The following is a 71,127-nucleotide window of genomic DNA, read 5'->3' as shown; positions in this document are numbered from 1 at the left end:
GCCATGGTTTCTTGAAAACTTTTCTGTCATATTCTCTCTCTTTTCTGACTCCAATAGTATATGTTAGATGATTTGACATTATTCCATGTGTCACTGATAATTTGTTAATTTTTAGAATATTTTTTCTCACTTTGCTTCTGTTTGATTAGTTTGTATTTGTCTCCAAAGTACATGGATCCTTCATTCTATAATACCCAATGTTCTATCTGCTTTTAATCCCATCAAGTGGAATGATTTCAGATTACTTATTTTTCAGTTCTAGAATTTTCATTGGGTTCTATATTAGAGTGACCATTTTTTTCTGAAATACTCATATAATTCTTTACTCATCTATGCATCTCTTTCTATAAATTCTGTAACATACTTATAATAGTTATTCCCTGTCTTAAATTGAGGGGCATTCCACAAAATGCTGGATTGTGCTCTTCAAAATCAAGACCATGGAAAGAATTAGGAACTGTCTCAGATCAGAGAGGACTAAGGAGCATGACAACTAGACACAAGGCGTGATCCTGCCCTCCGTTTCCAGTCTCTGTTGTCTGCAAGCCCGGCCTCAGATGGGAACCTACTTACCACCACCGCCATGCCCCACAACGCGGGCCCGGAGAGCCATCGACTCTACCTGATTTTCTGCCCCCAAGAGAGTCACTTCCAACAACAAGACCACTGGACATCACTTCACCCACTGCTCTGAATCTAGTGAACTAATAAGAATTGCTTAACAGTAAAGAAAGTAATTTACCAAGAAAACATAGCTATTATAAATTTCATGGGCTTGCAAACTACTATAAACTTTCTGGGAAATGATGTGTTATTATATCAAAAGCCACACCTTAAAATAACTTTTAAATCATGGAATTTCATTTCTTTGAAAGTATCCTAAAGAAATAGTTGTGCGGGGCTTCCCTGGCAGCTCAGTGGTTAAAAATCCACCTGCCAATGCAGAAGACGTAGGTTCGATCCCAAATCTGAGAAAATCCCACATGCCACGGAGCAATTAAGCTCCATGGGCCACAGCAATTGGTCCTGTGCTTTAGAGCCCAGGAACCGCAACTCCTGAGCCCGCACGCCACAACTATTGAAGCCCACATGCCCTAGAGCCTGTACAACAAAAGAAGCCATTGCCATGAGAAACCTGCACACCCAACTAGAGAGTAGCCCCAGCTCTCCACAATTAGAGAAAAGCCTATGCAGCAATGAAGACCCAGAACAGTCAAAAATAAAAATAAATAAATAAATCTAAAAAAAAAAATTGTGCAGGTTAAGTGAAGATAAATATAAAAGGATGTGCCATTGATAGCTGTTGTTAGAACCAGGGACTCTGGCATTTAGGTTCAAATCGTGTCTGTACCTCAGTTTTCTGATTGGTAACATCAGGATAAGAACGGTCTCTGCTTCACAGGGGTGTTATAAATATTAAATAAGGGCATAACATGTCACACGCTTAAAAGAGAAGCTGACGCATAATGACGAAAGCAAGTGCTAAAGTGGTGTTTAATGTGTTCTGAGTGATCTAGACTCACTAACTCACTTTGCTTTTATAGAATCTTCTAAGACAGGTGGTATCATTATCCTCACCTTGGTGTTGAAGAAACTGAAGCACAGAGACATTAAGTAACTTGCCAAGGTTATATACTTTGTAAATATATGGGCAGGATTTGAACTCAAGCAAATTAGTTCCTGAGCCTGTGCTCTTAACCACTATGCTATGATTACTAAGCTGCAGTATTGGACACAATACAAATGGAGATTTGGATAAGTAATTTATTCATAAAATGGAATACTGTCCATCTGTTTTCAATGACAATGTAGTGGATAATAAAAATAGCTAAATTTTATGAGGTAATTTACTATGTTAAAGACACTATTATAAGCATTTTATTAATCAAGTAATCCTCAAAAATGTAAGAAGGAGTTATTTTATTCCCTTCCAGATAAGAACATCAAGGCACACACTGTGGGTCACTTGCCCAGTAACCCATGGCTGATCTGGTAGACAGGACTAGAGGCCATGCAGTTTGAGTCTAACCTTTATTCTTCACACTACACCAGAGATACAGACACACAAACTCGGCAGCCTGCCTCCCTCAGCCATCTGCTAAATGACATCCTGCCCACCCCTCCTCTCCCAATTATTCCCATACCACAACAATACTTAGAATGTCCCTCTTTCTCTCATCTCCCACACTAGATCAAGTCTTGTCCAAGTCTGTCCCCAAGATGTATCTTAAATCTGCCCACAAGCGTTTCCATCCTCTCCACACCCCCTCATCTCTTCTTGCTGTGCAGATTGCAGTGACCTCTTTAAAGGATCTTATTTACCCACTTCTCTGCCCAGTGCTCACATCCACTCCTAGACAGCTGCTAGGAAGAGCCTTCCAAAATGTTTTATTTTAAGGAATAAAAAATCCTTCTCTTAAAATTATGGGATGTTTTTGCATGACAGTCTGCCTACAGTCTACACTCTTTAATACACCCTCCAAGGTCCCTCATCATCAGCCTTAGCCCTCCTTTGTCACCTCCTTGAACCACCTCTGCCCAAGGCTTCTTCTTGTGCTTGATTCCCTTCCTCCTCGGGGCCCCCACATTGTGTCAGGATGACTCCTCCCCAGGCAGTTCACAGAGCTGATTTCTTCTGATTTCAAGGGTCACTGGACATGTCATCTCCTTGGAGAAATTAGATCTGACCCACCAGTCCAAAGCAGTCACCACTAACTCTAATTTTCTCTCTCAGATATTCTCTCTTTTTTTCATGATACTTTATTCTTTCAGTCAACAAATATTTATTGAGCACCTACTGTGTGTCCCTTGTAGCTCGGTTGGTAAAGAATCCACCTACAATGCAGGAGACCTGGGTTTAATTCCTGGGGTGGGAAGAAGGAAATGGCAACCCACTCCAGTATTCTTGCTTGGAGAATCCCATGGACTGTAGCATGCCAGGTTCCTCTGTCCATGGGATCGCAAGAGTTGGACAATACGTAGCAACTAAACCACTGTGTGTCGGATACAGATACAATGTGTCCGACACATTCTAGGTACAGGGAATAGAGCAGTAAAGAAAACAGAGCTCATCGAAGTTGGCAATTATAGTTTGATTTATGTATTTATGTGATGGGATAGCATAAACATAGTATACATTTTTGCTTTACTCCCATAGATACAGAAAACCCAGGAAGGAAAATGGGGTTCCCATCCCCCAGTTCTCAAAGCAGCTTGACCTTTGCCATTTCAAGACTAGGTTTGAGGGACGGTCTCAGCTCCCAGGTGTTGGTGGGTGTCTGAGCAGGCATGGGAAGAAAGGAATGGAAACTGATGTTTTGGAGAGAAGGCAGAGGGGTTTGTGCCAGGAAACTGAGTAATTCCCAGGCACAGAAGGCAGTGGGGGCGAAGGCTTCCTTTGAGGTTGGAAAGGCTGTGCGTCCAACTCTGAAGCAGCCTGGGGTAGTGGGAACCCACATGGGGGGTTGATGGGAATAGCAGAAAGCTGGGAGCCAGAGATGCTCGCAAAGCAGTCAGAGCAGAGGACCACAGGGACTGTGGTAGTGGGATGAGCATGCGAGAGCCGCCTCCGATTTTCTAGCCACAAAAACCCCAGGATTTTGGGACAATTCATGGGAAAGGAAATGACCCCAACAACTAACGTTGAACTTAGTGCCGACCATGGCACGGGTGGCGTTGAGAGCCAGATTTGATGGGATTCGAGGGGAATAACTCTTTCACACCAAGTGTCTTGAGCAGTTCCAACCAGCTGCTCCGCCCACCGCGTACCACATCTCTGGGCTCAAGCTGGTTGTTTCCAGTGTTGTACATCCAGTGCCTAACAGAACATTCAGCCCCTAGGGACTCAGTAAGTGACTATTAAATGAGCAACTCTGGGAAATTACACATTTTAAAAATGGTAACATGACTCACACTGGAGAAGGGATTATCAGTGGCTTTTAAATGAAAGTTGAGTTAAACGAAGTTACAAATGCCCTTATCTTTTGACCTTAAGCTATCATTTCTAGGAATTTACCCTATGGATATAAGAGCATATGTAAAAAAAATTATGTGTATACAAGGCACTTGTTTGTAGACTTTTTGTAATAGTGACAGGTTGGAAACAATTCAAATGTCTATCTGCAGCTGACTTATTAAATAAATACAATGAAATACTACTGCTGCTAAGTCGCTTCAGTCGTGTCCGACTCTGTGCGTCCCCTACTACTATACAGCCGTAAAAAATGGAAAAGTCTTATATAATGAAAAGGAATAATCTTTAGGATATATCACTAAATGAAAAAACAATTGATTGAACAGTATGTGAATATGACATGCAAAAAGGAAAAAAGAGAAGGTAGGTATATACTTATTTGTGAGTGACATGTCTCTGGAACTTTAACAAAAAACTGATAATGCTGATTACCTTTAGGAAGGGGAACAGGGTGGCTGGGGTGGGGTGGGAGGGGTTTTGCTGATTATATTTTTGTTTTGCTTAGATTTTGAATCATTAATGTGTTTCCTCTTAAAATAGTTAAAATACCAACAAAATCATCATTTTCTTTTTCATCTCTCCTTTTTAATTGTCTCAGAAATGAGACTACTTGCATTTTTTTTTAATTTTTAAAAAGAAAAAAAAAAAAGAGGTAACAACAGAGAGCCATTGACAGAAAGTTAGGCCTAATTGCAAAGAAAAAAAATGTACATCATTTTTCATCTGGAAATGTGTTTTAAGGTGCCCCTTTGTATTAAGGATGTTCAACCAAATGTGGCTGAGTCTTTTCATCAATGGAACTAGTAATAGGGATCACATAGGGGACTGTATTTTTTAAAACATGTCCTGTGAATTCCTCTAAGTAGAAGTGATTTAGAAATCCACTTATATTGTAGCCTTCTCTTCAGACTTTATTGTCATCAACATCTGCTTTTTAAAAGAAACCAGCTTTCATCCTGGGAATACTGCTGAAACCTGTCAAAGCTGCTTACAGGAACCTGAGTGTCTACAGTCTGGAGGAGTGGACTGCAGCCCACATGCACACCAGAGGCTGGGCCGGGGCTGGTACAGAAACCAGGGTGAAGGGCTAGGCCACAGAGTCCCCATGAGATAAAATCAGAGTACTGACTGGTTGGGAAAACAGGGTTGTGATTCCTCAGTGCTTTTAAGATGTCATTAGTTTATTGGCCAAAACAAATGAATACTCCAGACTGACTAAAGTAGCCGTAGCATCCTCAGAGTCCCACCTCCTTATAATTCTCTTGTGCCATCTGCCGTAATTGGTTTTCCAGTCTTCTGAGACATCCTAAATGTCCCCACTCTTTGGGGGTCACACTGTGGGTTATATGCTGTCCTCATTTGATAATCAACAGATGATGCCTTCTTTAATTATATCCTCCCCATAGAAAAGGGGGCAGGACTAGGGGAGCGCATTTCAGAGTCCACTTGGACTCCCTTGGAAGTTATAGGAGGCCATGGGACAGGAAGTTGGCAGATAGAGTTTATCCTCTTTTTCTCTACCCAATTCACCCTTCATCATCGGTGGCTGGGGGTGGATGGGTGGTTGAGGGGAGGATTTTATTGTGTTGTCAACTCCCATGTTGTCAACTCCCATGTTTTGGAGCGAATGGTCTGTGCTTCTGGATTGTTCTCATTGTCTCTAACTGTCTAGAAAGAGTTTTTGTCTAATGGGGCCTAGCTAGTCTCTGCCATATACTAAGGTCCACTCAGAGATAGACAAAGCCAGAAGTCAGGGTCAGACAGAGACTTAGGGTATGCTGGGCCCCATCACTGGCACCTTTTGAAACTGGCAGCCCTTAAACATTCATTAAACAAATGGAGTAAACAATAAGAGCAGAGGATAAAGAGCAGAGAAAGGCACCTAATTTTGCCCCCCATTCACAAAGTAAGTTCTGCTGCCCACACTCACCTCCCTCATCACCCCCAGAGATATTAGCAATCATCCATGTTGCTGGAGCACACACATTTTGTGCCTTATTGAACTATGCTTCTAACTGTTCCCAAAGCTCTCCTTAAAAGCATTTATTTTATCCTACAAATATTTATTGAGCACCTATACAGGCTGGAGATACTGCAGTGAATCAAATGGTTGGTAGCCCCATAAGTTATTGCATTTATTTGGCAAATGTAATATCTGAGAGGCATCATTCTGAGCCCTCTGCAAGACTCACTTATTTTATCCTCATTAACAGCCCTTTGAGTTCAGTACTCTTTTTACCCGATTTTACAGATGGGGAAATTGAGGAGCAAAGTTACAAACTTAAGAATCAAAGCAGGATTTAGACCAGAACTGGACATGGAACAACAGACTGGTTCCAAATAGGAAAAGGAGTTCATCAAGGCTGTATACTGTCACCCTGTTTATTTAACTTCTATGCAGAGTACATCATGAGAAACGCTGGACTGGAAGAAACACAAGCTGGAATCAAGATTGCTGGGAGAAATATCAATAACCTCAGATATGCAGATGACACCACCCTTATGGCAGAAAGTGAAGAGGAACTCAAAAGCCTCTTGATGAAAATGAAAGTGGAGAGTGAAAAAGAAAACTAAGATCATGGCATCCGGTCCCACCACTTCATGGGAAATAGATGGGGAAACAGTGGAAACAGTGTCAGACTGTATTTTCTGGGCTCCAAAATCACTGCAGATGGTGACTGCAGCCGTGAAATTAAAAGACGCTTACTCCTTGGAAGGAAAGTTATGACCATCCTAGATAGCATATTCAAAAGCAGAGACATTACTTTGCCAACAAAGGTTCATCTAGTCAAGGCTATGGTTTTCCTGTGGTCATGTATGGATGTGAGAGTTGGACTGTGAAGAAGGCTGAGCGCCGAAGAATTGATGCTTTTGAACTGTGGTGTTGAAGAAGACTCTTGAGAGTCCCTTAGACTGCAAGGAGATCCAACCAGTCCATTCTGAAGGAGATCAGCCCTGGGATTTCTTTGGAAGGAATGATGCTAAAGCTGAAACTCCAGTACTTTGGCCACCTCATGCGAAGAGTTAACTCATTGGAAAAGACTCTGATGCTGGGAGGGATTGGGGGCAGGAGGAGAAGGGGACGACAGAGGATGAGATGGCTGGATGGCATTACTGACTCGATGGATGTGAGTCTCAGTGAACTCCAGGAGTTGATGATGGACAGGGAGGCCTGGAGTGCTGCGATTCATGGGGTCTCAAAGAGTCGGACATGACTGATCAACTGATCTGATCTGATCTGATCCGAATCTGGCTTCTTCATTGAAATGTTTAACTTCCAAAAGACGAAGATAAAGTCCATCTGCTCCATCTCATCTGTTACTCCTTGTGGATCAGAACCTTTTAACCCAGAATGTCCTCAGGGCAGAGCGTGACTCAGTTTTCCTCTGCAGGAGCAGACAAAAGGGGTGGAGCTCCCTACCCCACCTCCTCACAGATGACTGAGCAAAGATGGAGCAGGGCTTTACTCCAAAATCTTGTGGATTCAGTTCTCTCTGGGGATAACTTTGAACTTGGGGCTGGCACAAGGCAACACCTGAAATTCTCAACACCTACCTCAGACATGCTCCAGTCTAACGAATCTATAGTTTTTTGTGTATTGATTACATGTTGAAAGAGTAATGTTTTAGATGTACTAAATTAAATGAAATATACTCATAAAATTAATTTACCTGTTTCTTTTTATTTTCTTAGTGTGGCTCCTAGAAATTTTTAAATTTCCTGTTATGTGTCTGGTAACGTATTTCTGTAGAACAGAGGAAGCCCTAGACCCTCCTTTCCCTCAAAACAAATTAAAAGATTGGGACAGTGGAAGGGTTTGGGAAAGAAACAAAGAAAACTCTACAAGAAAGAAAGATCCTGACAGCCTCCAGAAAGCACATGATGCTGATCTTTATTCCACTGTAACTGCGGTAAGCGTGTACTCTGTGTCAGGTATTGCTGCATGAACTCAGTCATCACTACATTCCCATAGAGGAAGTGCTTTATTATCTCCACTTTACAGATGAAGCAGCTGGGGCACAGAGAGGTTACGTAACTTGCCAAAGGTCATTCAGCTGGTAAGTGGCAAATTCAGTTTTTAACTTAGTCTGTCTCTAGAGTCTGATCTCTAAATTCCCATGACTGACTGCTTCTAATTTTAGATTATTGCTATCAATCCAATCCTCCTGTGTATCAGTGTCAGGTTGAATTCCACTCTCCTCCTCGTCTGAATATTCATGGCTTCACTTCCCTCTCATCACATCTCACATTCCTTACCTCAGCAACCGCTTCCTCCAAGTTCTGTCCTCCACCCCCAACCCTCCCACCTAGCCCAGAGTGCCCCCAGCATCCAGGGAAGAACTTTCCAAATGAAAGTGATGGGACTTTTCTGAACCTCTGAAAATAAAATGTGATTTTAAAAACTGTCCAGCCAGGACAAGTACCAGCATGGTTGGTCAGGGTGGGGTGGGTAAGGGAGGTAAAGAGGAATGGGAGAAAAGATATTCTTTACCATTACAAAGCATAACAGACTCAGGAATTGTGACCTTCCTTGTCCATTTAACAAATGGAGCAGAGGCTGGGACAAATGTCAGAGGCAGAGTCAAGGAGCTCTGTGCTAGGGCGTGGGGGGACTCCAGATGAGAGGTTCATGGTGGGGTCTGTAATTTGGTGAAATGGCAACTACATGGGGACGTAACACATTCAGGCAGTTCACTGACTCAGGCAGCATCCTGTCTCTGCTCACTCAACTATCTGTTCCTGGGCATCTGTGTATAGCTCTCTCCTCATCAGAGCCCCACACCCAAGTTTTGCCACCTGTGTCTTCAGAGAACACAGCAGGAACACATGATACCTGTCCCTGTGGAAGAGTCAGATAAGGCCAAGGGACTGCTCATCAGCAGGCAGTTTGTGGAAAGGTCTAATTGGATGGGTGAGAGGCTGGCTGAGACCTGTTCTTACTCGGGTTCCCTTCCTCCTGCCAAGAGCAGAGGGAGGACTCTGCAGTGCTATATGGATAAATCAGAGGCTGGACTAGACACACCCTCTACACAGCACCCAGCCTGGTTGTGACCAGTTTGGGCCTTCAACACGGAAGGTTTCAGTTTGGAGAATCTGCTGCAGAAACTCAAGCCAGATGAGCCCCACCTTGGTCAGAAGGGTGGCACACAGCTAATCTAGAGCAGCTCTGGGTTGCATTCCTAGACGCATCCCTAGGTGTTTGCCGAGCCACGAAGTCCTGAAGTCTTTGCTCACCTGGGGACAGCTAGTACTGACCTTTAGGGAGACAACAGATATGGCAGCCAGATGAACTTCCTGGCTAGTGATAGAGTCAGGGACCAAGGAGTAAGGTTGGAAGAAGAAATTCAACTGAACAAATATGACCTGAGCAAATACCACGTGCCAAGCCCTGTAACTGAGACCTAGATATCCCAGCACACAAGACAAAGACTAGGACGCCCTAAGAAAAAAGACATATTGGAAGGGAGGAGTGGGTAGGAGGACTGTGCTGAGGAACTGGGCTGCCCACAAGCCGAGATGCCACTGGAGCTGATCGTGAGGAAGACACTCAGACTTTGGGGAGGGCGCTCCAGGCATAGGGGACAGCAAAGCCAAGGCAGAGAATGGGAGAGTCACGCAGGACATTCAGGGAATAGTTGGCAGAGCTGAGTGAAAGACGGAGGTGGAGCAGGAGGTGGGGCAAAACCTTAGAGGGCCCCGTGGGTCTTATTAAAGTCTGGACTGTCTTCTCTAGGGAAGACGGAGCATCAGAGTTTTACAGGTGGGAAACCGTGTTTAAGGAGGTGGCTGGGGACCTTGTGAAGAAAGGTATGTGGGCAGTGGGGGGAGAATGAGAGAAGGGAAATGATTCCCTCACCCACATTTATAAAATCATTAGCCCTTCGTCAATGGCCACATGGGGTTAAACCTTGGGTTTTCAAATAACAAGGTATGGCCTTCGGCATTTCAGGCGTGAATGCGCTAAAGATTCACGATTTCATGGACCTGGGGCACCCAGGCAGGATTTGGGGACTTGGATGGGAAACCTAGGATGGACTCCATCTGCAGCGGGACCCAAGTGTCCCACCAGTCAGATGGCAGCAGGTGACCACTGGCACTAACTCTTCATACCTCTTGCTTCTGTCTCAGCAGCATCTAATCCTGCACTAAGTCCCACGCTGCCTACCTCTGCCAGTTCTGACAGTAAAGTTTTGCTGCATGAAGCCCAAATGGGACCTATTTCAAAAGAGAAGGAAAAACAAATAAAACCACCATGACCAGAGAGTAAACAGGTGAGGCGAGGGGCTCAGCAGGCTTCATATGTTCATAATGGATAAAACCATTCATTCTAAAGAAGGAATCAAAATACTTCACGGTTTTATTTCATTTGTTTATTTATGGATTTATTGTAGGAAACCAAAAGTGAGTTGTCTTCCCTCAACTCTTGGATCAATGCTTTAGAAACAAACAGCTTTTAGATTTGCAGGGGGCAGGGGGATAATTCTGCAATTGAGTCAAGTTAAAAACGTTACTAAAAGGGCCCTTTTCTTTCCTATCCCCTCACCCCACTCTCCAAGTGAGGTGTTTGGGAGGGCAGGTTTGGGAGAAAAACTGGAAGCATTTGTGCATCCCTGCCTCCCGACCAGCGGCCAGGGTCCCCAGTGCCCCCCTTTCAGCTGTGGTCCTGTGAATGGCAGATTCCTCTGTCTGGGTCAGGTTTCCAATCACCATAGAAACAAACTCGAGGCAGTTTCATTAATCATTTAGAGCACGAGAAGTCTAGGTCAGTCTGATTGCAGCATATAGGGTATCATCTCCCGGCCACATGGGACTCAGTCGATTTGAATTAAAAAAGATTAAGCTGCCCTGGGCTGCCTGGCCCCATCAGTTGAAGTTCTCATGTAACAGTGGTCTCTGGAGCCATATGGATTAGTGAGTGAAGCTATGCATTTATGTGGCAGGATTCAGTGAAACATTAGATGGCTGCAGGTGTCTGACGGGAAGAGGACAGGAATCACATACAGTTGGGTTTTTTTTTATACTTGTTGCTGTTCTTTTGAAACTGGAAACAATAACTCAGTTTTATTTCTCCAGTGACAGTTACCACTCTTGCTGACCGTGAAATGGTACATTTGTTACCCGGGGTTTATGGCTCACGACGAAATAGCCCTCGAAGAGCCGGGAACAGTCATGTCCCATGCCTGCTCTGGGGTAGCGGGTGAGAATGCTGACATTTTTTTTTTCTTCCTTTCCGATGGAGTGGTAAGACATGCATCAAATAAATATTAATGACATTTTCGTTTTGCTTAAATCAAGATTTATGAATCCCAGGAAATTGACTTAGAGGCAGCTACAAATCAATGTGACTCTGAAAGAGTCGTATAGGGATCCCTCCTAAAACAACACGCCCCCTTCCAAAGTACCCACCTTATTTATGGGCCACTTCAGGACTTCAAAGAAGTTCAGTCACTTAGGCCAGACTGTTTTATTGCTTCGTGGAGCTAAGATGTTTCAGGGGGAAGATGCAGGTTACAATGTATTAGGGAGCCCCACTCGGGTACCGGGCAAAAGCTTTTCGTATATTGAACTGTTGAGCTAAAGCTTCTTACACTCCAACATCCTATGGAATCACCCCTAAATCTTCTCCTTTGACTCAACACTGTCTACAGTTCCAGGTGCTAAGCCCAAAATAGAAAGTTTGTACTCTCTTCCCCATAGTCCCCTTTCTTGGTGAGAATGTCAGAAGGCAGGAGCCAGCCTGAAGTCTGTGTCTGGTTCTTCAGCCCTCACTTAGCTAGGGCAGTTCAGGGTGGTGGACAAGGCCAGGGGTCAGGAAACCCAGGTCCTTAATCTAGCCATGTCACTGCCACCTAACTACGTTACCTTGGGCAGGTCATGCTGCCTTCTGGGCCTCTGCGTTTTATGTCTGAGAAGAGAAATATGACTATCTTCCTTGGGTTCTCTGATGCTAAAATCCCTTCCCCTTTACTAGCCCTTTATGGATCCAAAAGAGGGGCAAAGCTGGCCCCAGGAGTCTGATGGATGGGAGTCATTCAATCCAGCCTGGGTCCCTCTTTCCTTTCTCTGAACCCCACAGCAGATGGGACTCACAGGGCCACCCTCAGGGCCACTCTGTCCAGCCTCAGTCACCAACAACTCTGAGGGCAGCAGCCTTGGCTCTCCTAGCAGCCTGAGTCTGCCCTCAGAATCGCACAGCATCTGGCAGAGGGCTGAGCCCCTAGCACCCCCTTTACCAACAAATACTTTTGATTGAGTGACTCAAAATAGTTCAGCCAAAGTAGTATTAACTGCCAGAGTTTGTTCAGAAAGAAAAAAAGAATCCAGTACATAGGAAACACAGAGGTAAAGTTTCCAGGAGGAACCTCCATTGGAGATGCTAGGGAGACAATACAGCAAATTGATTTAGAATGTCGATGAGGGAACTTGGATTGTGGGCGTTAGTTGCTAGCTGGGACTTTCAGTAAACGGAGCCTCAGCGCGAAGGAAGAGCGTAATTGCTGGGGTCAGATGTCCTGGCATCACCGACCCAATGGACATGAGTTTGAGTAAGCTCCAGGAGTCGGTGATGGACAGGAAGGCCTGGCGTGCTGCAGTCCTTGGGGTTGCAGAGTCAGACACAACTGAGTGACTGAACTGAACTGATGTCCTGGTGCTAGTTTAGTCTCTGTCACTGCCTACTGGCTGCAAGCTTAATCATGTGACTTTATGTGTTGAACTCTGATCCCTCCATGATCCTGCTTCAGGAAGGACATACACTTGCAGCCAAGGGCTGTGCTGCCAGCAGAAAGCCCTCAGCTGGCAGCCTCCTTGGGGACTGCCTCAGCAGAAGAGTGATTGCTCAAGGTCAGGCCCCCTTCCTGGGGCAACCTGAGTCCAAATAAGTGATCACCTGGGAGCCTAAGCTTCCCAGGTGGTGCAGCGGTCAAAAGTCCACCTGTCAATGCAGGAGACACAGGAGACATGGGTTTGATCCCTGGATCAGGAAGATCCCCTGGAGGAGGAAATGGTAACCCACTCCAGTTTCTTGCCTGGGAAATCGCATGGACAGAGGAGCCTGGCGGGCTACAGTTCACTGGGTCGCCAAAGAGTCAGATACAACTTAGCAACTAAACAGCAACAATAGGGGCCTAAAGGCCTGTCTTCCTAGGGACAACTTGCAAAGACTCCACAGGGCTATCCCAGCTCCACATCCTCTGGGGACTCAGCTGAGACCTTTTTTGGAACTGCATCACAGCTTATCTTTTTCCTCTGCCCCATCCTGCTTCCATCCCCTCCCTGCCACAGGTATGAAGCCCCCAAAGCACTCTCTGATACAAGTCCTGCCCACTAATTGCTAGTCATTGTCTTAGGGTTTGTTTCCTAGGAAACCTAGACTGTGACATTTCACAGCTCTGAGCCACATTTCTTCATCTGTGAAACTGACACAATGATAGTGCTTAGCCCACAGGGCTGTGGTGCAAGTTAAGTGAGATAAACCATGTAAAGCAGCTAGCTCACACTGCCTGGCATAAAGTGTCATATAGACTAGTTACACATCTCCCTAACAAAAACACCTTATTTTGTAGATGAACTTGACTTAATTTTGAGAAATGAAATATGGATCTATAGAGATGAGATAAAGGGAATGGTAGAGATACTGCATCAATTGTTAGGTCATGTCCACCTCTTTTGCAACCCCATGGACTATAGCCCACCAGGCTCCTCTGTCCATGGGATTTTCCTACAAGAATACTGGAGTGAGTTGCCATTTCTCCTCCAAAGGATCTTCCAACCCAGGGATGGAACCTGAGTCTCCTGCATTGGCAGGTAGATTCTTTACCACTGAGTCATCTGGGAAGCCTTGCAGAGATACTAGCTCTCCCCTAAATATTCCTCCCTCTTTATTCAGCAAAAATAGAACCCTGATTTTTAGCTGGGCACATGGCCACACAGAATAAAAACCACATTTGCCAGTTTCTCCAGAAGGCAGATATGACCATATGATTAATTTCTGGCCAATGGATTATATAAAAAGGTGGCTTATGCAACTACCAGACAGAGAATATCCTTAAAGACAGAAAGGATGCCCTCTGTCTTTTCTTCTTCCTTGCTGAAATGTGAATGTAATGGCTGGAATGCTATCAGCCACCTTGGGCCATAAGGTGACCCTGGAAATGGCAACCCAGGCACAGCAAAGCAACAAAATGAAGAGTCTAAGTCATCCATACTAAGTGGCTAAGTCACCAGCCCTGAAGTGCCTCCAGACTATTAGAGGAGAGAAACATACCACTGTTGCCTTGGGTTTCTGTTCTTCTATCCAAATCTAATCCTACCTAACAAAGTTGGATTTCCAAGTGGATAGAGACCATGGCCAAAGACTCAGAGACTCAGTGGGTATGGGGCATCCCCAAGACAGCAAACAAACTGCCCAGTCACTATATTAATGATAGTACTTAATGCTCATATTTGTGCTTTGTGGTTTACAAAGCACTTTCAAATTATTTGCCATTCTATCTTTGTAACTCTATAAAACAAGAGACATTTATTATCTCACTTCTACAGTTGAGGGAACTGAGGCTCAGAGAGATGAAATGACTTGTCCGGGATGACAGAAATTAGAGAGCAGCTGAGTCAAAGCCAGAATTCACAACTTTTGAGGCCTGAAGCTGGATTACCCCCAACGCACTAAATATGCACGTTTGACAGTTCACCCCAGTTTAGTTAACAATGCTCTTGCCTAAAACCTGTAATTACAGTGGTTCGTACCTGGTTCCTACTTCTTTCATCATATCTTGCATCTTCAATGTCCTTTTGCTGACATTAGTGATCACCTACTGTGTAGTAAGCACTGTGCCTTATTGCGCCCGGTGGCTTTTATATGCTCTGCCCTCCTTTCCCACTCCAAATAGCTCTTCATCCCCATCTCCGATTTCTGTTCTCTACCACACTTCTGCCCTCACAAAGTCTTCCTTGGTGGCTGCAAGAATAAGCTGCTTACTCATCCACTGTCCTCTGTCACCTCCTGGAGCAGCTTCCAGGTAGACTCACGCAATAGGCTCTTAACCAGATCTGAGCCAGCACAAGCAAGAAGGAATCTGAGAGTGGGTTCCGAAGGAGTCCACTGGTGTTAGACCAGGAAAAGGAGGCATTCTTGGCATTCTTGGAGTATAAGAAACCGTATTATTTTCCTAGGACTTCCATAACAAATGACCACAAACTGGGTGGCTTAAAATAACAGAAATATATTCTCTCACAGTGTAGGCGGCTTGAAGTCCAAAATCAAGGTATCCACAGGGTTGGTTGCATGTGGTTGTTCTAAGGGAAAACATGACTCTCTCCCAATATCCTTGGCTTTTACAGGTATCACACCAGTCTTTTTTTTTAATTAATTAATTTTAATTTCTGGCTGTGCTGAGTCTTCATTGCTGCATGGGCTTTTCTTTAGTTGCAGTGAGTGCAGGCTGCTTTCTAGTTGCGGCACACGGGCTTCTAATTCCGGTGGCTTCTCTTGTCGAGGAGCACCGGCTCTAGGGCACATGGGCTCAACAGTTGTGGCTCCCGGGCCCTAGAGCACAGGCTCAGCAGTTGTGGTACGTGGGCTTAGCTGCTCCTTGCCATGTGGGATCTTCCTGGATTGGAATCAAACCCATGTCTCCTGCATTGGCAGGCAGATTCTTTACCTCTGAGCCACCAGGGAAGCTCTATCACACCAATCTTTACCTCTGTCATCACATGGTATTCTCTGTCTGTCTCTGTCTAAATGGTCTTTTCTTACAATCGCACCAGCAGTTGCATAGGAATCACCCTAGTCTAGTATGAACGCATCTTAACTTGATTACGTTTACAAAGACCCTATTTTCAAATAAGGTCATATTCACAGGTACCAGGGGTTAGGACTTCAATATTTCTCTGTGAGAGACATAATTCAATCCATAACAAAAATCGATCAGGGGCCCTAGAGCCAGAGAAACTACTTTCTAACCCGGCTCACCCTCACCACCGGTAAAACCCTGGGCAACTGAAATCACTTTTTGAGCCTCAAGAGTCCTCCTTTCTGTGAAAAAGCCTAACAGCATGTAGGAGAGATGTTGAGAACTTAAATGAGAAAAAAAAAAAAGTAAAACACTCAGCTCAGTGTTTGTCCCTCCCTTCTCCAGAGGGATACTAGCAAGAGGCAGAGGGGGTGGGGAAAGCTAAAGACGCTTCCCGCAGTGGGCAAGGTATAAGGTGGCAGCTGCTATGTGGTCAGCAGACTGGAGTCGTGGCCACGAATCAGAACCAGCGCCCACCCCCAGAGTGACATAGAGAGACCCTTTAATAGAGGGGCTGAGCTGCCTGCGGGAGAGTGTAGAATCTGATACTGACTAGTTTCCTGCAGCTAAACCAGGCCAGTGGATTCAGAGGAGGCACTGGCCAAGTCCACGGGGACCACCAACAAGTTAACAACTCCTCCTGGGCTGCAGGCACGTGAGGAAAGGAGCACCAGGTCAGCACAAGGGGAGAAAACCTAGGACCCAAGGGGGCAGACCCTGTTGGGGGAGATGAGGAAGTTGGTGCTGCCCAGAACCAGGGTACGTCCAGATCAGAGGAGCCATCAGAATCAGCCTCAGTCAGGTGGGGGCATCCCAGAAGGTCCTTCTCACACTGGGGGCAATTCCTCAGTTGGAAAAGAGAGAGAACCGTCACCAGGCCAGGCCCGGAGGCCTTGCTTTGCTCTCAGTGCAGCCTGGGTAGACATCTCTGAGTACACGGGCATTCTGGATGCTTCCCATGGAACCCAGTAAAAACAAACCAGAGAAGTCCAGGGAAAGAGGTCAGGTTTCTGGGAAGGATAGGGCAAGGAGAACAGAGACTAAGTCAGATGTCAGGCTGTATCTCTGCCTGGCCAGGTGTGCCAGGGTCAGTGAGAAAGATCGAGCATTCTGGGAGCTCAGACAACAGATTCTCTTGCTGCCTGTTCAACCTGAATGTGGCTGGTGCTTGCTCACCCTCAAAAGTCAGGCTGGGCACACACTGGCCCACTTTTCCCCAAGTCACTCCTAGTCTCATTCCCCACCTTTGCTCACAACATCCACAGTTGCCCAGCAAGTGGGGTGGGGATAGAGCCTTGTGCCATTCTTGACCCCCTGGCTGGCCGTGGCTCTGCAGTGCCCCTCCTGAGTTCTGGGTGGATAAAGACCAGGTCTCACTCACCTTCCATCCCCAACAAGCAGTGCCCACAGCAAGTCCTCTCTTCCTAGGTGCTCAATACCAGTAAATGGTACCCTGCGTCCCCCCAGAAAGAAAAGTGATGCTGTGGACAGAGCAGAATAAGAAGAGTATTTTCCCCACAGGCTAAGGTTGAGGGAAGTGGGGAGGAAAAGTAGAAGGAGGGAGGGTGGAGAGCAAAGGACGTGGCTGGAGGAGGCGGCTGACTTGCCCACAGCTTTCATATCAACTCCCTCCACATCCACCGGCACTCAGTGAACTCTTTTGAAACAGACTAAAAGGTGTGAAACTAAGTATAAAAGTCTTAAGACTACTCCAGGGTTTTTTGGACTGCAGCACACACGGCTTCATGCTCAGCTCCTCCAGGCTGACAAGCAACCTTTGTCCCCCCAACTCAACAGAGTAGCATCCAGCTTTGTGGGTTTACTATAAACAGTTTTCTCCTGTGTCCAAATAACTTCCAGAGCAGGGCCATACCTTCTCTTCATGCCTCACCTCCTCAAATACACACAGATATGTATGTGTGCCCCTCACACACACACAAACGCACAAGCAAAGCAAAGCTGGGTACAAGCTTACCAGACAATAAAAAGAACTCCACTGATTTATTACCAAACACCACGATCAACACCAGTGGGCACTGTGAGATAACAGGAAGATGTCAGATTGAATTTCTCACCCTGGTGTCCTTTTTCAAAGGTCAGGATGTCACCTGGAAAACTGGACACTGAAGATCTCAGTTAGGAGACATGTCCCCACCCACCTCACCACACACAAACCTCTCAGACCTCTCAGGCCTGGGTCAGCCAGATTTATACACTGTCTCAAGAGGCCACAGTACACACTCAGTCTCCTTACCCTAAGCCTCTCTCTGCAGGACAACACTGCCACTGTGGTAGCATGACCTTTCTCCAGAATGTTTGCATCCACTGCCCAAGCTTGCCCAGTCGCCCTTATGTAGGAAATGTTGAGAAACTTGATCTTGGGCTCCAGGGCCTTTAGCACACTGAGCTCATGGGTATTTGAGAGACAGAGAGGGCTGGGAGGGATGGCCATGGTTTATACTCTCTTAAGGAAATCTGGAGAGTTCCAGGATAAGGTACCCATCTCCCAGAGGGTGCTCTTGGTCATTGTGGGCCATTCTAACAACGTACCAGGGATTCAAAGGCTTAAATGATAGAATCTATTTCTAATTCTTCTGGAAGCTAGCAGTTCAAGAGAAGGGTGCCATCATGATGGGGTTCTTAGTGAGGGCCTTCTTCTGTGATGCAGAAGAAGCTGTTTTCTTCTATCCTCACAAGGCAGAGAGGGTGAGAAAAGGAGCAAGCTCTCTTGTGACCCTTAGAAGGGCACTAATCTCCTTCATGAGGGCCCCACCCTCCTGATCTCATTTAACCCTAAACACTTGTCAAAGGCCCCATCTTCTAATACTATCAAATGCAGGAGGGTAGGATGTCAACATACAAATTTGGGGGGGATACAAAAGTTGCAAAGAGTCGGACATGACTGAGCGACTGAACAACAACAAAACTTAGTCCATAAGATGGGAGAAACAGCAGTTCATAAACTCCTGCATTCTCTGCCCAGGCACCTGGGCAGGAAAAGCCTAAATTTCATCCCCAGGCTGGCAGTCCTCATGGGCTGTGAGGATTAGAAGTCCTCAGAGGTCATCCTAGTATGAAAGCCCATCTCCGATGTCCAAGGAAGCTGGTCCCAGCTCATTCTTGACCACTTCCAGGGACACAGGGCTCCTCCCTGTCCAGTAGCTACTAGAAAGTCATGCTTCCTTTTCTGGTCAGCCAGAGGCTGCCTCCCTACCTGCCCACTTTCCTTATCTCCTGGGGACACACGGAGCACAGCTAATCCACCTTCCACCAAACAGACCTCCAACCATACTCCCTAGAACATAACCAGTCAGCTTTGACCTGATTCCCCTAAGGGCTCTCCAGACAGCATAAGAGAGTCAGAGTTCCAAAGGCTTCAAGAGAGAAAGTCGGGAAAGTGACTTCATCTCTGTGCCTTGGTTTCTGCATATATAAAATGGAGATAAGAACGAAATCTAGCCCCTAGGATAGGTCTGAAGCCTGCAGGAGAAGACGCACAGGATGCCCAGAGCATGATGCAAGCTGTGCTGTAAGGGCCTGGTACAGGTCAGCTACCATCATCCTATATGTGCATTTCCACATTTTTTAATGGGACCTATTGTACATGATCCTCTATAACTTGGTTTTATATCCTATATCATTCGTCTTCAAAGCATTTTTAATGGCTGTCATATTTCATCTCGGGAGTTATGGTAATTTATCTAATCACTCTCAGAGGGATTACTTCTGAAAAAAAAAAAAAATATATATATATATATATATTTCAGCCCAAGCTCCTAGGTCAGAGCCACCAGGGCAGGGGAAAGGTGAGGGACAGACTCCTTCAGAGCTGCTGACCCTCCTGCCCCCGCCCTCCTGGTATCCATTGCCTCCCTCCTTTCTCACCTGGAATCAATCACCCTCCCTTCCGGCCCATCCCTGTTGCCCCATAACATCAATCAACAATAAGTCACTTCTGGGTGCCCAGGCCAGTGCCAGCAGTGCAAGGGCACCTGGGAGAAGAGGGCTTGACCTGCCTTCAAGGACCCTGTTCTCTGTGTGGGAGGTAAACCATATGCAAGAAGGACCAGGGAGGTGGTGCCCTGAGGGAGGGTCCTCAGAAAAGCAGAAAGGATGGTCTGGTGGGAGCTCCGTTCCCTGAAACACTGGAAACAAATTCAGTGCGGTACTTGGGGGGGTCATCTGAGGGAGCAAGGTACACCCTGACTGGCTAGGCATGCAGAGTCTGGGAGGAGCAGGGAGGGGGCCGGCTGGAGGGGATAGTCCAGCAGGAGCACAGCTGTGAGCCCTTGTGGGGTCACAGTCCTGCTAGGGTCTGAGACGGAGCCGTCCTTTGCTCCACAGCCTGCCTGGGGCCAGATTGAGGGGCCCCAGCTTGGAACTAATGCCCCCGGTGGCCAGGGGCAATCATTTCAAAATGAAGGTAATGATCCAATTAGTGGTTATCCATCAAGTTCAGTTATCTTTCCTTGGGCTGGGGAGCAGAGAAGCTGAGTAAACACGTGCCTTGGACTGTGACATAAAACCAGACCCCCTCGCGCTGGAAAATGAGTTCAAGATGCGGCCTAAGCTGCCTCTCAGGACCTGCAGGTTGGCGTCTCTCTGGACCCAAGAGCCAGGAGAGCCATGGAGTTTACAAGAAGCAGCACTGGTGAGAGAGCAGCCCCCAGCCTCGGCTCCTTCTGAGCGGGTGGGAGGGGGCTGTGAAGATTGGGGGAGGCCTGGCAGCTGGGGGTCTGGGAAAGAGCTTCACAACCCCTGCCAGTATCCGACCCATGCCCCAGTCAGAAGGCTTGGGTTCAGCTCAGTCCTGGCCCCCAGGCCCCAGCTCTGAGCTTCCCGAAACATCTCAGGCCTCCCTGGCTCACCCCCACCCCCCATCCTCTCCACATTTACCATTTGTGCAACTCAGCTCCACACTGTGCTCTGTGTGAACCTCCTGACTTAGACTTGAGGTTCCCTGAAGATGCGGGCTTTCTGTATCTTCTCATAGGACAGAATTTACAGTTGGAAGGCACTCCGGGGAGTCCTCTACTCCAAGCATCTCACTCAAAAATGAGGAAACAGGGACTTCCCTGGCAGTCCGGGGGTTAAGAATTTGACTTGCAATGCAGGGCACACGGGTTTGATCCCTGGTCTGGGAGGATCTCACATGCAGTGGGCTACTGAGCCTGCATGTCACAACTAGAGAAAAGTTCAAGTGCCACAATGAAGAGCCCATGTGCCATAACTAAGACCTGATGCAGCCAAGCAAGTATATAAATAAAAATGGGTTCAAAAAGAAAAATGAGGAAACGGTGGCCCAGGGATGAAAAGTGATTGCAGGCACACCCTGACTGTGAGAGCTCCCACTCATTGAATGGATGTCCTCCAGTCTCTTACCCTCATCCTCCCCAGAGGAGGGCACCAATCATCATGCTCAACAACCACTCTAAAATCAGTGTGTCATTCACCAGCCCTCCCCTCGCTCTGTCCCCTCATCTGGAAGGCCCTGGAATTGTTACCATTGAGTTTGAAACTAGCCCTCAGTTTTTCCTCGTGGTACCCCAACTCCCTGCTCAGACTGTTGAAAGAAGGCATCACGGGATTATCCTGCCCCATCGTTTTCCTCTTAGAACCTCACACCACTGTACCCCAACCCCACCTGATGTTCAGTGCTGCCTCAAGAAATTATTTGGCAGAACACAACTCAAACCTCCCACTGACTTGGCTCAGCGTGGCCTTGCCACACCGATGCATCCTGGCTCCTCTTGCTGCTGCTGCTGCTAAGTCACTTCAGTCATGTCCAACTCTGTGCCACCCCATAGATGGCAGCCCACTAGGCTCCTCCATCCCTGGGATTCTCCAGGCAAGAACACTAAGGTGGGTTGCCATTTCCTTCTCCAATGGCTCTTCTTGCTAGCCAGACTTGACAGGGACCATTGAATGACACACCATTCCCCCTAAGTCTGGAGAGATCAGAGAATGAGATGACTGAGCCTGGAGCACCACCCACCCCTCTGCACTCTGTTCTCTACAATGAACCATGATGTGGAGGGACTCCTCTACCCATCCTGGAACCTACCCCTCCAGTCATGATCTGTTCTCCAGGCTCTTCAGAGAAGATGGTACAGGGGCCCAGCACTGAGGCCTGCCCTCTTCTGTAGCAAGTGTGCAGGAATTGAGGCACAGAACTCACCAGTCTGCAGAAGTTTTCTAGTGGATTCACTGCTCCTTCCTTTTGGCCTGACAAGTGATCAATGACCTTGAGTGGCTCTCTCTTCTCTGGAATGCAGGTCCTTCTTTCAAATGGGACAGTTTTCCTTGTGTGCTCCTCTTACATTGATCTCATTACGCATGAGCCACCTGCATATTAATCGCAAAATGTTTTAAATAGTTATCAATTTTCTTTTCCTCGGGCCTCTTCTGTCCCCTTCTCTCTGTTTCTATAAAGGGTATAAGTTCTGTACCTAGATTCATCTCTTTTGTGCATGTCCAGTAGTTCCAGCACCATTTGTTTTTTTATCAGTGACTTGCCTTTGCTCTTTTGTCAAAGATCAGTTGACTGTGTTTAAGTGGGTCTATTTCTTGGCTCCCCATCCTGTCCCACTGATCTATTTGTCTATTTGGCTCCAACATTGTTCTCTTTTGATTTCGTGTTGGCTCTACTGGGCCATAAAAATGTCTCTCCATATACATTTAAGAATAGGTTTGTTGACATACACAAAATAACTTGCTGGAATTTTTATTGGGATTGCCTTGAACCTACAGATAAAGTTGAAAAGAACTGACTTCTTGACAGTATTGTGTCTTCCTTATCCATGAATATGGAATATCTGTCCATTTTTTTTTTTGATGGAGATAGGTTTCATCATGGTTTGACATCTTTGATATATTTCATCAGAGCTTCATAGTTTTCCTCATATAGATCTGTACATACATACTTTGTTAGATTTATACCTAAATATTACATTTTTTTTATTGTGCTACTAGGGGCTGCCTCTGTCTTTTTCCCTCTATTTCAATCTATGAAAATCCTACTCAACCATCAGCTACCAAGTTGAATCTCAGCTCTGCACCTATATGCAGTGTGTTCCTGGGCAAGTGATTTAACACTTTTTGATTCTCAGTTTCCTCACCTGTAAGATGGCAGAAATAATAAGTATCTTGAAGTATTGTTAGGATTAGTAAGATCAAGGGTAGGCTCAATGCCTGTCACTGAACAGGCCCTCTGCTAAATGGTAGTGGTTATTAGTGCCATTGTTCTAATATTATTTCAAATGCCACCTCTTCCATAATGCTGCTCCTCATTGCTTCATCCAAAAATCATACCCACTGCATCTTTCTCATAGAATTCCTGCATGTCACCAAGGAAACTAAGGGACTAGGGAAGATGGGAAGATAAAAAAAACTTGAGTCAAAAAAAAAAAAAGAAAGTTATTCAATAATAGACTGGTGATTGAATGAATAAACCCAGGAGGAAAATGAGTTTCATCTCATGGTACTGTGAGTTGGGAAGGTATTGTTTGAAGCACAGAAGAACAGTACTGTAATTAATTAATGGTGTCTACTATGGGCAATGAACCCTATGTAATGTATTTGCCAGTGATGAAATTAACTCTAGATCTATAGGATATTATTAGCTGGATGTGACTTCCAGAGAAATTTAATCAAAACTCTTCATTCCATAGGTGAAGAAATTAGAGTGTATATTAAAATGTACAGTTGTATAAAATTTCTTCCCTCCTTTTCTTTTTCTGTCATTTGATTATTTCTTTAAAAGCATACAGCTGTGTCTCAGAGGAATTAGAATATAGTAAGTTATATAGTTCACGTAGCCTACAACGCTCCTCCGTCTATGGGATTATCCAGGCAAGAGTACTGGAGTGGGTTGCCATTTCCTTCTCCAGAGGATCTTCCCAACCCAGGGATCGAATCTGGGTCTCACGCATTGTAGGCAGATGCTTTACCATCTGAGCCACCAGGGAAGTCCAAGTTATATAGTTCTCAACTACAATTCCTATTTGCATCCAGCTCTTTCTTCCTCAAGTGAAACCCCAGAATGTTCTAGAAACTTCGAATCTAGAAAGAAGAAATATGTTGCTCCAGAACATAGTGAATGCTTACCATGGTCTCAAGAAAAACAAATAATGTTTAAAACCATCAAATGAACAAAGCATGTGTGTTGCTCCTGCAGAAGAAGGATGAGACGAGAGGTTACAAGGGAGAAGGATCCCCTGGCTCATGAGTATCTAAAGCCTGTCATCAAAATCTAGTGTCTGGGTACTTCAGTAAGAGAGGACTCAGGACCCATGAGGACTGTTGGTCAAAGTGTAGTGTGGGGGATTCAGGATGCCAGCAGGCGACCTTATTGTCCCGAGACTTGGTTTCCTTGGGAGTTTAAGCACTTACGGAGGAGGAATCATGCTACAAGCGAGGTCATCCACACATTGCCTCCCTGAGTTGAAGCCACCGTCTATGAAACAACTCAGATGATCGAGCATTTTACCTGTGTCAGCATTTGGTTCTCTCAACAACCTTCTGAGGTGCAAAACGTTATTTCCATTTTACCTGTAAAAACTGAGGTTTAGGTAAGGGAGTTTCCCAGGACAACACAAACAGTGGCCGAGCCAAGATGTGCATGCAGGGATTCTGATTCCAAATCCTTACACCACCCGACACTGTCTGATGGGCCAGGCCCTCCATACGTGCTGTGCAGTGGTTTGAACAGAGTCCTGCTTCCACTCTAAGCGTGAAGGAGCTGTCCTCTTGAACTCCGGTCCTCTCGAATCCTAGGGTTCTGTTTCCACCGTTGCCGAGGCCAGGTCTCTGAGAAGAATACCCCTACTCCTTATGATCCCACTGGAGAGTCCCTGCTTCCTGAGGGGGAGTTTCACGAGGAAGGTGCAAAACCTAAAGCCCCATTTTCCATCAGGCCTCGCGTGGCTAAGCGGCACTGGCCGTCCATGAGGAGCCAGCCAGCTCTCACTTGTTGAGTTTTGTTGGTTATGCATCCTCTGCAGGGTCCAACCATATTAAATTGCTTCAAGCAGCCTATAAAATAAAGACAATTGCAATGCCATGAGGAATAGTGTATCTCCAACCATAAATAAATTAGGGCTCTAATTCCATCAAGGCATGTGGGTGACATCACACACCGTGAGAGCGGAGCTTTCATGGGCTGTTCACAGCACCACAAATCTAAGATGGAATTACCGTCTTCGTTTATTTACATCTTCTGGTGGCTGGATTGCTGTGACAGATGATCACTGGAAAGTCTGGTCCCTCCAGATTATGACCTCATGTTCTGCTCTTCTCCCCGCTTGCTTTTCCCTCCCCTTCTCTCTCTCTCCCACCCCCTTTCCTCTCTTGTTTCTCTCTCTCATACCCCTAAGCATTTCCCTCATTGTGTTTTATTTTCTCCTTGGTCTTGATAAAGAATGGAAGGAGGAAAGCACCTAGCACCAGGAAAAGATGGCAAATTCCAGACGTGGGGGAGGCTCAGGAGGAATGAACATTTCCTACAGCCGTGATTTGTGGCATTGCCCCAGGGCCATTTATCCATGACCTCTCTAGGGACATATAGCCTTTCCTTGCTTAAAATTTCAATTTAATTAAATCCACTAGGTGTGTTCTTGGATGTCAACCATGTCCTAGGCAACGTGGGGCAGTTAGAACCATATGGAACCAAGGAATTTCAGAAGCAGACAGGCTTTCAGCAGTCTCTGAGTGAGTTCAACTCCTCGTTTTACAAATGAGTGACTCAAGGCCCAGATAAATAAGGTGGCTAATTAATGACAGAGCCACGTCTAGACTGCAGAAAGAGTGAGAAACCTTAGCAATGTCTGTCTGGGCCTTACAGCCTAGTCAGAGAAGAAAGGCATCTTCAAAAGAGCTAGCTAATAACATGAGAGGGCACATAATCAGAGCCAAACCAAGGATTACAAAAACTGAATTTGAAGGAGAAAGGAAGTGATATGGGTAGGCAAGTTTGGGACAAATTTCACAGAGAAAGCAGCAGTTGGGTTGGAGGCTGAAGGGTAGAAGGGGTCTCACTTGGCAGAGATCAGAAGGGAAAACATTATAGGCAGAGAGACAGCCTGAGCCATGGAATAAGCCTGGGGGCTGGAGGAAGCATTGCCTGGACACAGAAGTTCATTGGAACCCCAGTGAGAAAGATGGGTCAATATCCAAGTATCAAAACTTGATGGAGCCACTGGACCCTGGGACTTAACCCTGAAGTCAGCTGAGGGTACTGGAAGTTCTTGAATAAGAAACTATTAAAAAAAAAAAAAAAAGCATGTTTTGGAGCTTTGCTATGCAAAACGTGGTCTAGAGATAACTAGCATCAGCGTTACCCCACCTTGGAGCTTTTCTAGAAAAGCCCAATCTCAGTCCCACCCCAGGCCTACCAAATCAGAATTACATCGTAACTAGATGCCTATGACTCACCAGGCACATCAGCCTTTGTGAAGCTCGGCGTTAAGAAAACTGGCCTAGTGTGAAGGCCACTTCTGGGTTGTTCTAGAGTTGTCCTCTCGTGTTGACAGTTTTTTCCTGATCAAGGTTGACTTAGCAAACGTTATTACACTCAGAAATTCTTGCAAAATGAGAGAAACCAATTAACTTTTCACATCAAATGTGGTATTCATGAATATTAAGTTTAACAATCGATGAAGATGACAATATTAGATTTTTAAACACAAACATTTCTTCATTTCCATTTTGCTGTTCTCTTTCTGGATTTTAGAGCCCATGGGCTTTCTTCCAATCATCAGATATTCTCTGAGCCCTTGAAAAGCTCTTAGGCATGTGTATCTGATGGATAAAACAGGCTGCGATGGGTCCTACAGGAGCAGGGACCCCCATACAACTCCAGGCAGCTTCTGGGGGGACATGGTAAGACCATGCAGGAAAGATGAGAGTCCCTGCTGCATCCAAGACCCTCATTCCATGCTGCCAGACGTTAAGGGAGCACTCAGTCCTGGAGTTTGATTCACTAAGGCTTTAAGGCTCTTCCCCAGATCCTGGTCCTGCCTGGGCCCAGGTGGTAGATGGAGCCAGCAATGACCCCATGAGCCCACAGGATGGGAGCTTAGAACTGGAATTAAGCAGATTTAAAGAAAATACATAAAGTCATATGCGTGTGTACCTGGATTTATAGACCAAGATGAGTACTTGCTCTATTTTCTTTAAAAAGGAAAAAAGTACTCTCCTCCCAGGGCCTCCTCCAGCGGGGAGGAGAGAGTGCATTGCTTGAGGTAAGCCACAAGTGAAAGTGCAAAGAGTCAAAGGAGTCTTTCAAGCCCTCAGCTCTAGACTGACACTGACGTAGACCAGGGCTCCCACCACCACCACCAAACCACAAAATATGTGCCGAGTCTGGGTCAGAGCTTCCTCTCCCAGGGACCATCACGAAGTGCTTGGGGTGTGCTGTCAAAGGCAGAAATTCCACCAGGGTGCCCTCTGTAGCGGCTGACTTGCTTTGGTCTTCTGGGGACGGGGTTGCCCAGTGAAGAACAGGCCTGGGGGGCCAGAGTGGGTGTCCGTCTGCCTCTCCTTCCACAGGAGGTCTATGCAGGGGTGGGGAGTGCAAGGATCTGCTTAGAATCTAGTCCTCATTCAGCCCCCTCAGTGGGAGGCATTCTCTGAAGCTCTGGGTCCCTTGGCTTCACCTCCTGTCAGAGAGACGGCCACAATGAGGAATCTTCTGTGTCAATGAGAACCTTGCTGGGAGCCTCCTCTCTTAATTTCATCTTTTTAAACTGAGATTTCATTCACATACCACGAAATCCACACTTTTAAACAATGTGCTGTTAGGGACTCCCCTGGTGGTCCAGTGGTTAAAACTCCAGGCTCCCGAAGTAAGGGGCCCTGACCAGGGTTCCCTGACCAGGTTTGATCCCTGGTCAGTGAACTAGACCAGCATCCCACATGCTGCAACAAAAGATCCTGCATGCCACAACTATGATCTCCGGCACAGCAAATAAATAAAATAAATATTTTTTAAAAACTAAACAAAGTATACTATTCAATGTTTAGTATATTCCCAAGATGATACCATCATCACCATCTAATTCCAGAATATTTTTATCACCCTCAAAAAGAAACCCATGCCCATCAGCAATCATTCCCCATTCCTCATTCCTCTCAGCCTCCAGCAACTGTTAATCTGGTTTCTGTCTCTATGGATTTGCCTTTTCTGGGAATGTCATGTAAATGGAATCACACACTATGTAGCCATCTGTGTGTGGCTTCTCTTCCCTTTTATTTTGCCCCAAGCCAACTTGTCTCAGTAATTTCTTATGAAGGTCTCGAAGTTACTAGTCTGAGAAAGATGGTAATGGTCCTGGAGGAAGTTCTCCTAAGAAAAGTCATTGGCCTTAATCTTTTTTCAAGTGTTTCTCAGGGCAGTTCCTCCAGACCCCACATCCTTGTTGGCACTCACCTTTACTGAGGGACAGGTCAACGCAAGTGACTGCATTTCAGTTGAGGGCTGAGGACCAAGTCCTGTGCTTACAATACAAAGCAAAGGTTGGCCTCTGGTACAGAAATTAGCTCTGCTCAAGTACATCCCACCTCGCCATAGACATTTCATAACATTTGAATGGCCCTTGACAGTATAAAAAAGGCATGTTCAGTTGCTCATAACTAAGGGGAAAGTGGGGGGTAAAAGACTAGTCCAAGGTCACACAGGTAAGAAGCAGTAAAGGGAGAGTTCAAATTCAGGACTCATGTTCCAGGGCTTTCCCCATCAGCTGCTTTCAAGTTTCTTAATGGCTCAGATGGCACCTGTGTAGACTAACCCACTAATCCTGCGGTCCTTATCCCTCCCCCAAAATTCACCCCCCACCACCAAAAAACCATCCTGGGGAAAAGGAAGTGAGCTGACAAACAGATTCTTCCTTTTCTTTTTCTCCCCATCCTCCCTCACTGAGCTTCCCTCTTTCCACATCCTGCAATTGCATGAGTGGTCACCAACATTGCTCACAGTCCCATCAGCACTGAGGCCAAATGCTTAGTTTACAACTTTCTGACTGTGATCTTGAGAAAGTTATTGAACTTATATCTCAGTTTCTTCCTTTTACAAGTGAGGATAATATTCATACCTACCTTCAAGGCTGACAGTTGATATGTGTAAAGAGATTTGAACAATACCTGATATGTGGTAAGCATTCAATAAATGATAGATTTCATTTGGTGCCATATTTGTATTTGGTACCATATTTGTATTTGTATTTCTCATGCTGCTGAGTAAAAAACTGTGCGTACTAAGTCTTGAATGAAAGAGATGTTCATAAATATGAAAGGAAAGAAGAAAGGAAGGAAGGAAGGAAAAGGAAAGGGTGGAAGGAAGGCAGGGAAGGGGGGCAGAAAGGGATTTATAGTAACCTCTAACTGCAGGACAGGGGACTTCCCTGGTGGTCCAGTGGTTAAGACTGCACACTTCACCTGCACAGAGTGCCGTTCAATCCCTGTTTGGGGAACTAAGATCCCACATACCACATGATGAGACCTCCCCCCCAAAAATCAAAATTAAACACAGAACAATCTGAAGCTAAGTGTTCTTTCATCTTTTAAAATAGCATCATATTCACGCCAAGAGAAAATTCCTGGAGTGCAGAAAAGACAAATGCATTGGCAATTATGAAGTTCACTTGAAGGTGCAGACAGAAAGGCTAGGCTGTGTCCTCTTTGTTGGTCAACTCCATAACAGGGTTGGAGAATCAATACTCAGTCCTTTAAAGTGCACTCTCATAACTAAAGCTGCTTGATTACATCAATTGCCATTTTATTAGATTCTCATTTCAGCATCCTAAGGGCTTGGCTTATTTCATCCTCTAAGTTGGCTGGCTATCAAGTTCTCTGTTGGCTTTATCTGACTTTTCTCTCTTTGTGATCTTCCTAGTGAAGTTTGATGTTCTCACTTCTAAAATGCACAGCATTTCCTCAAGTCAGTATTAGGACTGCTTATTTGCTGATTTCCTTCTAACTCACCCACCCTCATGTTGGGCAATGCTCTCAGCATCTGATGAGAAAATGATGGGGGCAGGAGGAGGTGATATTACGAGAGGACTGAGATTCAACCAACGAAGAGGTTCTTTCTCTTGACTCTTCCTACATTTACTTGGTTTCCTGGTTCCCAATGCAGCAGCCAGAGAGAGCACTGGATGACAAACCTAAACTGGGCAAGACCAGCCACGGAAGCCTTCCACACCCTCCATGCTATGCTCAGAGGACATCTGTGTTATGAGTAGCCTTTAAGTAGCCATATTTGGACCTTAATGGCCCACTCTTCCCACTGTTCCAGAACTCTAAGAGCTGATTGGACCATGGGAAGACACCTAATCAACACCCAATCTAAAAAAAAATACGTACTCATCAGATTCTTTTCCTATGGCCTTTGAACCAGGAAATAACAAGGGCCGGATGTAGCCATAAGGCTACAACATGAAGTTTGTGATGTAGGAAGAAACCAGAGAAGCCATGATAACCTAGTATAAGCCAACATTACATGGAAGCAAAATTTATAAGTAACAGATCAGATCAGATCAGTCACTCAGTCATGTCCGACTCTTTGCGACCCCATAAATTGCAGCACTCCAGGCCTCCCTGTCCATCACCAACTCCCAGAGTTCACTCAGACTCACGTCCATCAAGTCAGTGATGCCATCCAGCCATCTCATCCTCTGTCGTCCCCTTCTCCTCTTGCCCCCAATCCCTCCCAGCATCAGAGTCTTGTCCAATGAGTCAACTCTTCGCATGAGGTGGCCAAAGTACTGGAATTTCAGCTTTAGCATCATTCCTTCCAAAGAAATCCCAGGGCTGATCTCCTTCAGAATGGACTGGTTGGATCTCCTTGCAGTCCAAGGGACTCTTAAGACTCTTCTCCAACACCACAGTTCAAAAGCATCAATTCTTCGGTGTTCAGCCTTCTTCACAGTCCAACTCTCACATCTATACATGACCACAGGAAAAACCATAGCCTTGACTAGACGGACCTTTGTTGGCAAAGTAATGTCTCTGCTTTTGAATATGCTATCTAGGTTGGTCATAACTTTTCTTCCAAGGAGTAAGTGCCTTTTCATTTCATGGCTGCAGTCACCATCTGCAGCAATTTTGGAGTCCAGAAAAATAAAGTCTGACACTGTTTCCACTGTTTCCCCATCTATTTCCCATGAAGTGATGGGACCGGATGCCATGATCTTAGTTTTCTGAATGTTGAGCTTGAAGCCAACTTTTTCACTCTTTACTTTCATCAAGAGGCTTTTTAGTTCCTCTTCACTTTCTGCCATAAGGGTGGTGTCATCTGCATATCTGGGGTTATTGATATTTCTCCCAGCAATCTTGATTCCAGCATGTGTTTCTTCCAGTCCAGCGTTTCTCATGATGTACTCTGCATATAAGTTAAATAAACAGGGTGACAATATACAGCCTTGACGTACTCCTTTTCCTATTTGGAACCAGTCTGTTGTTCCATGTCCAGTTCTAACTGTTGCTTCCTGACCTGCATACAGATTTCTCAAGAGGCAGGTCAGGTGGTCTGGTATTCCCATCTCTTTCAGAATTTTCCAGTTTATTGTGATCCACACAGTCAAAGGCTTTGGCATAGTCAATAGAGCAGAAATGATGTTTTTCTGGAACTCTCTTGCTTTTTCCATGATCCAGCGGATGTTGGCAATTTGATCTCTGGTTCCTCTGCCTTTTCTAAAACTAGCTTGAACATCAGGAAGTTCACGGTTCACATATTGCTGAAGCCGGCTTGGAGAATTTTGAGCATTACTTTACTAGCGTGTGAGATGAGTGCAATTGTGCGGTAGTTTGAGCATCCTTTGGCATTGCCTTTCTTTGGGATTGGAATGAAAACTGACTTTTTCCAGTCCTGTGGCCACTGCTGAGTTTTCCAAATTTGAGCCAGACTCAGAGAGTTAGCAGGAGAATGGAGAAGATATACCAAAAGATTCAGAAATACAGTGAGTTGGAGCAACCAGGCCATTAATGAAAGAGACAAGTTTATAGAACGTTAAATCTCATGGTTGGGGTGGGGGAGGGGTAGACTCCCTGGTGGCTCAGACGGTAAAGAATCCGCCTGCAATCCAGGAAACCTGGGTTCAATCCCTAGGTCAGGAAGATCTCCTGGAGAAGGGAACGGCAACCCACTCCAGTATTTTTGCCTGGAGAATTCCTTGGACAGAGGAGCCTGGCAGGTCAAAGTCCATGGGGTCGCAAAGAGTCCGACGCGACTGAGCGACTAACACACACAAGCTCATCTCATAGCAGCCCCCATAGACCTTTATTTTTTAAAGTACTTTTGTGTATTTTATAATTTTATAAATAAAAGTTTCCTAGTTTTGTTTTTGTTTTTGTTTTGTTTTGTTTTTTGTAATTTTTTAAATGAAGTATGGTTGAGTTACAATCTTATATTAGTTTCAGGTGTATAACATAATGATTCAATGTTTTTATAGATTATACTCCATTTAAAGTTATTATAAAAATATTGGTTATGTTTCCTGTGCTGTACATCACATCTTTGTATCTTATGTATTTTATCCCTAGTAATGTGTACCTCTTAATCTCCTTCCCCTATTTTGTCCCTCCCCCTACTGCTCTCCCCACTGGTAACCATTAGTTTGTTCTCTGTATCTATGAGTTCGTTTCTGTTTTGTTATACTCAGATACCTTGGTTTTAAAAAGGATTCAAATAAAGCAAAAGCCCTTAAAGTAACAAGTGAAAGTATGCTGCAAATCCTGTCTCCCTAAAGAAAAGCACCATTTATTTTTTCCAAAATAATCTGCACATGAAAACACATTTCACTCTCTTTCAAGGAAAAAAATGTATATATACACACTGATGGGCAGCTTAGGGTGGTTTTTTCCCTTTAATTTTTGAGCATATTGTGAACCTTCTCCCAGATGGGTATAAACAGATTCACCTCAACTTTTTTCAATAACCACACAGGATCCCATTGTGTGGATTATGGAATTACAATTATTTATTTAACTAATTCCCTAATGATTCATCATTAGGGGGTTTCCAACTTTATGCTATTATAAATAATGTAATGAATGTATCTATTTCTTCCCCAATTGTATGAGTATTTCCAAAGGATAAATTCCTATCTGTGGAATTTCTGGTTCAAAGGATATGTACATTCTAATTTTTATAAACAAAACCAAATTGCTTTCCAAAAAATGTGCCAATTTACTCTTCCATTCCAGCACAGAAGTGTCTATTTCCCGCACACATTTGCCAAGTGGGTATTAGCAGTATCTGTCATATTTCCTACTCTGATAGAAAATTTTAAAAGTTGCTATTGTTTTACTTTGCCTTATATGTGATTGGAGAGACTGAGAATATTTTTTAAATTAATTTATAAGTAACAATTAATTATTGTTTTGTATAATTAACAATATATTAATGTATATTGTTTTATATAATTATATAATAATTAAAGTAACAATGATTTTAATTGTCGGATAATTCCTTTACAATAGTATGGTGGTTTTTGCCATACATCGACGTGAATCAGCCATGGGTGCACACGTGTCCTCCCCATCTTGAACCCCCTCCATCCTCCATCCCCATCCCATCCCTCTGGGTTGTCCCAGAGCACCGGCTTCGAGTGCCCTGCTTCATGCATTGAACTTGCCCTGGTCATCTATTTTACATATGGTAATATACATGTTTTAATGCTATTCTCTCAAATCATCCCACCCTCGCCTTCTCCCACCTAGTCCAAAAGTCTGTTCTTTACATTTGTGTCTCTTTTGCTGCCTTGCATAAGACTTAAACATGTATAACTTACCTTCTATTGATTTCTTCTGTAAGATTCTGTAAATGTTCTTTTCCCATTTTCTAATGAGTTGATGGGTTTTCCCCTACTCAAAATATACATATTCAAAGAATTATACAGATATCTGTGCTAGGAAACATTTCTAAACTGTTTAGTATATCCAGAGAGCATACCATTTCCAGCAATTAAGTACTTCATCAGTCTTCATGGTAACAAAGTGGATGGTTTATGCAGTAGAAGTACCATTGATATTGTTTATAAGACTGAACTTGGGGGATTGCCTGGTGGTCCAGTGGTAGAACTTCATGCTTTCACTGCCCAGGGCATGGGTTCAATCCCATGTCAGAGAACCAAGATCATGGAAGTTGTAGAACAACCAAAAGAACCACCAGAAACAACAAAAACTGAACCTCAGCATGAGAGACATCAGTAATAAGAATGTTTGCAATGATATATTACCTTGGATTCAAGGAAGGAGCACTTGAACACAGACACCACCTTGTGATGCAGAAGCAGACTGGACAACGACTCAAAACCAGGGCAGAACGCTGCCTTGGACACCTCTTCTTTAGAAAGAGCATTACGGAGCTTGGGCGAGGTGGCATTAACCACCAGAGCATGGCTGCTTCTGTAATATCTAACTTACTGTTTCTACTGATGTGCTCGGGTTAGCTGCTTAATAAACTGTGTATTCTATTCCGTCGTGTAAGTTTGGATCTGCTCAATTAATCTTTTGCTGTCCTTACAAAGGCCCAAGAATCCTATTTTATTAAGGGATGATACCACAACCAGGGCAAAAATATGTGAATTAGGAGGCAGGGGTGAGGCAGAAACAGAGAAGACCAGCCAACATTTCCATTTACACAAAAAGAGGAGGGGTCATATTCTAATCCCATGGTGCCCAAGACCAGACACTTGATAAATATTTGTTAGTTCAATGGAAATTTTGATGGTGAAAGTCCCCCATGAAAACAAGGGATAAAAATGTAAAGCTAAAACTTGAAATGAAAACCAAGCATAAATAGGTTCATTTATATTTTATCCTTAGGCAACAGCTCTTCCCCAGGGGACATTGTTTTTTTCCTTCTCCTGGTTTTCAGTTTCTTCCTTCTGCAGCGCACACTTGCTTCTCCTTCTTTTACGGGTTGCATGAGACCAAAGGTATTACCAACTACTGCTCAGTTTCACTGTGACCAATGATTGCACCCTTTCAAAGCACCAGCTGACTGGGGGCTTGTCCTGGCAGCCCCGTAGTCCAAAAGGCCTGCCTCGATGGCTCTGTAGCTTTCTCCAATGCAGATGACTGAAAACATGCCTTTCCCAAGGAGGAAAATATGTAAGCTTTAGTTCTCAAGTTATGTTTCGTGTTTACAACGGTCTTCTCATCATCGTTAGTTGGATTAAATTTAGTGATTACAAAGATTTTTGTTTTTATCAATAATACCCTTGATCTTGAAAAACAAGGGCAATTTAAATAGACCCAGATGCTCTAAATTCCACCACATGTTTATTGCATGTTTTTAATTGCATTGTATTTGAGGCTGTCATTTAAATCTATTAAATGTGAATGTTATTCCTGTGGCCACGTTTCCCCAACTTCTCACACTAACCCTTTGCTCTTTCTAGTCATTAGGCTGCAAAATCCTCGAAGAGAAACGATTAATGGTAATTGTTATGTTCTCCCCTACACTTCTGTGAAACAGGTATATCCTCCAACCAAAGCCCACATGGAGCTGAAACATAACCCCAGGAAAAATTCCCTTGGCCCTGCAAAGCCATTGGATTTTAAGTCACTGCTCTTTTTTTATCCCCTTTCAATGAAAGATCTATCCCCCTTGAAAATGCATCAGTTAGTTTCATTATTATCACTACGATTATCAAGGACTCTTTCTGTCAATGTAATTCAACCAGGACTTGCTGTGTGTCTGCTGAGCCTATAAACATTTCCTCCATCTGTAAATCAAAGCAGCTTCAGTGATGTTGGTCACGCGATGGTGAATTTTGGTGGGAGAGCACAGAGGAGTGGGGACGAAAGGCATGAAATAATAAAATAGCAGGCTATGTGGACAAAATAAAGAGAAGGCAGCTTGGCATGAGGGGACATGAATTGAATCCTGGCCTTCACATCAATCAGGGACCCTGGGCATGTCATTTAACTCTGTTTGAATTTTATTAGTAGTTTCTCACCTGTGAAATAAGTGAGTAGGTAAATCCTGTACGAGAAACCAGCCCTCCTGACACGTTGTATGGATGTTTCTGCAACGAACCTGAACAGGGCCAGACTGCCTTCTGTTTGTGCGTCACAGGGCCTTCTTTGAGAGCCGAGCTTCTTCCTGGGTCCCTCAAGTCTTGCAGATTAACGGGGAGCCTGAGATGTTGGCCAGAACCAGGGGAGGGCTAGGATGTAGAGGGGGCCCTCCTGGATGGTACTGGGGATCTGGTGCTAAGAAGGAAAGTCAGCAAGGGGCCTGCCCAACCCTTGGGATGAGGATGAAGGAGTGAATCTCTCTGTGGGACCCTCCCGGGAATGAGACAGGGCTGAAGGGACTGGATTTCTTAAAGCTTGACCGATTTTTACTCTTACACTCTTGCTTTCTGGTTTATCTCCCTTTTGCCCTCTTTTAAGAAGATTTCTTAAAGAAATTCCAGTTGTCAAGGCTGAGCTAAGGCAAGTTGAGAAGAGGATTTGTGTCCAGTTAGGCTGGGCCATTAGAAGAGCAGCCCCCACCCTTGGGGTCAACAAGGCAGGAGTGGTGGGGATCAGGATGAGAGAGCCCCAGGGACCACTCACACTGCAGACCAGGGCCTCTTGGTCCCAGCTGTTCCTTCCACCTGGAGAATCTCCTTCCACAGCTAAACGTTTTTGGAGTTTTATTTTACCTCAAAAGGCAGAATTCTGTCACATTCTTTCCAAGTCTCACACCCCAGATATCCCAGTCTTTGATACCCCAGTTGGCTAACAACCCATCTCATGGTTAGCTGGATCAAACACTCTGAACTGTTTTTAGCAGTGGTAAGGGTTCCATGAGCCATCCACACTCTCTCCCAGGGCCCCAGATGACCCATAGCACATACTAGCTAGCTAAAGAAAGGTGCAGCCTGTGGTCTGAAAGAGCATTTCTCTGGTTTCCGTGCTCAAAGGTTGACTTCATCGTCTCAGATTTAGCTCCAATCAATAGTGCAGAGCAGCCCACATGACTCTTCTTTTGTGATGTAAAGAGCTGGATAACCATGAATGGACACCAAGGCTGGGACCCTGTTCAAGAAGTTAATTTGCTGTCAGGGGTCAAGTGCCTTCCACTGGATGTCAAAAGGCCACTTAAAGATCAGTGTGAAACCCTTTTTCTTCTGTTTGTTGGCTAAGTGCTCCACCAAGCATGGTAAACAGGAACTCAGGGTTCCAGCAGCCTGCTTCCAACTTTTTAAGCTCAAATTGTAATAATAACAACAGCTAACATGTTTGCTTGTTTATTTTTTCAGAACATAATGCATGCCAGACATAGATTATCCCATAAAATCCTCAGGATAAATGTATGCATTCGGTCTTACTTTCCTTATTTTGATAAGAAAACAGATTCAGAGAAAGTGATCCACCCAGAGTCACATAGCTGGTGAGCCAGGGAGGCCAGACACACACACAAGCTTGGCTGCCTCACCACGAAGCCACACTGTAACACTGGCTGGTCCTCATTAAGTTTCTTGTGGTCACTGGGACCAGACACCAACAGCGGCTGGCTAAATAAATAAATACAGAAATAAGAGGGTATGGAGAGGGCTTAGCATTTACTGGAAGATTTCTAGAAGAGCCCTCAGAATCCAGTGAAGAGCTCTGCCTCCAGGCCAGAAGGAAACAGGGTGGCTGGGGGCCTTTCTCTTCAGGGCACTTAGTGCCAGCTCTCATCTTCAGTGGATCAAAGTGACACCCTAGGGAAAAGAAGTCAGGCTATCCCAGCGTAGCCAGGTGTACATCTGGATCAATTAGCTTTGCCCAACAGGTCAGGGGCAGGAGGAGACACAAGGGTACCAGGAAGAGACAGGGGTACCCCCAGCTTCTCATGCAGGTGTCATTCTCCTCCCTGGCAACTGATGGGTGATACATGAATGGATTATCTACAGAAAGGTGGCCACAGGGCCAGGAAGGAGCTGTTCCAGTGCCCTTCTCTGCTTCTGTGCTTTCCTCGGACCCCTCATATCATTTTGGACTCTAACAAAGTCTGAGAGGTGCCCACTTTCGAGGCGCTGAGAAATAATTCTCTTTGCTAGCTAAGGAAAAAAAATAAAATGAAGACATCAGTGCCAGATGTGTGCATTGTGTATTGATCATGATATCAGTGAGCAGATTTGTCTGTGGCCCGTTTCAGGGGCCAGCTCCACAATCGTGCACAGCAGTTAGGGCTGAGGCTGGAGGCTGAGGCTGGGGCCCAGGAGTCAGAGGTCTTTGACTGCTCTGCTTTTCAACTCCATCTGACACTCAACTCAGAGCCTGCATGCCTATTCACACATCTGTTCAGCACTCGCCTGCAATCATTTAAGTTTTATTATTGGACTTGTCACCATATTAATGTAGCTGTACATTTAAATTGATTTTAATTGTAAGTTTCCTGAAAAACCTCGAGTTTTCTGCAAGCATTAATTAACCGATGCACTTACATTAAAAACAATTATGTAACCTTAGACCTGCCTTCCTTGCTCACCATGTCAAAAATGGGGGTTTCATGTAATGCATAAAACATGTGGATTAATATTTCACAATTAAGGTCAATTTCCATTTAGAAAGGAAAGATAATTAACTGCCTTTCACCTGTACTCTCCTGACATGTTTCAATTAAGAAAACAATTCTTTATAAACTTTGTAATCTGGGTACTCGGAGAACATGTTAATGAAGCTCCCAATAAATAGAATTATTCACAAAATAAATCAGGACCCTTGGCTGCAAAACTAAAGTGGCATCTGTTGGCATGTTAAGCCAAAAAGGCTGGGGTTTGGGAAAGCTCGCACAAAGGCACAGCTGGGTCCTTAAGCAACAGAGGGAAAAAATGTGGGGTTCTCTGGCCTCCACATTCACCTCACTGTAAGGCGAAGTCCTTCTCACAAAAGTGGAGTTAGGTGCCAAGACTTTTCCTTCTTCTGCTGCAACTTCCTAGCTGGGTGACTCTGCAAGAGAGACTTGATCTCCATTCCCATTTATTAAATGGAACTAAGCTGTAACTGATGTTTTGATGCTTTTGAATTGTGACAATGGAGAAGACTCTTGAGAGTCCCTTGGACAGCAAGGAGATCAAACCAGCCAATCCTAGAGGAACTCAACCCTTAATATTCATTGGAAGGACTGATACTGAAGCTGAAGCTCCCCTACTTTGGCCACCTGATGGAAAGAACTGACTCATTGAAAAAGACCCTGATGCTGGAAAAGATTGAAGGCAGGAAGAGAAGGGGACCACAGAGGATGATATGGTTAAATAGCATCACTGACTCAATAGACATGAATTTGAGCAAGCTCCAAGAGATAGCGGAGGACTGGCATGCTGCAGTCCATGGGGTCGCAAAGAGTCAGACACAACTTACCGATCGAACAACAAGTGTTGCTCGTATTGCCGCTGGAATTGTACATGAGCCTGTATGTGCTTAGCACTGCTGCCGGCCTTCAGAGGGACTCAGTAAAAGGAAGATGTTGCTCTCCTGTTCGCTGAGTCCAGAAGGAGAGGTCAAGAGAGAGTGTGGGGAATCTCTAGCTGTGGAACCCTGGGCAAGCTCCTCCCCCTCTCTAACCCCCCAACCCTATCTGTGGAGGAAGGTTCCTGGATCCTGTCCTTCCCAGTGGCCCTCCTTGACTTTGCCCCCAGCTCCCTGATCCCTCATTCCCTCTCACATGCAAGCAGATTACCCAAAACCCCACAGCCACCCATCAAGTTAAGGATGGAAGCTCCTGGAAGCCAAGGATCTCATTCTTTAACAAGGTCTGCTCAAGGTCATGCCAAAAGAGCAAATAAATCCCACAGCCCACAGCCACTGTTGCAACAAGGCTCTGCCTCCTTTCCTTGCCTGGAGAAACCAGCACCAGAAACACTAAAGAGTTCCTGTTTTGAAGACTCTACGCCCCTCAGTTCAGTTCAGTCGCTCAGTCATGTCCGACTCTTTGCAACCCCATGGACGCAGCACGCCAGGCTTCCCTGTCCATCACCAACTCCTGGAGCTTGCTCAAACTCATGTCCATAGAGTTGGTGATACCATCCAGCCATCTCATCCTCTGTCATCCCCTTTTCTTCCTGCCTTCAATCTTTCCCAGCATCAGGGTCTTTTCAAATGAGTCAGTTCTTTGCATCAGGTGTTCAAAGTATTGGAGCTTCAGTTTCAGCATCAGTCCTTCCAATGAATATTCAAGACTGATTTCCTTTAGGATTGACTGGTTTGATCTCCTTGCAGTCCAAAGGACTCTCAAGAGTCTTCTCCAACACCACAATTCAAAAGCATCAATTCTTCAGCACTCAGCTTTCTTTATAGTCCAACTATCACATCCATGACTACTGGAAAAATCCCTCAGGCCTAAGCCCCTCGGGGCTGCTTAACTCTCCAAATGATAGACCTGACCCCTTGAGACCCAGAGTCACCCAACTGCATTCACTTCCAGATGTGTGAGGGTAGCAAGATGGGGGAAAGGGAGCCTGGGTCTAGTTCATCACCCCCACCCCCACCTCTTCCGAGTGGCAAGAGGAACTTGGCCCATCCCACTCAGCCTCTCCCACCTTCGTTTCCTTATCAGTAAGTGGGGTCTGATCAAAAGACCTCGAAGGTCCCTTGTGCTCCAGTTATATATAGTTCTCTTTCTTCTTTCCTCCAGAATCTCTTTTTATTATTTTCACAAAGTCAAAGACTCAACAGAGGTGTTTGACATTATTTTTCTGAAACAAGACATTTGCCCCCGTTGGACTGGCGTTTTAAGATATGTCTTCGGTAATGTGTGTGTGTGGCAGGGAGCGGGGCAGTGCAGTTCTTTCCCTAATCCATCCATTCCACGTGGCTGTGAGATAGCTCAGTGAGATGAGCCTTCATCCAGGTTCAGTGGCCAGTGAAGTTCCATGGGGCAGATGATAGGGTGGGGCTCAGAATCGAGCCAAGGAGGCTGAGGGACAGGGGTCAGCACCCCCACCCATGAGGGTGTCAGGTCAGTTTCCCATCATCCTCCACCCCTCAGTAGGCGGTAACTGGTGGAGCAGAGACAGGCACTCTGCCACACTGGATTACTTTAGTCCAGATCTCTTTCCAGAATACCTCTGCCTCTCTATTCTGAGCAGAAAGCAGCGCTGTTGGGAAAAGGCAATGTTCTGGGCTAAGTTCTCATCGTTGCAGAGAGCGCCCCCCTCTGCGTACTAGTCACACCCTTTGCCCCTCCTGGGAGTCCTTTGGCTCACTCTCCTGCCTTGACACCAGCACCTGCTGATACCCAGCAGGACGGTAGGAGTGCCTGGGATTTCAGGGCACAGCTCAAAATACTGCCCTCCCCAAGCCCACCCCTAACATGCATCCTCACACAGGCCCCCAGAAGCAGCTGTTGCATAAATTCCCTGGCTCCAAGAAGGCTGCAGGGCAGCAAAGAGATGACAGGGAAAGCAGACGGCCTCAGAAAGACAGAATCTGACTGTAAGCCAGGAGTCTCGGATTCCCTCATTCATCCATTCAACAAATGTTTCCTGCAAACCGACAAACCGCCAGGCCCTAGGGGACACAGACGTGGGAATGGAGATATGAAAGACACAGATGAGATCTGTGCCATCAGGGAGCTTACACTCTAGTAGGCTTAGAGAGACTATAAAAGAAGTAAATAAGACAGATAATATGGAGGAAAAGTACAAGGAAGATTCCCACTGGATGGGTCTACAATCTCAAATGGGCAATCAGGGACAGTCTCATTGAGAAGGTAAAATTGGAACAAAGACCTAACACCGGTAAGCTTTCAGCCTGACTCATGGCTGGCTCTCTGGGGGAGCTGGAAAAGTCACTTTCCTTCCCTGGGTTTTCTTGGAAAATAATCAAGAGGATTAATCTAAATCAATAACTTGTAAACATACTTTCCTCTGTAGCAGACCTCTTTATTCAAATGAAGAAATACCTACAGCCCCATAAATTAGAATCTCCAGGTAAAAGAAGAGCTGCTGCTGCTGCTAAGTCGCTTCAGTTGTGTCCGACTCTGTGCGACCCCATAGACGGCAGCCCACCAGGCTCTGTGGTCCCTGGGATTCTCCAGGCAAGAACACTGGAGTGGGTTGCCATTTCCATCTCCAATGCATGAAAGTGAAAAGTGAAAGTGAAGTCGCTCAGTCGTGTCCAACCCTCAGCGACCCCATGGACTGCAGCCTTCCAGGCTCCTACATCCATGGGATTTTCCAGGCAAGAGTTCTGGAGTGGGGTGCCATTGCCTTCTCCAAAAATAAGGCTACTCAAGCTAAATCTGAGTAATTTCAAGTAACACTGAATCATTGATTAACATAGTTATATCCCAAGTAATGGGCCTTCCCTGGTAGCTCAGTTGGTAAAGAATCTGCCTGCAATGCAGAAGACCCCAATTCAATTCCTGAGTCAGGAAGATCTGCTGGAGGAGGGAAAGGCTACCCACTCCAGTATTCTGGCCTGGAGAATTCTATGGACTATATAGTCCATGGGGTCGCAAAGAGTCCAACACAACTAAACAACTTTCACTATCCCAAGTAATTCATGGGGTGTGCTTATACTAAAAAGTGTTGTTTATCTGAAATTCAAATTTATCTGAGTATCCTGTCTTTTTATTTGCTAAATCAGGCAGCCGTACAGGTGACGTGGGGATGGGGAAGTCCTTCTCAGGCTCTAAAGTCCCCAGTGGAGTCCCCTCTCTGAGCCTTAGTCTCTCCGTGGACAAGAGATGATAGATCTCCAGGCACTAGAGAGAAACAGAGCTCTCAGATCTTAGAGACTTTCAGTAAATTACATGATGAGAAAGCACCCAGTGCTTTCTGGCAACAATGGGTGCCCAGAAATCATTTTGTTTGGGTCTAGTTTTCTGAAAACCCACCTTGCCCTCTCACCCCGACACCCAGGCTTTCAGGAGGTCAACTTCTGGTCCATTTACCCCAGATGGTCCCTCAGTCCCATGGGGCCAGGAAGAGATTGATTAAGCATATTACTGAGTCTGGGGGAAAAGCCCAAGAGTGCTTGGGAGTTTTCTTTCTTCCTGGAAGTTTGCTCATTCCTGAGTTGAGAGTTGAGTTCTTTCACCCTCATTTGTCTTGGAAGGGCTGGCTGTGGGCTATCCTGCCCAGTGAGAGTTAAACTGGACAAAAAGGTGACACTTTTCAATGAAAAACAAACAACAGCAATGTTCAAGGCTAGATAAAGACTACAAATTGGAACATCAAAATATCTGAGAGCTCTGGTCAGGTACTGGAAATGCTGTCTTAATGCATGAGACAGAAGGAAAGCCCACAGCTTCTCCCCAGCCCAGAGCTTCAGAACATGCTGTGAGCAGCTGGGACCTCTCAGCTGGGCACAGTGCTAATTCTCCCTGGGGTAAAATCAACGGCCAAGGCAGCCTGCTCTCAATTATCTGCCTTATGGCTTGTCTAAGGTGGAATAACTTCAGAGTGAGGGAGAGAGAGACAGGACAGAGGGGACGAGGTAAAGAGGCCCTGACGAGGAGCTGGCAGAGCTGGAAGAAACCCTGACACGTGTCTGTGCCCGTTCCTTTATTTCCTTTTATCTATTGCCACATAACAAACCACCACCAAAACGCAGAGGCTTCAAACAACAGTTTATTTCCATTTCTCATGTTTCTGGGCTCAGCAGGGAAGCATTTCCTTTGGGTCTCTCCTGTGATGGCCTTCAGATGGTAGCAGGAGCTGCAGTCATCCCAAGGCTTAACCAGCCATGCCTGTGTCAGGCGTCCAGGCCCAGACTGTCCCAGCTTGAGGACACCGCCACCCACTCTTGCTATGGGGCTGCTTGGGCTCCCTCACAGCATGGTGGTCTCATAGCAGTGGACTTCTTATACCACAGCAGCTTTCTCCAGATAATGTTTCCAGAGTCCAAGACAGACAGCTGCAAAGCTGTCAATGGGCTGACCCCGAAGTTACACAGTGTTACTTCCATTGACTCTAGTGCTTAAAAGGGCCAGCCCAGATTCAGCGCTGGAAAGACTACACCAGGGCATGAATTCTGCAAGGCGACGTTCAGGGCAGAGAAGTGGGGTGGGGGGTGTATTTTGGGAGAACTAGCTACCAGAGGATTCTTGCTGCGTGGCTGGGGCTGGGGTGGGACACCGCCAGCTGGGGCGGGGGGCAGTGGAGGGGGCCTGGTGGAGGCTGCCTATCAGCTCAACTTCCAGGCAGAGCAGAAGCAGAATGACAATGACAGCCACTTTGCTCACTGATGTAAATGATACCCTCAGACCCTCAGAGAGTAGGGCTATGTGGAACAAACAACCAAGAAACCTCTGTCCTCATCCTGACTCTGGCTCCCTCTGGCTGTGTGTCTCTGGGCAACTCCCTAGACCTCTCTGGGCACTACTTTCCTCATTTTATCTATTTTTTTTAAACAGTTATTTATTTGGGTGTATTGGGTCTTAGTTACGACATGTGGGAACCAGTTCCCTGACCAGGGATCAAACCCAGGCCCCTGCATTGGGAGCACAGAGTCCTAGCCACTGGGCCACCAGGGAAGTCCCCCTCATTTTAAAATTGAGGCAGTTGGATGAAATCACTCAAAGTTTCTGCTCACCTCTGAGTTAAGGAATGTGTGTGTGTGTGTGTGTGTGTGTGTTTATGTATGTGGGCGTGTTTACGTGCATACACTAAGTCACTTCAGTCATGTTTGATTCTTTATGACCCCATGGAATGTAGCCCACCAGGTTCCTCCTCTGTCCATGGGATTCTCCAGGCAAGAATACTGGAGTGGGTTGTCATGCCTCCTCCAGGGGATCTTCCCAATCCAGGGATGGAACCTGAGTCTCTTACATCTCCTGCATTGGCAGGCAGGTTCTTTACCACTGGTGCTACCTGGGAAGCCCCGAGTTAAGGAATAGAACATGTTATATGAGTTCATGACAGAAATCAAGTCTCTCTCTCAAGAGGCAAGGAGACCAGAGCCCCAGGGCCGTTCTCAGAACAGGCATGAAAACTAGAGGTGCCAAGTTAGCAGTCACCAATCTCCCCTCCTTTTTGCAGCAACAAAATCCAGGTGGCTAATTGGTATGTGGTATTCCAGGAGCCCTGCCCATCCCTTCCTGACTGCGCGTGTGTGCCTATGCATATATGTACACACGTGTATACTTGTTTTTGTATGTGCTTGTGGGGATGTAAATGTCAAGCAAGTGTCCCACTACACGTTGTTTCTGCTCAAAGACTGCCAAATGGGTAGTTTATACTGGAAACAGCTCCAGTATTTATGTAACGATGTGTTGCATGGCCTTTTAATTTAGTTCTCATTCCAAATGCATGACACGTCCTTTTGACACCTTGAAGAAATGTTTCTCAGATGGCAAGCTGGGCACTGCCGCTCCAGGCTGCAAAAGGAAAACACACAGCCCTAAAAATTAAAAGTAATTTAGGTCCTCTCAGGAAATGCCTCGCTTCAGGCTACTTGATGTGGTCATTTATTAAGTGACTTAATCAGGAAAGTAACGTAATCTCAGAGTAATTAAGTCCCTTTCTGGGCACTGCTGGATCCTCCCAATGATGAAGGGGGTAAATGCATTCATAGTGGGACTATCAGAAGACAATTGATTCCTAGGGCTGAGGATTGGTTAGCCGTTCCACTAGGGCATCTCTGTTGCCAAGAAATGTACCTTAAATCACTGACTCTGGGGAAACTTCTCTTTGACTGAATTCAAGCAGTTTTTAACATGGTTTCACTTGCCCGACAGTGGGATGAGTTAGAGTTGTAAAATCATAGCCCATTAGGATCTGGGGAATCTCAAAGCTCTCCTGGCCCAAGCTCATCTCATCTTTCTGCCAAGGGAAGAGGAGGAATGGTAGTGTCTGAGGCTGTGTACCCTGTCTCTGCGGATCTGAGACCAGCACTCAGGTCTTCTTTCAAGCAGTTCAGGGTGCTTGGCTACACTAGAGGAGAAAAGGACTCTCAGACTCTGTTGGAATAGCAGAGCGTCCAAATAACCAGATGTGGGACTTCTTGGTGGTCCAGAGGCTGACTCCCTGTTCCCAATACAGGGAGCCCAGGTTTGATCCCTGGTCAGGGAACTAAATCCCACATGCTGCAATTAAAGATCCCGCATGCCACAACAAAAAATCAAAGATCCTGCGTGTTACAACTAAGATCCGGAGCAAACAACAAAGATTAAGATCCTGCATGTTGAAACTAAGATCCAGGGTAACCAAATAAATGAATATTTTAAAAAACATATAAAGAACATCATCTTTAACAACAACAACAACAAAAAAACAATCAGATGTGGCTCCAGTGATGAGCAGGGACAAAAGGGCTCAATGTTCTAGGAGGAGAAACATCCTATGCAAAATGTGAATTGTTAAGTGAATGTTCAGGAGGCAAATTTGTTCAACAATATTTTTGAGGACCTACTATGTGCCAGGAACTACTGTAGAAACCATAAATACAGCCAAGAACACAATCTCTGGCCTAGTGAGGGGAGAGGGGAGGAAGGCAGAGGATATGAGAATGAGTGTTTAAATAAATGGATGGATGAGTAATTATTGGATGGATGGATAATTAGTCAATGGATGGAAGGTTGCTACATTTAGAAAGATGTGTGCCTGCTAAGTTACTTCAGTCATGTCTGACTCTTTGCGACCCTATGGATGTCTGACTCTTTGCGACCCTATGGACTATAGACTGCCAGACTCTTCTGCCCATGGGATTCTCCAGGCAAGAATACTGGAGCAGGTTGCCATACCCTCCTGCAGAGGATCTTCTCAACCCAGAGACTGAACCCGTGTCTCCTGTGTCTCCTGCACTGGCAGGCAGATTCTTTGCCACTAGCACCGCCTGGGAAGCCCCTTTTAGAAAGACAGCAGAGCCATAACTCAGAAATAAGTTAGGGCCTGGATGCAGAAACCTGGAGTCCTGCCCTTCTTTGCAAGCCTGCAACACAACCAGAATCAACTCTCCTGCTCAAAACAACTTCAGTGAATATCCAGTCCTCCCTCCCATACCCTATGCTGCTCCAATATTTGCCTTTCCCTTGAATCCTGGTTAATCTTGCCATAGTGCCCCCACCACCACTAGTCAAACCCCTCGTGCTCTGTGCTCAGGCTGACAGCCCTCCCTAGCACGCCTTCATCTGTGCCTCCTGAGTCTTTGCCAACTCTCTGCTCCTCCACTTAGCACACTCTGCCCCCCCGAGGCCTCTTATCCTGGCCTGCCTGGGCACACACCTAAACTCTTCTGGGAGGTCTGCTGTACCTACTGGGCCTGTCTTATCTCCCCCACCCTCTGCTTCATTATCAGGGCATCACAAATGGGAACTGTCTTCCCCATCAGAGTTCGCAAGAGGGAGCCTGTTGCTGAAGACTTTAGGAATAACATAGACTTTGGACAAAGTAAATGGGAGGCAACCCCACGACAAGTGCCTGCCTTGGCCTCACCCCTAGGAAACTCTGAAACTTGGGCTTTCCCCCTAGAACTGGTTCCGTTAAGCCCCACCCACACCCACACCCACACCCACACCCTCTGCAGTGTTCTCCTGGAAGCAGTCCCTCAGAACCAAAACGGGGTTGAGGCCTACCTAGCTTTCTGGGCAGGGGTTAAGGAATAAGCCTCTTGGACTGTTTTATAACAAAAACTACTCTTCTGGTCTGGCCAGTGACTCAGCATCTTGGATCCCAAATGAAAAAAAAAAAAAAAAAAAAAATCCACTTTCAACCTGGCATGCAGGAAGGGCACAGGGTCCAGCTGACTTTGTGAAGCCACGGTGCCAGGCTCTGCATCCAACCGTTTCAAATCCAGGCTTCTGAAGCTTAAAGGGCTCTGCCAACCTCCTAACCAGTCAGCAATGAGGAAATAGCACCTCCTGTTGGTGGGTTTGACCACCCCATTTTATAGATGGAAAGTTGAGGCCTAAACATACCAAAACTTCTTAAGGTTCCCCAGGTTGTTCCTCTTTCTTCCTGATATCTGGCAAGGCCCTCTCTGAACAAGTGAATGATGAAGAAGTAACTCTTCTTCAAAGCTGCTGCAACTCTGTACTGAAGGGACGATCCCTAAATATACATCAGTTTCACACGGGGCCAGTTTTTGTGTCTGTGGCATCTGGTGAGTAATACACATTCTTTCGCAGAATAATATTTTCTAATACATAAAATACTCATGATTGCAAAGAAAACCAATCATAATGAAGTATAATTATAAAAATAATTTTTAACGTGATACAGTATGTGTGTCTTTATTAACATTTTTTCTTTCTTGGTTGCACTGGATCTTCATTCACTGCTGCTAGGGCTTTCTCTAGTCGCAGGGGGCAGGCCCACTCTGCAATTCACTGGCTTATTGCAGTGGCTGCTCCTGTTGCAAACACAGGATCTAGGCGCAGAGACTTCAGGAGATGCAGCACGCAGACTGAGTAGTTACAGCTCACAGGCTTAGTTGATTCGTGGAACGTGGGATCTTCCTGAACCAAGAATCAAACCCATGTCCCCCCCATTGGCAGGCAGATTCTTATCCACCCTACCACCAGAGAAGTCCTAAAACATTTTAAATTGCAAGATCACTACCATAATTCCAAAGTATTGATGAGCATAAGTATTTCAAGGTCCCTGGCAAAGGAAATGGCAACCCACTCCAGTAGTCTTGCCTGGAGAATCCCATGGACAGAGAAGCCTGGCAGGCTACAGTCCATGGGGTCGCAAAGAGTTGGACACAACTGAAGCAACTTAGCATGCACACACGCACCAACTATGACAGGAAGATATCTGTGGTTTCTGCCAGTGAAGAAGTCGTGGGATTTGCTGTATGACACAGGGAGCTGCACCCAGTGCTCTGTGACAACAGAGAGGGATGGAACGGGGTGGGAGGTGGGAGGGAGGTTCAAGAGGGAGGGGACACATGTATCCCTATGGCTTATTCCTATTGATGTCAGGCAGAAACCAACACAACATTGTAAAGCAATTATCCTTCAATTAAAACGAAATTAATTAAAAAGTCACTGGTATTGCCTAGTACTGCCATTGTTGATGCCTGCATTCTTGGAGGAGTTGCTAAACGTTGGCTAGAGGTTAATCAAAATTAAGATGCAATTTTTTTCCCATCCAAGTTCACAGACACCTTGAATGCTGTCCCCTGGACCCATTAGTTCGAATTTTCACAAACTGACTACTTAAAGGTGGGATCGTAGGCAAAAGTCTGACATCATTGTCCCAAACTTAGTGCTCAGCCCATGTCCACACACTCAAGAAAATCTGTCCTGAACTGAATCAAATACTTCTCAGCCCTCCCACCATGCGCAGGGGAGTGGGTAGCACACTGTGCCTGTTCTTGCCTCTCAAATCGGGGGTGCTTCCTTGTTACTGACACTTGCTTAGTCGCTCCGTCTGTCTGACTCTGCGACCAGGTGGACTGTAGCCTGCCAGGTTCCTCTGTCCATGGGATTCTCCAGGCAACACTGGAGTGGGTTGCCATTCCCTTCTCCAAGGGACTCTTCCTGACCCAGGGATCGAACCTGCATCTCCTGCATGGGCAGGGAGATTCTTTACCACTGAGCCACCAGGGAAGCCCAGGGCTCTTCCTAGAGGGGCTTTATTTTCATTAGAATATGTTTGGAAGCAGCTGAGAGTGTTAGATAACAGGCACCCTGACTGCTGAGGGGGAGACCTTTGCGGCAGGAAATGATCAAGAATAGTTCATCCTTTAAAAAATACCCTCCCTCCGACACCAGCCAGCTCAGGAGACTCGGGAGGGGGCAGTCGGAAATGAATCTCCATTGCAGAAAGAGCCAGCTCTTTCAATGAGACGCTTTCCCTCCTGCCCCCGCCATCGCTGAAATAAAATACCAGTAAGGTGTTTCACTGGCTCGTCCTTGCTTCCCAGCTCAGGTTGCCACTAGGACCCGCCTGGAGGAAGGGCGGAGGGACGGGGGAGGGGAGCGTCCCCTTGCACAGCACTCGATTAACCTGCCTGGCATCCAGGCCGGTCTTCAAATCCCCTTCCTCCTTTTGGTTCCTGCCAAATCGTGGACAGTGTATCAACATTAAGGAACAGGTATATTACTCAGAGTAGTAACACAGGACATAGTGACATGCCCAGGCTGCAAGACTGCAAGCAAACTTTGGTTCAACCTACTCCTCTGCTTGCTTCACTAATTTTACCTTCGGCGCATCGCAAGTACAGCACTTCATCATCTGTAAGATGGGCCTATTGAAAGTATTTACCACATAGGAGTTGTCGGGGAAGTCAATGAAATCTTGCTTGTAAAGCCCTTTGCTTCCTGTCTGCACATAAGAGCATTCAATAAAATATAGCTATTATTGTTGAATTAACAAAAACCTTTTTGGAGCTTATTCTGGGACAAGGCACCTTGTTGGGTGCTGGACTATGTGGGCAAGTGCTACTGGGAGAAATTCTTCAACCCAGTTCACTCTGAACTGCTATGAGGGGGATATTGGTGTGTGAGGAAATTGCCCATATTTACTAAAGGCTGAAAACAGGACTTGCCCTTGATGAGAAGGAGACCTCTTCTCACGTGCTGTGCGATGCAGCGGGTGAGTGCAAGGATTCTTCCACTCTTTTGCTTGTCAGGCTGAGGGCTGCTTTGAAGGGAGAGGAAAGCTTTGTCCTTGACCCCAAAGGGGTGCTATTAATAGAAACTCCAAGGAAGCCCAAGGCCTCCGGGGTTGGCTGTGCCCCAGCAGCCCTTCCCCAGCACACACCACAGATCCAGACCTGAGCTCAGGACAGTGACATCCTGCAACAGAACGCCACCTTTTGTGGGTGTGTGCATATAAGCGTGTCCTTGGAGACAGCACTTGCCTCACATTTCCAATGGGGTCTCTGACCCCCAGAGTTGAGAACCACTGCTCCTCAAATTAGTTTTGTCCCATTCTGCACGATTCTCAGACTACAGTGTGAGCACCAACTCCCTTTCTGCAACATGACTGCATTTGCCATCCATGGCTGTCACTTGATAGGGCCACGTAAAATTGTAGAATTTTATTCTACAAAATATGTAGAATTCCGTATTTTTCTACATATTTTGACTTTTCCCAGAAATCCCACTCTCGCTTTGGAGAGCTGGAGGGATATAGGTGATAAATATAAACCCTTTGAGGCCTTCCTAGCTAAGGTGGGTCATTCATCCAAGCAGTGAGCCCTGTGCTCACCCAATGAGACTTTCCGAGTTCATCACACTCATGCCCCTCTCTCCATCCTAATTCTCCCTGATGTTCAAAGTCCAAATCAAGACAATCTTTTGAAAGAAGCCTTCCTTTTCCAGCCAGTCTTGCAGTATTTCTTCCATCTTGACCTCCTCGCCCCAGTCATACTGATAAGTAGTGGTGTGTGGTCTTGTTATTGCCTACTCCATACAGATTGGTTCTGTTGCCCGACTTGTCTATAAACTTCTAGAAGGCAGAACAGTGTCGCTTTTCTTTTCTCCCCCTCACAGAGCCTCGCACAGAGTTGGACATGGAGTAGAAGCTCTTTTATTAATAATACTCCTTAGATCTGATACTTGAGGAAAAGAAGTATATTTGTTACGTTGACTAGAATGGAATGAGATTGAACTGAACTGAATTGCTGGTCGGCATTTTCAGTATTGATATAGGTGACATTTGACTTTCTGGAAACATCTCAGATTAAATATAAGTTAGGGAAAAAAAAAAAAATCCCAGTAGAAACTATGGACTCCTTAAGCCTGGCCCCATCTCCAGCCACGTGCTAACTATCAACAAAGTTTATAATGCATTGAGTGTACAAATTTTTCTAATTAAGAATGCTTGCTATTTAGAAGGAGAAAAGCTCAGTAACTAAACGTAATTATATTCTCTAGTTTCAACTCCTACCCCTCTATTGAGGTCTCTATCCCCTCAAAACTCCAAATCATGAACCAACTCTCATGGAAGTCTGGTTTGAGGGTGACCTTGAGATATAAACGGAGAGAGAGATGGTCCACATGGTTTCAAGAATTATTTCCTCATGTGAGCATGAATGTGTGTATTCATCATTTCCTATGAGTAAATGTGTGCTCTGTGTGTCGTATGTGTATGTATAGGTATTTGCCTATATATACATTTGTTTACATGTATGTGCACACTCCTGTTTGATTCTTTTTGTGTGTGTGTGTGTGTGTGTAAATTCCTCCACATCCCCTTTGAACAAAGATCCTAAATCAAACTCCAGCTAAGGCTACAAAATATACTGCTGAATAACCTTTGTGGGTTTAATTTAAGCCTCTCCCATGAGGAAATCTCATTTTATAAAATGTTCATGGACTTCACAATCTGAATCTGCTCTCTATGTTTATCTCAACCTCAGTGCTTTTTTCCTGGGTCTGCTCCAGTCCTAGCCCTGGCTCCAGCCATTCCCCTTTTCTTATAACCTCAGCTGAATACAAGGAACACTCACCCACTCCTATTTCACCTTGCATCCACATTACATTATTTGTTTACTCTAAGTATTAAGGTATTATTTGAAATTACATATTTTTGCCTGAATCTTCTATTTAGAAAGTTACAGTGCATATTTTTTGAGGAGGAAATATGTCAGCTGGTAGTACCAATCTACTGAGAATCAAGAGCTCCAATGCCCCTGTAATTATTAATCAGAGGCTGAAAGCAGGAGAGAGGAGGAGGTATGAGCTGCACAGCCATGGGTGGAGATGACTGCCTGCTGGCTTCCTAGCTCATCACAGACCCAACCACAGAAAGACCTGAACTTCTAGGGTCAATGCTGGAGGACTGTGTCCAGCGTGACTGGGAATATGTGTTCAACAGCATGTGATTTCCTGTGCCTAGACACCTCCATGGACATGAACATGTGTGCCTGTGTGTGTGTGTGCGCACGCAGATGCCTAGGCACATGTGTGATGGACAACACCCCATGACCTCTGTTTTCAAACACACCAAAAGAATAGATGCTTTGGGACTTCGGCCTATATAGATTAACTGTGGAGCAGACTCAGCTTATGGAATCTAAAATTGAGAGTCATGTGTAGTAAGAAGTTCAAAAGAGCAACTTCAAGAACCCAGATCGTGCCAGCTCTAATGGGGGGTCTGCCACTGATTTGTAAAGGCGTCACTATACATCCATCTGCTGGGACAGGGTAAAGGGTCTTTGAGATGCTGTACAGGATAGACTGCTGTTACTGCTGCTGCTGCTAAGTCACTTCAGTCGTGTCCGACTCTGTGTGACCCCATAGACGGCAGCCCACCAAGCTCCCCCATCCCTGGGATTCTCCAGGCAAGAACACTGGAGTGGGTTGCCATTTCCTTCTCCAATGCATGAAAGTGAAAAGTGAAAGTGAAGTCGCTCAGTCATATCCGACTCTTAGCGACCCCATGGATTGCAGCCTACCAGGCTCCTCCATCCATGGGCTTTTCCAGGCAAGAGTACTGGAGTGTGGTGCCATTGCCTTCTCCGCAGGATAGACTAGACTTTAAAAAAGAAATGGTATGATGGGAACAGAGGGTAGGGGCTGACTCGGGAAGATATGTTTGTAACTGCAGCCCAATGTCCACTTTGCAAGCTCTTCCTAGGCAGTATTAATTCTGGCCAAATAAACTTGTAACCATATCAAAACTTTACCAAACATGGTAGATGGCAGGCCACCTGTGACCCTGCTTCAGGGTGAGCTCTAGTCTGTCTTCTTTTTCATCTCATGACATGGGCTGGAGCTGCACCTATCTGGGGTACAAGGGCAAAAGAAGAATGAGTCTTGGTGCCACCCTGCCATATTTCTAGAAGCATCTGCTCATCTACTTACATTTCATTTGTCCAAGCCTGTCTCATGGCCAAGCCCAGGATCAATAAGGTATAAGCGGGTGATGATGGGTGTCTACCAGAGAAGTGGAAGAGTGGGTAGAAATCACTCCAGATGGCTGAAATCTTGAGAAAGAATTGGATAACGGAAAATAAGCTAATACATGCAAAGTCTGATTACAAAGGGCCTCCTAAGCCAAGCTAAGGAGTCTACATTTCATCATGAGGTTAATGGGTGCCATTAGAGGAATTTAAACTTGAGAATAGGACAATCATATCTGGACTCTAATTTGGAAGCTCTGGCTGATTTATGATGGATGGAGTGGGGAAGGCACCGCATTGGGGAGTGGGGAGAAGGAGGAAGCAAAGGAACTAATCTGTTTAATGCCTCTATGTAGCAAGCCTTAGACTTGGGTATTCCATTGCAAACCAGAACAGTAGCCCTCCAAGCACTTCATTCTCCCATGGCATGGTTCACAGTCCTGGGGGATTGGGCATGGTGCCATATAGTCCTGTCCAGGCACCCACCCATCCACCCAGCATCCCTGATTGGAGTGGGAATCACTGGACCTAAGATGAGCCTATAAGATTCTGTCTCTCTCTCTCAAGAATTAGGAACAGAGTCAGAGATTTTGGAGTGCCTCCTAAGTGCCCAAAGAGGGAAACACATGAAAAGGTAGGGAAGTATTAAAAGGAGAAGAAACAGAGAAAGCTGCTCTTCCCAGAGAGAACAAAGATCCTCAGACAGAAGTAGAGAAAGGAGACCCTTCTGCCACCCAGAGGGAGAAGTGTTGCCTTGATAGCTATTTTCCAGTTTCTGGTTCCATGCCGCTTAAGGCCAATGGTGTTCCCTGCCCTTCAATCCGTGTGCTCGCCCTGAATTCTTGTAAGAAATTCATTCTTTTGTTTCTTCTGTTGGTCTGAGCAGATTTCTGAGCTTGCACTCAGCCCAGGCACATTGGAGGCCATGAGTACATACCAGAATTTACCAGCCTGGGGCTAAGACTATCGCTGTACAGTTTTCCCTGGTCACAGTGGTCTTCTACCCTGCAGGGGTTTCAGGGAGCAAAGGCCACAAACCCCAGGGTCTGGAGGCTGAAACCTGAGGCAGGCAGAGCTGGCTTCTCCTAGAGCTTAGACCCATCTTCCTGACACCTGCAGGGAATTCTAGCCTGTGAGAGCTGGGAATGCCTGGGGAACCTGAGTTCAGAGAGAAGAAAGGCTTGGGGATAAGAGAGGAGAGTTTGATGAAAAAGCGCTCAGTGAAACAGATCAGAGCATAGACTCTGCAGACAAACAGCCTGGATTCAAGAACTCAGCTCTGCCATAGCTGCTGGACTTCAACTTAACATCTCTGAGCCTCAGTGTCACCACCTACAAAATGGAGCAGGTACTTGTGCCTGGTTTGTGGAGGTGTTTTGAGATGATGTGAGATAGCACAATACTTCCTAATATTACTTTTACTATTGAAAAGGAATTAACGGCAGCAAGGCTTATGGCTTTATGGATTTTGGTCTTAAGAACTGAAATTGCAGAGGCTCCTTACCAGCTGTATGACCTTGGTCAAGTTGCTTAACCTCTGATCTATCTCCTCCTTTGAAAATGCTAATACTACCCAATATATAGGATTATGGTACCCACTCTGCATTAGTATACTGTTTTGTATATAGAAGATACTCTACCCATCAGAGACATTAGAACAGATATTCCTGGCCGTCTCTCTCAAGGAGCATGGGGCTGACAAGGAAGGAGTTAAGAGAGAGGAGGGGAGTTGCTTCGTTTACTCTAGGTCACATATACACAGTCCACACCCACCTATGGAGCTTTCATTGTGAGTTCTGCTTTGCACTCAATGCTGAGAACAAACACAACAGGGGGAGAAGCCTCAGTCTCAACACCAAAGGAACATGCAATGTCACACCCTTATGCAGCTATCTTTTCTTTGAGAATTGTCTTAATGAGAAAACCCTGGGAACGCCATAAGATAATGCAAAATATTATGGCAGCTGAAGTTCTCTTGTTCCTCTCTGAACGGAGACCCAGTCTTTTCACATGCTTAGCTCATTTCCTTTTCCCTAACCCTTGGGAGCAAAGTAAAGGTGTTTGTTACACCTACTTTTTATTCCCCCTAGACTGGGAAACTGACTCCATAACATTGTACAGCTTACCCTTGGTCACACTGTTACTTAGTGGCAGAGGCAGGATTTAACCCAGATAGCCTGACACCAAAGCCCACACTCTTTCCAAGGCTGTCATGGATGGTGAACTGCTGACACCAAGGGAGTTGCACATGTACAAGCTCCTGTCTTTCCAACTGCTCCAGAACCTCCCGTCACACACCTGAGCACTTCCCATGATGCTTAGCCCAGGTCTGGGAAATGAGGGGGGCTTGATGATACTTGTCACCTTGAAATTAAATCTGCCTTTAGACACTTAAGTCAGGTGCTTTCTGAAAGCACACTGAACATATGCAATTGTGTAAACACACCATCCTATCATCCCAATGACAACAGCCTCAATTATTGAGCACCTACTGTCAGCCAGGTGCTCACAAACTTTTATCTCCAGTCTCCAGTGCAACTGTATTCAGTAAGCCAGTGCTGAACGCTTTTTGTGTGCCCACCGGTTTTTATCCTCAAAATAAGGCCCCAAGATTGCGTGACTTACTAAACTGGTGAGTCTGGACCAAGGACCCAGGCCTGTATGCTGCCAAAGCCCATGCATGTCCTATGCCCCACCCAGCCTACCTTCCCCATATGAGAGCATTTATTAACAGTGCAACTGTATTAGAATGGGTGGAACAAAGATGGTAATTTCCAGAGGGCCAACCACAACTGTCATCCCAAAACAGAATGCAACAGTGCTACCAGAGGACACCTATTACAGACTGACATTGACCTGGTCCTTCTGCAGTGGTCTCGTGCACCAGTTTCCCTGAGTTACGTGACGTCCCTGGTAGGGCTATATCTTGTTTCTACCTACTTTATTAAAGCATTTTCACAGAGCTATGCATAAATTAATTAGCACACATTCTTCTAAAAGAAACAGCCCCTGGATTTTAGCCTTAATTCACAGAGACAACAAAATACAGTATTGGATTTCCAAGTTAAGAACAATCTTGGCTTTTTCCAGGTTCCCTTTTCAAAGGCATACTTACTGGAAAGCCCTGTGTGGCTGCCTTCAATGGCGGGGTGGGAGTGCCCTCTGGCCCAGGCATAGCTACCCAAGTCAGGAGAGCCAAGCGCAGTCACCAGCCAGGGGAAAGGGGTATCACTGATGAGTGGGGCTGATGCATTGTAATTAATGGTAATAAAAATAGATACTGCAGGAGAGAGAAGTGCCAAGCCAGGAATCCCTACTCTCGGATAGAATTTCTCACAGGTAATGGAAAGAAGAAAGAAAGGGGAAAAAAAGTCACTTCTTACAGGAAACCTGATCTACACGTTGCCTACAGAGGATTTTTGTAAAGTAACTAAGGAAATGCAACTAAAGAAGCAGCCCCACAAAAATGAGAATAGCTCAACTTGGAAAACTCTCCTGCAGCCCAAGGGAGCCTGGTACTGCTACAGGCAGTTAGATCTCGAATTGCTAAGAGCAGAGCGTTAGGTCTGTCGCTTCTAGGTAGCCCTTTGGAGGCTACAGCACCCAGGACTTCTGGCTGGAGAACGCCATGAGTCTTCCCCTGCAAAGAAAGGAGGGAAAGAAGCAGGCTGGAAGCAAAGCACGGGAGGAAAGAGGAAGAAGAGAGCCATTTTCTTATTGGCCTGGTACTTCCCAGTTGTTGCTGACAGTCTAATCCCATTGGTCATTCCGTTCGAACATCTCCTGGACGCCTACTGTGTGCCAGGCAGATCCAGAGTCTCCAGGGGGCACATGCGACGGTGAAAAGCCAGTGACGGTCCCTCAAGGATCATGGGAGCAATCCCTGGCAAATAAGTGTGCCCTGGGACGGGTGTGTGTCTGTCTTCGAGGGAGCGCGCTGCACGGACGCGCCCCACATCTCGTGCCCTCTCTGCCCGCGCGACCAGCCGGTTAGTGCCGGGGTTGGTGAGCAGGAAGGAACCGGCGGCCCTCCCCCGGCACCTCTCCGGCTTGGCTAGAGGCCTACGGGAAACCGCGCACCGACCCACCGACCGGGACTCTGGGACCTCCCGCGTGGGGGCGCTCGCAGGCAGACCCGGAGGAAAGGCAGGGCCGGGTGCGCGGGCCCTCCGCGATTCCGCGGGAGAAAGCTGGCGGCGGACTTCCGCGGCTTCTTAACCCGAAGCCGAGAGCCTGGCCCCCTCACCTGGATGCCCAACGCTCCGCGCCCCGCAACTCCCTCCCAGGCAAAGGGTCCCGCTGTCCCCTGCCAGCCTGGAAGGGAGCGCTGCGCGGGTAGGAAGGGCTCCGGAACCGAGCCGGGACCGCGGGCGGGGACGGAAAACCCCGAGCCGGGCCGAGCGTCGTAGGCAGGCGGGCTGCGCCCGGGACCTGGGAACCCATCTCAAGTCCCACTCGACCCTGGCGCCACCCCGGGCCAATTCCCCGGGTTTGCCGGCCTCCAGTCCAGCCCCGAGCCCTAAATTCTCGCTCTTTTCGTTTGAGCAAAATACCCTGTGAGCCCGCGGCCTCCAAACCGTTTGCTCGAGAGGGCGCTCCAGGCCGCCGCGTGGGTCCGGAGCAAAAGGAAGGCAGGGCGGAGGGGCAGCGGCGGCCCCCGAGGGATCCTGTTGCTCCGGCCCTGGGAGCCCGGGGCCGTGCCAGCCACGTGCGGTGCAGGCGACGCCACGATTCGCGCTGTTTCACGAGAGCGGCCACCCGGAGCCCAGTGCCCTGCATCCGCACCCGGGCTCGGGGCGCAGCGGGAACCGTCTTCAAAAAAGGAGAATTCCTGCGAGCGGAATTCCCGGGCCCTGACGTGCCCCAAACGTCGGCCAAAACAGAAAATAGTGGGGTGCAGCGGGGCGTGGAGGGGGTTTGGTTGCAGAGGGCAGGCGGAGGCGAGACGATGAGAGCCCGCTTTCAACGAAACGAGAGCGAAGCCCAAGCAGGACGCCAGGTCTGGGCGAGCGTGCGCGGGAACGGGGCTCTGCCGCCGCGGCCCGCCCACCTCTGCTTCCGCAACCCCAACCCCAGCCCCGACGCCCCAGAGATTCAGAACCGCCGGGAAGGCCTGAGGCGGGCGGCGCAAGGGCCCCTGTCTGCCCAGCGGATTTCTGCAGTCTGTATAGGCTGGAGAAATAAAGAGAAAAGTTCTGGTCCTCTGGTTTGGTAACGAACCCCTGCCCCCTTCTCTGCTGGTCGTTGGAAATAGCCAGCTAGCATTTCCTTCACCTTAGCACCCCCTTCCTTCCGAAAAGTGAGGGGAGCCGTTGGGAGGCTGGTTCCTCTGTTTTCTCCCTTTCTCTGAAAGTCCCTGGAGTGGGTCATGTGCCACCTCTGGGATGGGAAATGGGTGCCATCTGTGGGTGCCCAGCCCCAGACTGTCCCTGACCAAGAGTCAGGGCAGGGGCATTTGGTCAGTGTGGGTTCATTAAAGAACACCCATCCATGCCTGCTGCTGCCTTCCAGAAAGTCTATCCCAGGGGCCTCCCAACCTACTTGGAGGTGAAAGAGACATTTCAGTAAGACCCAAATTTCCAGAGGTCTACAAAAGTTTTCTCCTCCGCAGCCATGGAGCTTCTCCGATTTGTGCAGAACTCTCAAGTGTGTCTTAGAGGAGGAACAGACTGCATATTTCATAGATTCCTTGGATTGGTTGGAGGGGGTGGCAGGGGAGGTAGACCCAAGGCATCTGGCACCCTCAGGCTCTCCAGTGGCTGCTCTGAGCACTGGAACCTGGGGCTGAGATTGCCTTAGGGTCAGGCTGGCATCTATCAAGTCCTGGAAGACCCAAACACCTGCCAGTTGCTCTATCCTGTGGGGCAAAGGCTGACAGGGAGGGATGCAGAGTGTAAAGAGGCCCTAGCTGACCTCAGGAGCCTTTTTTAGGGCAGGCAGTCAGGTGCCGCTGTTAGCAATAGGTTTTAGCCCAGACCTGCTAGAACTAGTTTCCTACAAATATGGAGAAAGGGAGAGTGGCATAAGGACATATATGCATGCATTGGGTAATGGTGATACAGGATTTCTGTGCTTACTCTTTTCATATAACACACACTGTATTGTCCAAGATGGCAGGTGCCATGGGTGTACTCCTGGCAGGTCTGACTCTTGGGCTCAGCACCCAGAGGCCACAAAGAGAGCAACACTAGAAAGGATAGTAAGTCTGAAGCTCCAGAAAATCTGCCTTAGCTGAATATGGGCAGGACCCAGTCCCAAAAGAAGTTCAATCTTGCAGCTCCAAGGGGCCACAGAGGGGCATATTCCCAGTAGAAGCTGTGGTTGAGGATGCAGTTTACCCACCTTTTCAAGGTTGGTATTCTGAGACTCACTCCAGCAACAGGGACCTTAACGATCACAAAGACCTCACCTAATAGTGGAGAGAATGAGGTGGAACAGACTGTAAAGTGGCCCAGAGTCTCATGCCAGGAAGTTATTGCCCAGTCCCACTCGCCTGCACCAGACCAGGGTGCTCCCCACAGCTACAGCCTGATCGTGCGGTGGCCATAGCTGGGACCTGCCTACCTGTGGCTGAGAAAGGGGTCTTGGAAAGAGTAGGTTGACCTTTCTTGGGACCAGTAAGGTGGTCCCAGGTCTGAACCTCACTGCAGCCAGGGATATGTATTTCCCCATGTTTTCCAGAGTCCTCTAAGCCCGACTCTGAGGTGAACTCTGTGTGGCAGCGCACAAGACTCTGGATAAAGTGGCCTGGACACAGCAGGGCTCCTCCCAGCAGACAGATACAGGCTCTGAACATGCCACCTGAACTTTTGCAGGGAGCTGTTCCTACCACTGGTTTGGAACATACTTTGATAACCCTGTGGTCTCAATACACCTGGACAAGCCCCCAGAGGCAAAAGTCCTAGGGAGACTTGGGTTCCACTCGTTCATCCTTGCAAGTCCCCCAGAGGACTGCTAGAACGCTAGAGCAGGGAACTTTGGGAAATGTTGCTAAGGGTTAGACGAATAAATAGGTGCCTTGCTCAAAAACACCACGCAAAGTCAAAACCTGAACCGGGGGTTCTGGACCCCCACCCCCATTCCAGTGTTCCTAACACCAACTTCCGAGTAAATTTAAAGGGGTAGGAACCGAGAAACGTGACCTAGACACAGACTGCACAGTCCTAAACTGAATGCCGAGCCCAGGCTGTTTTGGCCTGGGTCCTGGCACTGGGAGCCAGCGAGACTCCAGCCTTCAGGCGAAGCGGAGGTGGAAAGGACTACTCAATGAAGGATCTAACCCCGGGGCTTTTCAAAACCGTAGAAACAGCTACAACACCCCCCTCTTCCACTCCGGCTCTCCCATCTACTCGCCTGCCCTTCTCGCAGAGAACCAGCAGCACGTGTTTACATATGCGCCCTGACAAAGAAGTAAAAAAGGCAAGATTCCCTTTTTAAGCCCTTCATTCCGGAGCTCAGCGACCCGGTTCTCATGTTGGAGTTGGCCAGAGCCGAGTCGGAGTAGAGAGGCCAGAAGAGGAGGGGGGGAATCTTGCCTCCACTCGGTCCTCCCCGACCACCCACAGGGGAAGCGCCACGAATTCAAGATTCCCTGCCCTCGCCTTCCCGTGGGCAGACCACCGGCTCTGCCCACCGGAGTTAACTTCCGTAGAGGCCGCACGGAAGTGCCGGGCGCATTTCGGGAGGTGGGACCCGTGGGGTTAAGTCTGTGTCCCCGCCCAGCGAGAAGCAGAGAGCGCTCAGCCGGGCGGTACCGGCCGCGGGGCAGCCGGCCCGGTTAGGAGACGAAGGAAAGGCGGGATCCTCCAAGAAGTAGATTGTCAGGCGTCTGCCTGTGGCCACTGCCAAATTTCCCCCACTTCTCTTTCTTACTCCCTCCCCCTTTCCCTAGCAGACCGGTCGGGTCCCGAGCTCCTAGGATGGGGGTGGAGCACTGTCAGCAGGAAAAGTCAAATCTTTGAGGGGCGCCCGAGAGCATCCAAACTCTTCCACTCCACTGGTCGGCTCCTGGGCACAATCCACCCGGCAAACAGCTGCCCCAGGAGCGGCGCGATGACCCAGGGGGCATCCGGAGAGGCCTTGCGAAAAGCTGCCCTAACTTTCTTCCCCATCGTGGCTCCCTCCGCCCCTCTCCTTCTTCCCGGCACCCCCTTAAACAGTCCTCCGCCTTCTCTTCTCCCCTCTTCCCTCCCCACCATGGTCCTCCCCTTTTCTTCTCCGCGCGTCTCCTCTCCGCCCCCCCCCCCACCCCGATCCAGCACCTTCCTTGCTCTTTGGGCGTCCGCCCCGTCAATCACCGCCGCCGCCAGCCCCAGCCCGGCCCTCACCTCCTCCCAGGCTTTTGGAGAGCCTCCGGCTCCTGTCTTGGGCCGCCCTCCGCTCTGCGCGGAGCCGGGCGATCTGTCAGCGGAGCCGGCCGGGGGGAGCCGCCTGGCCCGCCGGGGCTCAGGTTACCAGTGACTGACAGCGTCTCCATGGCGAATAATTTGACTCCGACTATTGTCTGGCGCGGGCAGGCCCCGGGTCAGATAACCAGACCAATCAGGGCTCGGGCCGCAGCGCCTCATGCCCGCTTAGAATAATATTATTAAAAAAGCAGCGAGCAAGCTAGACGGGAGGGAGAGAGCGAGAAGCGAACGAGGGAGCGGCGGGCGGGAGGGCGGGAGGGCGCGGAGCATGCGGAGCCGCGCCGCGGGCGGCCCCCGGGCTTGGACGAGGGCGCTGGCTAGGCGCGCGGCCGGCGGGGGCGTGGAGCGGCGCGGGATCCACGGCCTGCGCGGGGACGTACTGCAGTGACTCCGAGTTCGCCGGGAGCCAGAGCCAGGCCAGGGGCCCCAGTCCGCCTCTTGGCTCAGGACGGTCCGGCGGGGAGGCGCCCATGCCGGACCGCGCGGCGCGCTGAGGGCGCGCGGGCGGGCGCGGGAGCAGCCGGCACCATGTCCATGCTACCCACCTTCGGCTTCACGCAGGAGCAAGTGGCGTGCGTGTGCGAGGTGCTGCAGCAGGGCGGCAACATCGAGCGGCTGGGCCGCTTCCTGTGGTCGCTGCCCGCTTGCGAGCACCTCCACAAGAATGAAAGCGTGCTCAAGGCCAAGGCGGTGGTGGCCTTCCACCGCGGCAACTTCCGCGAGCTCTACAAGATCCTGGAGAGCCACCAGTTCTCGCCGCACAACCACGCCAAGCTGCAGCAACTGTGGCTCAAGGCACACTACATCGAGGCGGAGAAGCTGCGCGGCCGGCCCCTGGGCGCGGTGGGCAAATACCGCGTGCGCCGCAAGTTTCCACTGCCGCGCTCCATCTGGGACGGCGAGGAGACCAGCTACTGCTTCAAGGAGAAGAGTCGCAGCGTGCTGCGCGAGTGGTACGCTCACAACCCCTACCCCTCACCCCGCGAGAAGCGCGAGCTGGCAGAGGCCACGGGGCTCACCACCACGCAGGTCAGCAACTGGTTCAAGAACCGGCGGCAGCGCGACCGGGCAGCCGAGGCCAAGGAAAGGTACGAGTAAGTAGAGCTTCCACACCAGCTTCCCCAGGGCTCGAGGGAGAGGGGGTCCCGGGATGTCTGCTCAGCCCCCGGAGAGGTCTGAACTGGGCCCCTGGTCCCAGCCAGGGCCCTGCTGCGGCCTGATCTAACCCGGACTGCTCTTTCGGGAGACCAGAAGATCAGAAATTTGTCTAAAGCGGGCAAAGCAATCGGAAAGTCGTCAACTAATTCCCCGGTCTCTTGTGCGCAAACGTGGAGAAGCAGCGAGCCTCGGGGTCAAGGCAAGACAGTAGGCCTGGATTCCAGGCAAGGGGGGCGGGTACCGCAGGCAGAGCCTGAGAGTTCTCTGAAGATCGGAGGGCTGAGAGGTTTGGCGAGGACTATCGGGGTTGCGGGTTTTAAGACTGCGTGTGAGAATTCACCAGCTCTTCCTGGAACTTTCCGTCTGCCTCACTCAGCAGCACCAGGCTGTGTGATTAGGGGTCAGGACTGGGATTGGAACTTACCTGATACAACCTGGATGTAGAGGGGCCTAGAAGAATTTTCCTTGTCTGGATAAGGGGGTTGATAGGGAAAGCGTTTTATCCCGCATTGAAAGGACCAAGAGGCAAAAGGCTTGGGGAGGAAGTGTCAGCTCCCGGAGAGAAGAAAAACACATGTCCCCTTTTCTGCCTTGTTGGACCCAGCAGTCTTGGATTGCCAAGCCTTTAGCTCCTCTCTCCTTAGGCTCTACCCTCTCTGGCGGGTAGGTCGGTAGGTCTAGGGTGAGCTGAGAGCAACAGAAGGGCTGGGAGTCACCCGTCCTCAGGGAAACCTGGACTTCCTAAACTAGCCTTGCCGTTGACAATGAGGCCCCTGTGGCTTTGGTCTCTCAGAACCCCAGATCTGGAGGAGGAGATGGGAGAGAAACTGTGGGAACAGACTCCAACCTGAGTGCAACAGCAGAACAAGACACCTGGGGTCTGTGGTACTGGGTGTGTGCAGCCCAGAGTGAAGGGCGGGGGTCAGACTGGGGGTGCTGAACAGTGTAATCTGAGGTGGGGAGGAGGCTTCCAGCTGACCCTGGTCTCTAAGACCATGAGGGTGGGGTATCCACAGTTGTAAGGATTCAGCTCCCAGCCCTGTGGAAAGTCCTCTTCCAGGAAAACAGAAAAGGCCCTGGAAAGCCAGTACAGAGAGAATTTACCTAAGAATTCAGATTTCCAAATTTGGGTGAGGGGCAGTTGGTGAAAGACCCTGCAGGAGGGGGGGTTCTCCCTGTGGAGATCCCCCTCGATCCAGACTGGCATGTATCCAGAATCCTGAAGAACTAAGTGCACAGGCCAGGCCTCAGGTGAAGGCAGAAGAGTTTCTCAGTTTCTAGTATGGTTGGAGAATCTAGGCCAGGATTAGCAACCGTCTTCCCTCTCTCTTCTCTCAAAAGTCACCCTCCACATGTCCAGCCTCAGGCCCCAGCTGAAGCTTCCTCTGGGAGCTGGGAAAAGGGCATCTTTGCCCTGGGAAAGGGCACCTTTGCACCCTTCTGGCCTGGTTCCATAGGCCCCTCAGGGAAAACTCTAACGCGGCCCGACAGTTTGGAACTAGAGGGAAAAGACCCTTAGCTCTGGAAACCTGTCCCTCCGACAGAGATTTCCCTCGAGCAGAGGAAAGCAAAGGGAGGTGAGGACCTGTGAGATTTCTCAATCTCAAGTCCTCAAGTGGACCCTCAGCCTAGAATCTAGGGTTCCTGACTCTCCTGGTACCAGTTCTCCGCAACAAACCCTGGCTTTGTGTTCAGCCAGGAGTGATCTGAAAATCCAGGCACCTTCTCTTCCTCCCTGTCCCTCTCGGTGACAACTCCATGAACCCTGCTCGCCTGCCCCTCTGCTCTGGAAAAGAAATATTAGCCACTCAGTGGGGGCAGGCAGGGAGGGCAGGCACACGGAGAGCAGAAAGGTATTCCTGAGATTAAGAGCTGGAGAGGTGGGGAGACAGAAATGATACAGGGAGAAAGTACAGAGAAAGAAATCGGGTCTGGAGAGACTAAGAGAACCAGAGCCCAGACCTGGAAGAGAAAATGGTAGAAACCGAAAACACCCGCAGGCTGCGCGCGGCGGCTCTCGCTCCCGGCGACACTGAGCCGAGCGGCCTCGGTTTCCCCGCTGACCCCGCTGCTTTGCTCCTGCTCTTGCAGGGAGAACAGCGAGAACTCCAACTCTAACAGCCACAACCCGCTGGCGGCGTCGCTGAACGGCAGCGGCAAGTCGGTGCTAGGCAGCTCGGAGGACGAGAAGACGCCGTCGGGGACGCCAGACCACTCGTCGTCCAGCCCCGCGCTGCTGCTCAGCCCGCCGCCGCCCCCGGGGCTCCCGTCCCTGCATAGCCTGGGCCACCCTCCGGGCCCCAGCGCCGTGCCCGTGCCCGTGCCGGGCGGAGGCGGCGCGGACCCTCTGCAGCACCACCACGGCCTGCAGGACTCCATCCTCAACCCCATGTCGGCCAACCTCGTGGACCTGGGGTCCTAGAGCCCCTCCTGCCTCGACGCGCTTGCCTTCTGGCCTGGGCGCTGGGGACCCAAGAGGGACCGTGTCCGAAGGGCGGCCCGCGCCGGCGGCCCCACCAGGTACTGAAAGGCCCGCGCGCTGAAAGGGCAAGAACTGCCGGCCCGGCCCGGGTAGCACGGATGGCTCTCTGGTTTAGTCTTTGTTCGGGATTTTTTTTTTTTTTTTTTCCCAACAAGTTGCTTTGAAGGTCCTTTGGAGGCCGGACCGGGTCTTGAACCAGGGAAGGGAATAAATTATACACCATTCTCCTACTCTTTCTCTCTTTCCCTGCCTTCTCCTCCCCTCTCTTCTCTCTCTTCCTTTGCCTTCCTTGCTCATTCGTTCTTCCTCTTCCTTCCCCTTCTTTCTCTTTACTTCTTTCCCCTTTTGTACTGTCTGTTTCCTCTGTGCCTCTTACTTGCCACCTCTTACTAGATTTCTGTTACTCATGTCTGTTTTTCTGTCTCCTCTCCGCCAGCCTCTTGCGCCTCGCAAGCTGTACCCCTCAGTGTTTCTCCTTATGCCTGACCATCTATATGCCCTCCACCTATTCCTCACTTTCCTAGGCTGGGAGTGGGCGGGGAAAGAGCAAAGAAAAAACAGGGCCTTTGAACCTGGGCTTTCTCCAGAGGCCCTTCCCCAAGGTGTCAGCTTTGTACCCAGTAACTTAAGTGAAGGAGAACGGGCCAAGGAGCAGAAGCCCCTGCACGCCCCCTTGCCTCCAGCCCCTCTGTTTTGGTGAGGCCCCGCTATGCTCTCTTATTCCTCCCCGGACAGTGGCCACCCAGCTCCAAGCGGAGCGTGCCTCCGGAGCTGCGGACTTGCCATCTCCCTGTTATGCCCTCATGTGAATGTTCTTCGGGAAATATTTCTGCTTTTATTTTATAATAAAATTAGAAATCATAAATATAAATATGGATATATACCATGAGGCCTGCCAGCCGGACGTGCAGCTGTGTCTGATTTCCCTACAGGGACTCAACACCCCGGGTGGACCGTTCTGGGCAGCCATGCCCGGTAAGTCCTGGAAACTGGGAGATGCCTTCCCACATACACAACCTATATCAATAGCTAAGTGAAGGGACTGAATACTCTGAAACTTCCTGCCCCAAAGCCCTCTGTCCCTTTTCTTGTCCCTGAAGCTCCCCTCAGGAGTGAGGAGAGGGCAGCTCCTCTTGGGGACTCCTCTGCCCCCGCCAGCCCAGCAGTGTCCTCAACCGACTCTTTCTTCACCTGGGAATGGGGGTAGGAAATGAGGGGCTGTGTGCGGAAAGTGGGTACATGTGTTTGAAGCTGCCAAGGCTGGGGAACAAGTTGGGCCGTGGAGTTTTCCTAAAGGGCAGACTCCTTAGTGGTGAAAGCAATGCCCAGAACCAGGTGGAAGGCACTGGGCAGATTCGCTGGACGAAAGGGCAGCCGCTGATCCAGCCGTGAAGCCGGGATCAGGCGTGTGGCCTTGGAGCAAAGGTCTCCATACTTCGAAATCTTTTGTTTTGTGGTGGAGACGAAGGTGCTTGGGGAGGAGGGGAGTCCTGGAGACTGGACAAGCCCAGCTCTTGGAACGCGTGTTCTGAAAGGGAACAAGCAGATGCCAGGACTTGGCTGGTCAGATCCAGGAGTCCTTGCCATGTGTGGTGCCTCTGCGGCCATAAATTAACCTGCACTGCCCCCTCCCTTCTCGGGGATCCAGCTTCCCCGCGCCCCATTCAGCGACACGTCTAAGCCGGTCCTGGCAGATCTGAAGCAGGGGAACTCCTCGCCAGGGAAGTTGTGGCTTTTTCGTGTCAGGTCTTGGGGGGCTGTTGGAACGATACACTTGGCTCCTCTGTGAACAGGACACTTCTAACTAGATCTGGTGGCCCTGGGTGAGAAGGGATGGAGAGGATGAAGCGTTCTTGCGACCCGTGATCCTGGAGCTCGGACTTACTTCTCTGACACTTGACTCTGGTGAACTTACCACTAGAGGAGAACCCTTTTGCGCCGACTTTCTAAATACCAAGGATCTTTCCCAGTAGAGACCCTTACAATTCCGGCAGCTGGGCATCTACTTTGGAGCGGGAGGCTTTGCCCCAGACTTCGTTCTGTGCAGGCGTGGGGGTCAGGTTTTACCCAGCAGGGTGAGATCACATCAAGCACCCAAAGTTCCCTGAACCCCATGAGGAAGTCCAGCCCTGGTAGCTCCTGTGGCCTCTCCTGGAGGCTGTGCTCTCTGCCGCCGAAAACTCAGATTTTCCTCGGTGGAAGTGGCCCCACCCTCACTGCCTGGCAGGGTGTAGAGCTGAGGATCCAGAGAGGCTCGAGGGATCGAGAAGCTGTCTTGGGTCAGCCAGCAGGTCGATGATTACTTCTGGAAGGGAGGAAAGACAGTAGTCCCTGGAGCCTGAATCACCCCTATTGCCCCCCATTTTCACGCTCACAATCACAGACAAACACACTCTACACCAGCTTTCACAAGGACACATACATATTTAGAATTCAATTCACTGTGCCATGCACTGTGGTTAGCACAAAAACACTCACCCACTCACACTTGGTGGCTACACAAGGAAATCCATCACACAAAACTCCATCACACATATAGTTCACATGCACACAAACAGAAACAAACACACACAGAAACACACAGACACATGTCCTCAGGTGAAACACTCTGCGGCACAGATGTAAGTAGTGAGGTACCTACACAAACAAGCCCTTCCCTCACGGATGTATTCATGCACTCGAACACAAACCTCTGCTTCTCCCCAGGAATCTGCATATCCACCCCCATAGCCAGTGACCTTGCCAGCAGCCAGTCCCAGCACATTGACCTGCTGGGGCCAGAACACAGCCCTGAAGCACAGCTGGCCAGGAAAGCCTAGGCTGCAGGAGCTGTGGCCCGAAGAAAGAGATGATGCTAACCCTTCATCTCTGCAGATGGTCAGGGCTCCCAGCTGCAGCACCCTCTCTCCCCAGACCCAGATGGGATCCATGGAGTTAGCTGGGAGCTCTGATTTGGCCAGTAGGGGGCGGGGTGCCTGTCCTGGAGCTTTATTCAGGCTTAGTGGTGCTACTTGTTGCAACTTCCCTTTTTCTCTCCGCCTTGGAAAGTTAAGCCCAAAAATATTTATTTAAAAAGGGAAACTATGCAGAAGTTCTGAAATAAACCTAAGCAGCTACTTACCCACTGTATAAATCTATACAAGCCAGTCCTCCACTCCACACTCCAAGAGACCTACTGCACCAACTGTACATAACTTTTGCACAGACGTTGCCAGGTGAATACAACCATTCCCTGTCCAGGCCTCCATCAAACGGGGTTCTCAATGACTTGTCACCCCTCCCCTCTGCCAGTAGTCACTGAAACTGAGAGTTTTGCTCAGGCCACTTGAAGGGAACGCAGCAACTAGAAGCACGAGTCTCCCTTTCTGCTTCCCCAACCACACTTGCTGTTCATTTATTCCCAGCCAGGTCCCATACCCATGCACCCTTGAAGGTGAAACGCTAATGAAGAAGGCAGAATTTAAGCCTTGAGAGCAGCTGGCCAGCTCCTCTGCTTGGGGGACTTAAAAGCCAAGGGCTACTGAGGGCAGAGGGGAAACTGAGGGCTGGCTATGCTGCCTCCGCAGTCTCCTTCCATGCCAGGCACTCGGCAGTCCTCTCCAGGCCTCAGGTCAGGCCTGGACCTGATGTCCCAATCTTGCAGGGCGTCTCGAGGGAGTGACTCGTCTACCTAAGGAGCAGGTGGTGATGGTGCACCACACAAGAAAAGGTTAAACAGAGCCAGGGAGATCTGGGGAGACTACAAGTCCACTCAGTCTTCAGTTTAACCCAGTCCCTGTAGGACACACCATTTCAGTACCTGACAAAAACAGGGACCAGTCAAGTGGGGGTACTGAGTCAGGACACAGGGAATTTGGCCTCCTGGATTCCAACAGCTCCCACCTCTTGCCCAGAAGGATGCTGGGGGAGGAGAGGGAAGCGGGCTTTGGACAGGCGATATGTGAACGTCCTCATATTCAGGGGTGGGTGGAGGACGGAGGGCTTGGGCTCATGACTGGGCCCCTTCGTTTTGTTCGCGTCGCCCATCCCAACGCTGCGGCTTAGGTACCCTTGGCACTCGGAGCCGACTAGGGAAGCTGGAGAGGAAAGCGACCCAGTGCGCGAGGATGTACTGCCAGACGTGAGAAGGCTCATAAGAGTGCGTGAGCTCAATAGGGTGGAAAAAAGCGCTGGTGCGCCTTGAGACGGCAGCTCTTTTGAGAACATAGGTGCGTGGGTGAGCCACTGAGCTGCCCAGGGCACTTGGAGGAGCCCAGAATGAGGCTTGTAAATAGAGGCGCCTGGGGCTGGAGGAGAACCAGCCTCTCCTCTCGCGCCGCGGGAACCCAACCCTGCCCGAACTGGTCCTGATTCCTGGACCCACGGCTGGACGCAGGCAGCCTGAGTGAGGAGGAAAAGAGGGGGGGCTGGGTTGCTGCTGCCAGGCGTGGGGGGCGCAATGGAGCCCGGAAAGATCTGGAGTCCCTGTGTCAGGGTCAAGGCCTCGCGTGCCTCTTCTCCGGAGCCTCTTCTCGAAACTCCGTGGGTCCCTGTGCGGCTGAAACTCAAAAAAGGTTTCTCATGGGTTGTGGGGTGGAATCGGAGAGGAGAGGATCAGAATGGTGCCCTTCAGAGGGGTGAGTTTTCCCTCCGTTTCTCCTCAATCACAACAGCAGTGTTGCTCCTGCGCTAGGTGAGAGACTAAATAAGACCATGTGGATGCGCCAGAAGAAAGACCCCGACAGGCGGCCCTAGTTGCCCCCAAAGGCTCCCTTTCTTGAAGGGCGCACAAACCCGACAGGCTGGCACAAGGGACGCCTTCTTTAGGATGCTAGCAGCCCTGGCAAAGGCCAGGGCTAAATCCAGAACTACCGGCCGCCCGGCCCAGCCGGAGTACCCCGTGCGTCCTCACTGTTTGACTAGCCCGAGGCGGCTGGGACTCTGGCAAGCTGCTCCGGGGCGGCTGAAGCCTTCAAGACCCAGCCGCGCGCTTGATGCCAGGCCCGGCTCGACCGGCTTTCCCAGACAAGTGACCCGCGCACTGCTGGAGATGACGCGAGGCTCTGGGGCCTGAGCTGCGGGGAGCAGGGGCCCGCGGGACTGGACAGCCCTTTTTCTCTGGACCTTGAGCTAGCGGCGCGAGTAGGCCCAGGAGCCGAACGCTTGGGACGCGCCGTGGGCGATAAAACCATGCGCAACCCCGCAGCCATCCGGGCTCGGGGCTGGGGGGTGGGCGGGGCGCTTCATCTCTGCAGGTCCAGGGCACTCAGGCCCAGCCAGCCCACGCCTGAGATCCTGTAGTCTGCAGGCTGTGCTGCCTCGGTTGCCCCGGCCGGGGAGTCAGCCCAGTCGCCCGAGGTCCTGTAAAGAGAGCGACGGGTCAGACAGGAAGGCGAGAGCAGCCGCTGGGGCGGGCCTTGCAGAGCTGCAGGCCCTCGACTCCCTTCCTTCAGGGTTTTTCCAAGGGTTTGTGTTGGCTTCCCAGCCAGGACCTTTCATTAGTTCCAAAGCTCATTGCTGGCAGAATCACCGGGGTAACTCGCCCTGGGCCATGGAGACGCGGCTCGATGTTAGTGACTTCCCTAGTGCCCAGAGTAACAGGTCATACTTTTC

The 71,127-nt window shown here is 48.2% G+C and overlaps 1 protein-coding gene and 2 long non-coding RNA genes across 4 annotated transcripts; 2 read left to right on the top strand and 1 right to left on the bottom strand.

Moving 5' to 3' along the window:
* The first annotated feature begins 9,710 nt into the window (after positions 1-9,710).
* LOC129622385 (uncharacterized) lies at positions 9,711-11,222 on the top strand. The gene is made up of 3 exons (XR_008699944.1): positions 9,711-9,781; positions 10,106-10,245; positions 11,048-11,222. It is a non-coding gene; the product is annotated as an uncharacterized LOC129622385 (long non-coding RNA).
* Positions 11,223-44,954: 33,732 nt separating this feature from the next.
* On the bottom strand, positions 44,955-61,972 carry LOC129622384 (uncharacterized). The gene is made up of 4 exons (XR_008699943.1): positions 61,749-61,972; positions 53,450-53,571; positions 53,272-53,370; positions 44,955-45,067 (listed from the first exon to the last, which is right to left on the bottom strand). It is a non-coding gene; the product is annotated as an uncharacterized LOC129622384 (long non-coding RNA).
* Positions 61,973-62,161: 189 nt separating this feature from the next.
* SIX2 (SIX homeobox 2) lies at positions 62,162-66,427 on the top strand. 2 transcript variants are annotated; one of them, XM_055539087.1, is made up of 2 exons: positions 62,162-62,983; positions 65,145-66,427. In XM_055539087.1, exons 1-2 carry the CDS (start codon positions 62,424-62,426, stop codon positions 65,473-65,475), a joined length of 891 nt encoding a protein of 296 aa, XP_055395062.1. In that variant the 5' UTR covers positions 62,162-62,423; the 3' UTR covers positions 65,476-66,427. The 2 variants fall into 2 exon arrangements, with proteins under 2 accessions (XP_055395062.1, XP_055395061.1); XM_055539086.1 differs by having other exon boundaries at positions 62,162-62,989.
* The last annotated feature ends 4,700 nt before the right edge of the window (positions 66,428-71,127 follow it).

The sequence above is a fragment of the Bubalus kerabau genome, chromosome 11 (genome assembly GCF_029407905.1).
Source record: "Bubalus kerabau isolate K-KA32 ecotype Philippines breed swamp buffalo chromosome 11, PCC_UOA_SB_1v2, whole genome shotgun sequence".
In the NCBI taxonomy this organism is placed as follows: Eukaryota; Metazoa; Chordata; class Mammalia; order Artiodactyla; family Bovidae; genus Bubalus; species Bubalus kerabau.
The sequence above is the reverse complement of the archived record's forward strand: the minus strand, read 5'-3'. Positions and strand labels throughout refer to the sequence as shown.

Excerpts from the sequence above, each read along its gene's own strand:
- SIX2 (XM_055539086.1), top strand. The coding sequence starts at position 62,424 with ATGTCCATGCTACCCACCTTCGGCTTCACGCAGGAGCAAGTGGCGTGC. Across the intron at positions 62,990-65,144 it reads GAGGCCAAGGAAAGGTACGA|GGAGAACAGCGAGAACTCCA; the intron begins GTAAGTAGAGCT and ends CTGCTCTTGCAG.